Here is a 72,089-nt window from a genome sequence, read left to right on the forward strand (position 1 = left end):
ATGCGCTCCGTTGCTGCTCCTTTTGGAATCACCCAGATCTTTTAACACAAGTAGACGACTTAATCAAAATTAGCTTAGAATCGATTCTTAATATACAACTGAACGAGCAATCTTGGACCCAAGCATCCCTACCTATCCGTTATGGTGGTTTAGGGATTCGCAAAATTTCCAGTGTCGCTTTACCAGCCTTTCTATCTTCTGTCCATAGTTCAGCAAATCTCATAAGTAAAATTTTAAGGGCATCCCCTTCAAACTTTGAGATTGCTGGTTTGGAAGAAGCTAGAAACGCTTTCTTAATTGCATGCCCAGGTCAAAATTTTCCAGTTTCTCCAAATTCACAGAGGAGCTGGGACGACATAAACTGCAAATTGACTTATGAAAATCTTTTAAGCTGTAGTACAGGCTCGGCGCATGCTAGGCTTTTGGCCGTGGGTACGCATGAGGCCGGCTACTGGCTTCACGCGTACCCTTCGACAAATACAGGAACATTTCTTGAGCCTGACACGCTCCGAATCGCAACCTGTCTACGGCTTGGGGTTCCGGTCTGCGCTCCTCATAAATGTCCCTGTGGCAGTGATGTCGATAAGCTAGGACATCACGGTCTGTCATGCCTAAAAAGTGCAGGCCGCTTCTCGAGACATGCCGCACTTAACGATATCATACGCCGGTCCCTTGCCACCGTCAACGTGCCAAGTCTACTTGAGCCAACTGGTATTGCAAGAGACGATGGCAAGAGACCGGATGGTATGAGTTTGATTCCATGGAAGATGGGCCGGGTGCTGGTATGGGATGCAACCTGTTCAGACACGCTGGCCCCTTCCCATCTACATGGAACCAACAACAGAGCTGGTGCGGCTTGTGAAGCGGCGGAAAAAACAAAAGCAGACAAATACAGGGGTCTAGGCTCCGAATATGATTTTGTCCCATTCGGTGTCGAGACCCTTGGTCCGTGGGGTCCTAGTGCTATAACACTTTTTAAGGAAATATCGAAAAGGTTATTCGACGTCACAGGAGACCGAAGAGCTGGCAGCTACTTCGGACAAAGAATTAGTCTAGCTATTCAAAGGGGGAACGCTGCCAGTATCTTCGGAACCTTGCCTAAAGGGACTCCTTTTAATAATATTTTTTAATTATTATATTATGTACATATATATATACTTAAGGTTTTTTAGTTTAATGTTATTTATCTAATTATTATTATTATATTATAAGTTGCTAATACGATTCAATAATAATTTTATTTAACGAAATAATAATTCTTGTAATATATTTAAAAAAAAAAAGAAAAAAAAAATATATATATATAAATATATACATACATATATAAAGATTTATTATTTAACTCTTTATTGCACATTTGATATGACATAACGAAAATAACAATATTTTAACTTCAAATAAAGTGCCGAGGCGTATATTATATATTATTATTATTATTTTAACTATCTTGTGGCCAGAAATGATAATAAAATGAGGTGATGAAAATATTTTATGAGAGCGCTTGACACTGTCATCATTTCTGTTGGCTTTTACTCTAACCATCCAAATCTCTAATCCTAAATTGATCCAAGGTCATGACAAATACTTTTACCTGTCGTAGAAATATATGTATCTATGTCTTTTTCTGTATATGTATATTATGTATGTTTGTTTAGACAAATTTTCGATTAAAAATAGTGTAGTAAATATCCCATTTACCATTTATTTGGTAATTATAAGTTACCGATATTTCGTCACTATTTCAAGGCCCATACCATACGTACACCTGTGACCACGCCTTACATATAAATCACAGATTGGCCATTTTTTTATTTCATCGACATTTGACGAAAAATAGTGACGCAATAGAGCTTGATTTAAATCATTTCTTTAAAAATTTAATGAATAACTTTGACATAGACTTAAATAAATAAATACTAAACACTCAACGGCTCACGGACCACGACAAACATCTAAATTGCCAGTACAAATGTCTGTCGTGAGCGGGGATCGAACCCGCAACCGCCAGCGCAACAGTCAGTCCTGTGACCGCTGCGCTAACGCGTCGTCAACTTCGTTGTAACTTTGAATCAAGATGTTAACATTCTTACGACGAAAAACCTGAAGGAAATCTTGCTTATCAAATCATCTTGTATACTTGAACAAAATCACGTATATCCGTAGTGGTAATATATATCTCGTGAGGGTATAATTCAAGGGGATATATAAATCTTATCGGATGTAACATCATGTTTTCCGGTGTGAAGGCAGTTGGTCGCGTCATCTGAGGGGTTCTGCATGCCTTTTTTTGTTTGGTTAGAGTAAGTTCTCTCGCGACCATGGTTGCTGTAAAGTATCCAAAATGTCGGGCATCTAAAAAACTTAATAAACCGCTATAGAATCCGAAAAGGTTGTTACATAATAATTACCAAAATTCGCGTAAACATTAGAAAACAATAATAAAAACTTGTTTTACAAATTAAGTTAGGTTAGAATAACCGCTCTGGTGTAGCGAGTCATCATCATCATCATTACAGCCTCTACAGTCCACTGCTGGACATAGGCCTCCACAAGTTTACGCCAAAAATAACGTGAACTCATGTGTTTTGCCCATAGTCACCACGCTGGGCAGGCGGGTTGGTGACCGCAGTACTGGCTTTGTCGCACCGAAGACGCTGCTGCCCGTCGTGCGTGGTGTAGCGAGTAGATACCTAAAACACCGACGGGTTCGATTCCCGCTTGGAACGGATATTTGTATTTGTACAAATATTTCTTTCCGTTTTGAATGTCTGTTTTTGGGATCCCCACGGTGCCTCGGAGCACGTTAAGCTGTCGGTCTCAGTTCTTATCATAAATACATGACAGCGATTGTTACTCGTAGTAGAGTAAGATCCGCCCACCCACAGATAAGCAGAGTGGCAAATTTAGCTCCAATCCAAAGAGGCCTATGCCTAGCAGTGGGGTGTTACAGGCTGAATCGTAGAATGATTATATATAAAATTATTTTAACTAGCTTTTATTTAACGCTAGCTTGTACTCTGCGTGCGCTGGTACGCTTTTTTTTATATACATTTTTGGTCGTACTAACTCAGAAACCATTGTAGACTTATGCACAACATTTTGCTGAAGATCGCGACATGATCAAATACATAGTTTACGATTCTATAAAAGACATACAGACAAACATTCAATTATATATATAAAAATGAATGTTATACACTTGGAAGATACACTTTGGAATCATTTACCGAGAGTGATCCAAGACAGCACTTCAATTTATGCTTTCAGGGACAGGCTAAGGAATCATCTTCTCTCCGAAGCTATGAACCTCTCATAATTGTTGTACTCTCAATATATGTATGTATGTATGTGTGTATATATGTATATAAGTATGTATGTATATAAGTATGTATGTGTGTATGTATGTATGTATATGTGCATGTAACTGTGTATGTAGTTAAGTATATATGTATTTTATATCGCTAATTTTGAATGTATATATTGCAAAATAAGTATATGGCTTTTTTTATTCTTTTTTAACTTTTTGTTCAGTTTTTTTTTCACTTTATCACAAATGCGCTTATGAGTCCCGCGATAATATCTTCTCTCACCACCATAGATGCACTGATAGAGATCTCTTGCAGAGATAAGTTCGCCCTTGCCAACATTCTTTGTAAAAATGACTTGTAATTATGTTTTTTTTAAAGTGCAATAAAGAATATATATATAGTATTGCCCTTAATCAACAAAAACTACAAAAGTTGGTATGCGGATCGGCGGATAAGCAAAAATAGGTATGCGTGTGAAAAGGGTTAAGATAAGTCATAGGTACCTTTGTGGTTCGGGGCAGCTGATCTCTCCAACCCGGCGGAAAATGTTCTCGCTAGGAATTCTTACTCGCAACGTTCTGCTTCTTCACTTTTGTAACGGATTATTCTTCAGGCAAAGGTACTGAAGAGAAGGGGAAAGGAGAGGAGGATACGGGAAGTTTAAGTGTTTCACGCCGAGTTGCACGAAAAGAAATTAAAATTTAAGTAGTGATTAAACTAATTTAGTCGCAAGAATTGTACGAAATTCTTGTGATTAAATTAGTTTAATCTCTACTTAAATTTTAATTTTGTTTCGTGCAACTCGGCGTCAATAGCAAAAAATAAAAAGTAATAATCTATGCTTTGTGGCACCAACACAAAGCATTTCTTAATTAAAAAAAAAATCCTGGTATTAACACATTCTAACTCACAAACAAAACGATTCAAACTCAGATATAGAAAATGTGAATACATAATCAATTTCGTATAATACGAAGGGAAAATTGCGATAGATCTGACATATTGAACCGAAAAACGAAACACATTCTCGAATGTAGAAGAATATTCTAGAAAATGTTACGTTACGATATTTTTTACGACTACCCTCGTTGACTAAGGACAATGACCTTCAATTTAACCTTCCGTTTTCGGGTTTTATTTACTGTCCCCAATCACTGTGTACATATATATCTGTAAAGCAATTCGTTGCATAACAAAATTTATGTAAGATCTTTACAAAAATTGTCCTGAACTTACAAATATTCTTCTACAGCTTCAATTGCCATTATTGATGATTAATCTAAGACGGTTTATCAATTCCAATTAAATCAAAATTTACTTCATTTAAGTAGCATTTGTAGTTGTTAGTAGCAAGTGGGTGTCGTAAGAGGCGACTAAGGGATAACAAGGTTCCACAACCACCTTGGAACTTAAGAAGCCGACCGATGGTGGGATAACCATCCAACTGCTGGCTTTGAAATACACAGGCCGAAGACGGGCAGCAGCGTCTTCGGTGCGACAAAGCCAGTACTGCGGTCACCAACCCGCCTGCCCAGCGTGGTGACTATGGGCAAAACACATAAGTTCACGTTATTTTGGCGTAAGCTTGTGGAGGCCTATGTCCAGCAGTGGACTGAATAGGCTGTAATGATGATGATGAAGTAGCATTTAAAAGCCACATATAATCATCATGGCAAAAAATTTAATTGGGGGTAGCAAACAGCAGGGAAATGCTTAAAATGTCAAGCATCCAAACTGAGGATGTATCTCGACGTTACAGAATCATCATCATCTTCCTGCCCTTATCCCACTTATGTAGGGTCGGCACAACATGTTTTCCATGTTGTAATGTGATTTGGCTTGTATATTTTATACTCACTCTCTCTCTGTCTCTCGACGTTACAGAATATCACAGCTAAATAATATTGTAATAGTCAGAGCTCCTGAAGTCCAGCATTATTTATAACATTAATATAAATATTAATTTTCATTTTCAATCTTTTGAGTGATTTATCGACTGATTAGGCATATAACGTCCAACTGCTAATTATTGGCTTTTTTCTCTTTGTAGAAGAATTGTCGTAGTTTAATCAACAGATACATCCCAACATCAACATCGGATACAACCTCTACTGAGAGTAACGATCGCTATTAGGTAGCTATGATAACATCTGAGGATGCTTTACGTGCTCTCTGAGGTACTGTGAGAAGACCCACAAGGATAGAATAAACGCAATTTTTATTCATATCGTGATTTCAAATACAGGTATCATGAATCGAAACTGTGACCGCCAGTACTTTAACGCTTACAAACACCACTGCATTAAGGGGTCGTCGAACTATTATCCAAGTACTTACAAGTAGCAAATTCGTGAAGGTTCTTCTAAATCTGCCCGCGTATCTCTAAACGCTTTGAGAATAAACATAAAATCCGTAAGGCTAACATCGCTATAACAGTAACCAGTAGAACTCCAATTAGCAGTTAACAGTTAACGCGTCTACTACTTGAGAACAACAAACACTATGGACGAGACCCGACTGTTAATACTGTCGACTTTTCTGAGTATCTTGTGCTTAAGGCAATTTTAAATCAATGATTGGATTGAAACAGATTGTTTTATATTTTCTATAAGAAAGCAAAAACATATTAACAAGAGTTTTTTTTTTTTTTTATATCTACAACTTGGTCGGCAAACAACCGTACGGCTCACCTGATTTAAGCGATTACCGTAGTAGCAAGCGCGGTGCCGACCCTATCCCCAATTCCCACTAGGAGCTATAGTCATCTTTTACTCAGCAACAGGAACACAACATTGCTTGAAAATAATATTATTCAGCTGCGATCGTACTATCGTCGAGGTACTATCCCAGTCGGGCTGCTCCAGATTTCAGACCTCAGTTAAAAAGTAAAAAATAAATTATTACGAATCTTAAAAAATAGCTAAATTGTTTCCGCTTTTCTCGACTTTTCATTTACCAGAAAACTATACATAAAAAATTCGACAAGAATTCGTCAAACTTTTCTAGAATTTTACCAACGGATTTAGCAATTCATATATACAAAACATATTATATGTACGATAAGCAATTTAACTATCTTACGGTTGTTCTTAATTTTCTATAAAGGTCTCACTAAGATCGGTATCAACCCGTATTACGTGGTATCTACTTTCCACCAAATTATCTATAGCTCTTCAAAAGATGGCGAACATAACACTTGACTGCAGTTAATTAGATTTTAAAGCTATTTGTAAGGAGCTAAAAAAGCTACTTAACCAGTAAATAACATGCTATATAGCATTCAGTATTATCCAATTCGTAGCAGTTACAGTTTCTAGAAAGTTGGTATATACGAGTACGTACATTTCAGTGACTAATTTTTGTTTACATTTATTTTTTATATATTTGTTTTTTTTTTGTATATTGGTTTGGTCTCGTTTTTTAAAGTTATTTTTAAGTTAGTTATATTACAAAAGTCAAGCAGAATCGTACTGCTAATCTAATAATGCAATCAGAAAATATACTGAGATTCTTGTTACTACACTTTTTACTTGACAAAATTATTCTACTTAGTCTTCATTAAAATAAACAAATAAAAACTGAAGATTTAAAAAAATGGCGTTTGTCACGCGTTTGTTTCTAATTTAAAAAATATATATATATATATTGAAGAACACTACGCAGAAACAATCCAATAAACATTTCAAAGTTTTTTTTTTTTTTTTATTAAAAATAATAACTCTACATCTAAATCACGGATTTAAGTCAAAAAATAATTATAATTTATGCCATATTTTCTTTTTCACATATCATCGCTTTGTCCATCTCCATATATCATTCAATCACCTGGACAGTCACCTTTAATATAGAGTCACGTAGTTGCAGGCAAAGATTACTGCTAATCTCAAGTCCTGGAACGTCTGGAAGATTTACCGTGTACGATCTGTTTACCTTCCAGCTAATACTGTGCCAGCTTACCTCCCGTTGTTATGCCTTTAACGTCCGCTTTTAAAATTTATGTTAACGTTTAATAAATGTGAAAAAAGCAAGGAATTCTAATATGCTGCTAATTAATTGAAGTATTTTTTAGTTTTTTTTTTTAAGTTTTATGTAAAAATGTTTTAAATAGTTTTTACATAAAACTTTGTTTTGTAACGTAAATTTTTGCTTTAAATATAACGAAAGAGACTTACATCTAATTTAGATGTAACGATGCAAAATAAAGAAATGTATAAATCTATAATAAATAAATAAATAAATAAATAAATAAATAAATAAATAAGCCATGATGATGGCATCATCATCATACAGTTAGTTTTAAATAACAACCATTCTATACGATTTTTGATTGACTTCAAATTAGGAGGTTACCCGTTCTATGATATAAATTCTTAAAACATTTTACTTGATATATCGAATTTGTATTTTCTTCTTTTCATCTGAAAACGGATGCTTCTCGAATGATCTTGAATTATAGTCTCCTAAAAGGATTTTTCGATATTATTATTGACACAGATAAACAGTTACATCTGTATTTTTATATTCCTACTAACTGTACTCCGCGCTAAGCTTTTTTTTGGTCGTATACCAACTCAGAATCCTTTCTGGGCTCTTGCACAGCACTTTGCTGAAGATCATGACATGATCAAATGCATAGTTTACGATTCTATAAAGGACATACAGACAAACGTTCATTTTTATATATATGGATTAAAGTTAAATAAGGTGTACTATTACATGCATATATAAGTATGTATTACATCCAAACTTAGAACGAATATCAAACTTACACTGGAGCTCAAAACAGGTCACTGCAAATTGCGCCAACGGGCTAGTCAATCTAGTCAGAACAAACATATTTAATTTTATACGCCTAAATAGAACAATGACCATAATTTTATCCAAAATGCTCTTATTACCAAATTCGTCAATACAATGCAATAAAATTGAGTCACGTTCAATCATTATTAGTAGTTAAGGTGTATGACTTTCATACAAGTATGAATAGAGTAATAGAGGAATTGTGCCGAAAACTTAAAACAATTATGTGGTGTCATGGGACACCAGGTAGGAACGAAGTTCCTTCGGATAGTATGGAAGCAACACAATTTGAGAAAAACAAAATATGTTGAATTTTATATATATATTTTAGTTCTTTTTTTTAATTTTGTTGATTGGTTTTTAATTAAGTAGGTACATAAAAGTATTTAGGAAATTTAGTATTTTAGAAAACAACAAATACCGTAAAATAAAATAAATCAAACAAAATAATAATAATAATAATTCAAAATATTAAGTGAAATAAAAAACATGTCTTTATTTATTTTTGTCGACAGTATAAAATTACATAAATAATTAAAAGAAAAGTTTACTAGTAATATTTTAGTTTTACAAACGTCATATTATACAGTCGTGTGGCTGATATTACGTCTCTTCCGTTATATGTTTTTCTTACGGTTTTAGTATCACATTTTTTTCAATTCATTCGCCCAGCCAAATGTCAAGCCTGCCGTAAGGAACTTCGTTCCGATAATTATTAATATATATATATATATTCCCTTTTGTATCTTAAGTACTCAACATACTATGGTATAGTATTACTCAACGTAAAGATACCTGAGTTGGAAGGCCCCCGTCTTCCTTAGAACAAAGATACAGTTGACTATTAGAATCTAAGTAAGAATAACCGCTCTGGTGTAGTGGAGCATTTAGGCGCCTAAAACTACGGTTTACTGGTTCTATTCCCGCTCGGGGTGGATATTTTGTATTTGTACAAATATTTGTTTACGGTTTAGATATCTTGTGGATCTCCCCACCTTGGCTTGGGGAGCACATTAAGCTGTCGGTCCCAGTTTTTATCATAAACTACTGATGGCGATGACTACTCATAGTAGGGAATATATCCGCCAACCAGCAGTGGAGCAGCGTGGTGGATTAACCTCCAATCCTTCTTCTACATGGATTCGGCCTATGCCCAGCAGTGGGATCTTAAAGGCTGAATCGATAGTGAATCTTAAGAAAGAAAGAAGAAAGAAACACATTCATATGGGAGATCGCACAAATCACAAACAATTTTTACACACAAAGTAAAGTATAACAATATTTTTATTCTGTGAACATATCGATAGCATCTAAATTATCTCGTTACGGTCCTTTTCCTAAAATTAAATACCACATAGAATAACCTGGCGTCAAATTAATAAAATATTTAGCATTAACAGTCGGCTGCTACCTATATACAACACAAGGCTTAAGTTGCTTATCGTAGGAACAGACGATCGTTTACTTATGTTATAAGATACTAGCTGACCCCGCAAACGTTGTTTTGCCATATATGTTATAAAGCCCCTTAATCCCCCACTCCCTCTTATAACTTAGGGGTATGAAAAATAGATGTTGTTCGATTCTCAGACCTACCCAATATTCACACAAAATTTCATGAGAATCGGTCAAGCCGTTTCGGAGGAGTTTAACTACAAACACCTCACTAAGCTCATTTATACAAATTTCATGTGTATAATTTCATGTAATAGATAAGTTTTACATTAAAATTTAATTTTACCGAATAAAATTAATCAAAAACTTATTGAAACCGGCGAATTTATGCTTAAAGCAACGTGTATAATTTTAAAACGGCAGTTTCCTCAGACACGACACGAGAATTTTATATATAAGATTAGATTTAAAAAAAGTGCAAATTAAAAAAAAAACATGGAAGGATTCATTTCGCTGGGTTATCTGGGATTATATAAAATTAAAAAACATATTTTTCAAAACTCATAAAAACAATGTCGACTCAAGTAACATTTGTCACAACGTTAAGAAATAGTTTAGTATTTGGGATAAAAAATAAATGTCCGCAATTGACTATCAACCTTCAGACCGCTGACGCCTGTAATGGTCTACACTGGTCCACAAATCGGCGTATCTCCTGTCTGAAGGATGGCACTAATATTGTCGACAGATGGCGCTGGTGAATGGGTAAAATATGGACGAACGAGGTTATTATTTTCGGTCTTTCAGGTTTTATGTGGTTTTTGTTTTTATGGATAATTAAATATTTTATAATTTTTTCTATCCTTTGACGTATATTTTTTTGGTACATGTATGTATACATATGTAAATATGTGTGCATATTTGGTATTTGGTTTATCTCTTTTCTGTGTGTATATAAATAAAAAATAAATATCATAATTAAACTCGGTCCAGCCGGACCAAATCTAGCCGAATTTTTCCAAAGATTTGTACTACTTTGTAGATATTATGGAATGAAAACTTAATAAAATTGAGCAGAAATTCGTAAAATTTTAGAAAATGTAACTCTTATTTCAACTTCAAGCGTTTACCTGTTCGCAAGACATCCAAATATTTTATAATATTCTTAAATATAATTTATCAGGTCATATAAAACCTATTTAGTATCCTTTAAAAACCAAGTTATCTTGCAATTAAACATCTTGCAGCGTAAGTCTCGAGACACGTCCCAAGATTAGCTAATCTTCAGTTACGTGACCCTGGAACCACGAGATATTTCCACGTCATTAGCCTGATTCCAATGAAAATTATAATTCTAATTAGGTCTTGTTTGCACTTTTAACGAATATTCGATTATACAAGTCACGTCATATCAGTACATTAATACATTTAGGGTGCTGCTGGGGTTGATTTGGTTCTGTAGTGCGTTAGGGATGTTCGCATCGGCCCGATACAACAGTTTTTTAAACAGTTTTTTACGCTACTTTGCACATAAGGTGTGGTTCCCTAGTGCAAAGACGACGGGGCAGCACCAACAGCATCTTAAACATGATTTATAGCAGCTTAAACTGGTTATATGTGAATCATTGCTGCGTCATTTCGAATGGAATGGACAGATAATGAACCTATTTAAATATAGTTAATGTTAAACACTAATATAGTATAAGGTTAAATTGTTACTAATAAAATTGAATCATGTGTTACTTGGTATGAAGAAAAAACATGAAAAAATATTGAAATATTAATCTAGAATTATTTAGTCAGTTCAATAGTCTTAGATTATCTGGATTAATACATGAATTAGTCTTAAAAGTAGTTACATACATACATACATACATATAATCACGCCTCTTTCCCGTAGGGGTAGGCAGAGACCACTTCTTTCCACTTACTACGATAATTACATACTTCTTTCGCTTCGTCCACTTTCATTATTCCCTTCATACACGCTCTGCGGTTCGGTTCGGCTTAAAGTAGTTGACTGACTTAATTCAATAAATAAATAAATATCTATAACATACACACACGGTCGTCTGTTACTACGGTAAGCAAATTAATTCTTATTTCAGACAACAGTCGGCTGATATAGCAACATTTTTTTTTCTCGATAAACATACAAAATACATATTTAAATAAATACGTACATTACACCTAGACTCGGAGTGGGAATCGAAGCCACAACCTATGGTGCAAAAGGGTCACTACAAACTGCGCCAACAGGCTAGTAAATTTGAATTTATTGGCGGTCACAATACTAGTAATTGCGCTGGAAATCATGTGTGCCTTCCCTGTTTATGATTAGTGAATCATCTCAGCCTATTGCAGTCCACTGCTGGATGATAAACATTTGTTATTTGTATAGCTAATCGTATTTAACGAAAACCAATTTATAATTTGTAATTATAATAGTTTCTGGGTCAAAATTATTCTAAACTACCCCCAGGACAAGCCTTGTGGCTTTTCCCAATGTGCCCCAAGTCGTGGATACGTACAACATAGGTACGTAGTACAACGTAGATAGACGAAAAAATATTCCAGTAAATACGCGTTATTATATATAACTCGAAAAGTAGGTACTTGTCAAATCTTAATTACATAATGAGACTACATGACACTCGCCAACTTACGATTTAAAAAAATCATTGAAATCGGTCAAAAGTTCTGAGGTAACAGACATAAAAAATTGCAATCGAATTGAGGATGTCTTTTTTGGAAACCGATTAAAAATAAAAACAAGAATACCTAATTTTCAGATTTAGTCATATAAAGAGAAAAAAAATCTAAGTTAAGTTAAAACGGTAGTCCTTCAGTCGTCTGGCAACCCTACCATTACAGTTTATGGCAGTCAGCGGGTCGGCGGGACATTTAGAAAAATATCCGCATAGTGGTCGCCTCGAATTTATTTCGTTGGGTCTTGTTAAAAAATATAAAGTGAAAACTTTTTACGCATTACGTAAGTCGGGCGAGAAATGTTTCGGATTACTAAATATCAATTCTGCCAGTAAATTCTGCCAGAGATACTTTTGTGCACTACTAAGGCTACTTCAGAAGTGTTTTCAACCCTAACTACTTAATTTATGCATTATTAATATATTTTATATAAAAAAAGAAAAATTCGCGTATTATGAAAAGGAAAGCGCCAAAAAATATAGTGTAAAAGTTCCTGTACATTTTTTTTTACGTAAAATAGTCGTTTTGTAATTTTTATTTTAAACATTTTTGCACGTTTCATGTTGGTACAGGTTGATATCGATCGTTTCTCATAGTAGATATATAATATCCGCCAACCTACATTAGAGCATCGTGGTGGATTAAGCTTTGATCCTTCTCCTACATGGGCAAAGGCTTATGCCCGGCCAATGACAATATTAATATTGAACAAAACGCAAAAGCGCTCTCATTCCTGATAGCGTTTTCTTACAGACAGCATGCATATAATATTATGTACACATAATCACTAATGACACATAAATATTTAATAATTTCATAATTATATAAAAATAAAACAAAGTAAATCAAAGCCTCGTAACAACGACGATATTCTTTAGAAAATTGCTTTTTGTGCGGTATTGTGTTTATAAAATTTTCTTATATATTATTATAATTGTTAGAAAAGTCGAAAGAACTTTTCTTTTACCTGCACAAGTGGGCCAGGAAGCAATTTAAAGAATAAACGTTACAATCAACTTGGGCCATCAATCACAGCGCCATCTGTCGGCCGGCGAAAGTACTATAAACGGTACTTATAGTCGTAGACGAGATTTTGTTTAGAAATTAAAAAATATTAGTAATTAAAAATAAAAACTAAAAGAGTTTATCGCTGTTTTAATCTTAATGCCACCTTTTGTAAGTCTCTTCTTTTTGTCAAGCGACTTCCAAAAAAGGGAAGTGTCTCATTCCGACTTTTTTATGTATGTTACTTCAGAACTTTTTACTGGGTTAACCCATTTCGATGACTCTTTTCTTATTCGAAAGGTGGTAAGTGTCATGTGGTATCATTTAAATATAATTGAGATCTAATAAGTACTTTTCGAGCTATATCTATTAACGCGTATTGACTTGACTATTGTTTAGTCGAGCTACGTGGTATTACGTAGGTATTACGTGGTATACCTCGTAACTTTTTACTTTGGTACTGATTTTACGGATTTTTTCAATCGAATGCTTCTATTTGTCTGGTCCTAATTAAAATTAATCGAGATCTGATGACTAATTTTTGAGTAATCTTTGATTGACGCCTATTTACTTGCTTTTTTTGTCTGCCTACGTTGTACTACTTCTAGATGTAACTGGAATCGGTTTTTTTGTGAACAACATTATGTAATTGCCTACATAATTATACATATTAAATAATACTGTTTTCAAGCAGTATTGTGTTCCTGTTGGTGAGTAAGGTGACCAGAGCTTCTGGGGGGGATTGGGGATTGGGTCGGCAACGCGCTTTCGATGCTTCTGGTATTGTAAACGTCTATAAGCTTCCGTAATCTCTTACCATCAGGTGAACCGTACGCTTGTTTGCCGACCTAGTGATATAAAAAAATATAAAAAAAACCTGTAACGCATGCTGTAAACGAGTGTGTGTGTGCGTGTGTGTGTGTGTTTATGGGTTATTTTAGCGTACAATAAAGAATATGTAAATAAATAAACAAAATACAATTTTAGTTATATAATCATGGATACGTATAATGTGTCCTAATCTGTGAATAAAAGTAACCCTACCTACACATAGATCCCACGAATTCGCTCCACGTTACCGGAGCAACTTTTGTTGCTAAATATATTCACCTAATTGATTATTCCACTGTTTTATAGAGCGTTTTCGCTTCAATTTCGTTGTTTTGTAGTTGCTTTGTTCTGTACTCGCTGCGTTGTTACGATTTATTGTTGAGTAACAACTCACAAGCCGATCGAATGATGAATAACTTTACATTTATTTTTAATCCACTTTTTATCATAAATAAGTTTTCCGCTCGAAGCCTACGTCAAATGTTGATGATAAAAATTAAAAAAAAATCGTTAGATTTTTTTTTAATTTAAACAAAATGGAAGTTATAGAGACAGCCGATAGAAGTGAAAACTTGAAACTGATAGTATTAAAATTTGAAAATTCAACAAAATTCAATCCTAATACTAAACTACAAAGCTTAACACAAAAATATAAATTTAAAAAAAAAAGATGAATTTGTGATTTCACCAATCGGACTCAGTAATCGTTGAGACATCGTTGCCCCAACACTGATTTTCAGTGAGCACCGTGTATGCAGACAATACAAATAACATTAAAAAAAACTCTATTTCAACAATGCACAGTATATACAGATTAAACTTTTTAATAATTCCATTCTATTTCACTTATAAGGTATACACAGCACTAATATTGCACTATACGACAGCTGTATAGCTACAGATATACTCAATACTGCTATAAGAATGTCGGTGACGCGAACGAGATGTCACCCATCCAAAAAGCGTCTAATGGACACAGCAGACGGCCTCAGCACATGCGTCAGTCATGAGCATTTTGGTGACAAGAATCCATAAGTTTTTTTTTTTTACCAACAAGAAGTGCCCAACGCTAAAGAATTTTTCACTTCAAAATTTTTGTGATTTTTGTTGAATTGAGGAATGATTTAACAGAATTGTAGCTTTATTTTTTACACTCGATAAACTCTGAAAGTTTACTGATTTAAATAATTATTTCAGTATAAAAGGGCTACCATTATTCAGAAACAATATACATTATAATAAAACAGATTCTTAAAAAGCGAATTGAAAAATAGGCCTGGATAATGTTGAACTTTGTAACATAATATTACTTTTCGAGTTTACTCTCAATGAAAAGATATAAAGCCTGAGGTGTGTAAAAACAAGTGTGCTTTAGACACGACTACACGACCGAAGTAAAACTTCTTTAGCAATGGGCCTGCACTGTGTCTTAGATATACGAAAGGCAACTGGCTATGAGAGAAAGAGAGAAAGAAAATGTGTGCTCGCGTCTTTTTTTTTTATATCACTAGTTCGGCAAACAAGCGTACATATGATGGTAAGCGATTACCGTAGCTTATAGACGCCTGCAACACCAGAAACATCGCAAGCGCGTTGCCGACCCTATACCCAATGCCCAGGTGCTCTGGTCACCTTACTCACCAACAGGAACACAATACTGCTTGAAAACAGTATTATTTAGCTGTGGTCTTCTGTAAGGTCGAGGTACTACCCCAGTCGGGCTGCTCCATATTTTGAGCAGGAAATTTCTGCTATGCCCTACCTCAGTCTTCATCTCAGTCTGCATCTTTTTCTCTTGCTCCGTTCACCTTGCCAGATCACACTTTTCGTAACATTGTTGTCACACATTCAATAGCTTACTCCCCAATAATGTTGGGCAGTGAAATCGTTTGAATTAACTGGCTCAAGATTATGACCACAGACCATAGTAGCATATACTTATATTACTCCGTGATTATGACATGGAGTAACGCTTTAAATCACTTTTATCTGTTTATGTGAGATATAAATATAAAATAGTAAATTATGTGTTTTACATCTACTGCAACCAACAAAATTTTAAAATATTATACGTCAGCACTTGTGCTGTCGTTGCCAATTAGCAAGATATTTATAAACAACAGATGCACCGATCACGCCACCTATCACAACGTTCGATAGTCACCTACCCTCACTCGCTCTATTACTCGAGTCATTCTGACGTGTATAAAACGATCGGTGCAACTCGAGCAGTAAAGGTGAGCGTTGATGAGTTAGAGAGAGGTAGAGAGGGGTCTATATATTTTTGGACAGAAGGTTTCGTAGGGTGTGGTGGGGGTGTGACATGCATGGTTAATTTTTTAAATGTACAAAATAAAAATTAATTCCTTAAAAGTAAATATTATGAAAAAACTTCATATCAATCAACAGTTATCAATTGTTTGTATTGTATTTAAGTACGTAATTAAAATTACTGTGGCAATATAATTTGTTTTTAAACAAATTTGTTAGAAAAATTAAAAAAAAGTCACTTTAAAATTTTCAAATTTCCTCGAACGAAACCATAGGACCATTTGGAAACGTACAATTGCCCCAAGATTTTACGATATTCTGTAATCTCTTGATATCTGCGGTTATGAGATGGCCTTCTTGAATAGCATGGAAAAATTTATATGATACCATCATCTTCTAAACGTTTTATTAAATATACCGTATGTACTAAAAAATACCGTTAAATTTTAACGCTTCTAAAACAATTTTTTAACCATGATCAAATGGGATATCCTTAAACCTACAACCTACACCTAGGTCGCAAGTCCTAGAAACTGCTCTGAGATTCTCCCTCTGCCACATCGATTGCTAAGAAGTTCGTCCTCCCCTCCGCCCGTTAACTAATAACTACCTTGTGTTAATTATTATCTTACATTGTAATTAATGAGTGTGACCTCCTCGTTCTTACATATACATATTTACGGACTAAATATTTACAGATAGCTATGGTACAAATCATATACGCGTGGAATAGTGCCAAGAATACTGGCAGCATTTGCCCGTTGAATTGCTATGCTGATTCTGTGATCGCTGAAGGCGGTCACACGCAGAGATGGTTATAAGAGGTGTAAGTGGCTGATAAGGGTGAAGGGTAAATGGACTTACTTTATATGCAAATGTGCGGATGGTGGAGGTGCAGCGGCCACTTGCACTCGATGGAGCTCGGCTGATGGTATGCTTCTGAGCTCATATGTCTCTCGCTTGTACACACACACACACGCGTATAACGAAGGGCTTCGAATCACCCAATCTTCACTTCCACTTAATGTAAATATCACCCGAATTAAGCACCGGCAATATCGTAACGGTGATGAGCGAGAACGAATTTAAGGTTGCAGGTGAGAAACGAAAATGCGTCAACGTCTTTTCGTGAACAGCGGGTGCGAGATGGCGCTCGCGTCGAATGACTTAGCGAGCAAGTGAGCACTTACCGAATCGATCGTCACGCCTAAAAGTGGCGTGTACAGATTCGTACAGATTCTCTGGGCAAAAAATGCACTAGCTCTTTTGTCATCAGTGGAGTCAATAAGATGAGGAAAGAAACAGAATAGTTAAAAACATTTACAAATAACAGTGGCTGTTGATTATGTAGACTGGACGAAATCAGTCCAAAGTTCCCGCAACAAAAACAAGCTTTTTACTCGAACTTTTGCGGAAAACAACGTGGCTTTACCAACTTCGGCTTTAATTTGATTAATAAATAAAAGGAGACGAAGTTTTTTTAAACTTAATTTTATTTAAATCCACTTTGAAAAACAGGAAAAATTAACGATCAGATACTGGTCCACTAACACACAACCGGTAACATTAGGCTCACAAAAAGTATTAGATAAATCAGCACGTATATCTGCTATGTGGTTATGACAGTAAAGAATATATCTTCCCGTGAGTGTCGTAAGAAGCGACTAAGAGATAAGACAGTTCCACCACCACCTTGGAATTTAAAACCCCAGCCTTATAAGCCTCCACAAGTTCGCGCCAAAAATGGCCTATGTCCAGCAGTGGACTGCGATAGGCTGAAGTGAGTTAGTGTGATTAGATAAATAGAAGATGATAGGATTAAAGGATCTTTCGCCACCAGTTCTCTCAATCATCTTTAAATATACAGCTACAATTACTTGGACATAAAATCTTTAAGCTATTTACCGCGAAATAAGTATATGATACATAATATCACTCACACTCACTCACTTCAGCCTATCGCAGTCCACTGCTGGACATAGGCCTCCCCAAGTTCGCGCCACATATCCCGGTCTTCCGCAATCCTCATCCAGCCTACACCGGCAATCTTACGTAGATCGTCGGTCCAACGGGCCGGAGGACGTCCCACACTGCGTTTGCCAAGACGCGGTCTCCACTCTAGGACCCGTCTACTCCAACGGCCATCGGTCCTGCGACACAGATGACCAGCCCACTGCCACTTCAACTTGCTAATTCTGTGGGCTATGTCGGTTACTTTCGTTCTCTCGCGGATAGTCTCATTTCTAATCCTGTCTTTGAGAGAGACCTCAAGCATAGCCCGTTCCATTGCACGTTGAGCGACTTTAAACTTGTGGACCAGTCCCTTGGTCAGTGTCCACGTCTCGGCTCCGTATGTTAACACAGGCAGGACGCATTGCTCGAAAACTTTTGTCTTCAAGCATTGTGGAATCTTCGAAGTGAAGACTCGACGGAGTCTGCCAAACGCCGCCCAGCCCAACCGAATCCTCCTATCGGCCTCCTTCTCGAAGTTGTTGCGGCCTAGTTGGATAGTATGGCCTAGGTAAATATAATCCTGAACAACCTCGAGAAGGGTACCATCGACCGATACCGGTATCGGTATGACTTGGTTGTTAAAGATAACTTTCGTCTTATCCAAGTTCATACAGAGACCGACACGTCGAGAGGACTTGTTTAGGCCGGCCAGCATTTGGCCTAACTCATCCAGCGTCTCCGCAAAGATGACAATATCGTCGGCGAAACGAAGGTGAGAGATGAATTCACCGTTGACGTTGATGCCCCGTTCCCCCCAATCTAAGGTCTTAAAAACATCCTCTAGCGCAGTGGTAAACAGTTTCGGTGATATTACATCCCCCTGTCTTACCCCGCGCCGGAGGGAAATAGGTCTTATTCTTTGGTCATTGACATGAACGGTCATCGTCGCCGCGTCGTACATAGATTTTAGTAGCTCGATATATCGCCAGTCGATATGACATCTCTGCAGAGAGTCCAGGACAGCCCAGGTCTCGACGGAGTCAAAGGCTTTCTCGTAGTCCACAAATGCCATACACAGCGGTTGATTATATTCTTCCGTCTTTTGGATAATCTGCCGAACAGTATGGATGTGGTCCACGGTGCTGTAGCCATTTCGAAACCCAGCCTGCTCTGGTGGTTGGAATTCGTCGAGTCTTCTGGCGAGACGATTCGTAACAATCCTCGAAAACAGCTTATAGACGTGGCTCAGAAGTGAGATCGGTCTGTAATTCTTTTACAGAAACTTATCGCCTCTTTTAAAGAACAGCACCACCACACTCCTGGACCACGCCTCCGGCGTGGTACCTCGGTGGATGACGGCGTTAAATAGTCTTGCCAAGGCTTTCAGGACAGGTCGCCCTGCGGCTTTAAGGAGTTCAGTGGTAACTCCGTCATCCCCCGGGGCCCTCCCGTTTTTAAGCTGCCCGAGCGCTGCACCAATCTCATCCTCTTCGAAGTCCGGGATACACTCCGAATAATGGCGCAACAATGGTGCCCGTGGATCTTCGGTGTCCCAAGTCGCAGGCTTGCGTGCGCTCGACGAGTACAGCTGTCCATAAAAATTCTCAACCTCTTCTCGGACCTGAGGGCGAGAGCAGACGGTTCTGCCATCTGCTGTTTTAAGCTTCGCAAGAAGGCTTCTCCCCAATGGTCTTTGGAAAACTTTAGACCCCCTATTCTGCTCAATCAGAGTAGCAACCTCTCTCGTATTTGAGCAGCGGAGGTCTCGGCGAATAATTTTCCGTACCCTCTTGGAAAGAGCCCTCTGTTCTGGCGAAGCAGCCGGCAACTCGCGCCTCTGCCGCATCAGATCCAAGGCTTCGGGAGAAAGTTTGGACTGCTTCGTTGGCTTTGTTGGTGGAAAGTGCCTGCGACCCAGTGTACACACCGTCTTCACCACGTTGTCGGTTATCTCGTCCACGTCGCTAGTAGTTTCCAGCGAATCGAATCGGTTTTGGAGTTCCAACTGAAACTGCTCGGAGCCACATAGTATTTGGGGCAGCGTAGGTCGGAGAGTAGATTTCATCAAGCGGGTCCGCTCCTTTCGGAGACATATATTCAGAGTGCCCCGTACTAGCCGGTGGTCGCTGCCGGTGTTAAACCTGTTAACCACTGAGACATCTCTGAATATATGCCTTTTATCCGCTATGATGAAATCTATCTCGTTCCTCGTCACAGTATCGGGGCTTTGCCATGTCCAACTCCTTTGGGGCTTCTTCTCAAAAAATGAGTTCATCAAGAAGAGCCCCTCCGATTCGAGGAAGTTGACAAGCGTCTGCCCCCTGTGATTCCTGTGCCCCAATCCGTGTGGTCCGATGCTCGATCCGTCGCGGCCTTGTACTCCCACTTTAGCGTTGAAGTCTCCCATAACAACGCTGTAGAAGGTCGAAGTAGTGCCATGTATGGCCCTTGTAATATCTTCATACAAGGCTTCGACTTCATCATCAGAGTGTGCCGAGGTCGGCGCATATACCTGTATCACTTTCAGGGAGTACCTGTCGGTGAGCTTAAGTACAAGGTACGCTACCCGGGTCGACACACTACTGACTTCCACAACGTTGTTAGTGAGAGTCTTGTGAACCAGAAAACCGACGCCACCTTGGGAAAGCCCATCACCTTCACGGAAGTAGAACAAGTGCCCGGAGTGCAGGATCATCGTGTCCTCTCCCTCTCTTCGGACTTCAGACAACCCCAGTATGCTCCACTTAATGTGACTAAGTTCTACCTCAAGTTCGGTGAGGTGATGGTCCAACCGTAGCGTGCGTCCATTATACGTAGCCAGGAATATTTTTCTATGGCAGCCTCCCGTACCCCGGTGATACTTGGCACCCTCTACCCCACCGTTACCACGGCCGCTGCCGTAGGCGTGAATAGTGGGGCTGCCGGGAACTGAGGGCCTTATTTTTAAGTTCGAACTCATGGGGGTTTTCGCCCATAGTCACCACGCTGGGCAGGCGGGTTGGTGACCGCAGGGCTGACTTTGTCGCACCGAAGACGCTGCTGCCCGTCCTCGGTCTGTGCATTTAAAAAGCCAGCAGTTGGATGGCTATCCCGCCATCGGTCGGCCTTTTAAGTTCCAAGATGGTAGTGGAACTGTGCTATCCCTTAGTCGCCTCTTACGACACCCACGGGAAGAGATGGGGTGGCTAAATTCTTTAGTGCCGTAACCACACAGCACATCGATACATAATATAATATACGTATATTTGACTTTTCATCGGCTTCAAAAACGAAGGAGGTTCTCAATTTGATTTTTTTATGTATGTTACCTCAGAACTTTTGATAAGGTTGAGCGAATTCGATGTTTTTTATTAATCAAAAGGTTAATTAATTAATTTTAATTTAATCGAGATCTGATCAGTGCTTTTAGAGTAATTTCTAATTATGCGCATTTACTTTACCATTTTTTCGTCGATATATTACACATCCTTTTTTTTTAGGTGGGCAGATTCCGATGAACATTTTGTAATCAATAGCTGGTGCTTGTCGCATAGTCTCGTTTAAATTTCATCGAGATCTGATGAGTACTTTTTGAGCGATATTTGATAATGCGTATTTATTTTAGTATTTTTTCGTCTACCTACGTTTATTACTTGTCGATGTAATTGAAGCCGGTTTTTTTATACACAATTGTGTAATTATATAGTTGTATAAAAAAGGTCCGCTGGCTAGCTAAATTCTTTCTTAGTTAAAATATTGATTTTAAATTCCTATAACAATTCCACCGCTGTTTTTTTCGTCAACCTAGTATAAAGTATTGTAATATTCAATAGTTACACCCTTGTAAGTGCAATACGACTTAAAGCGACGATTGTAACTAACTCATTGGTACAGCCAACTTCGAGTCAGCTTTTTGCTTCAGAGTTGTGAGCTCAACACTCCCCTAATAAAAATATTGTGTCGTATTCTTCGTCGCCTAGTCGTGCTCCCCTAGATTTTAAATAAGATATTTCTACTCTGTCCCAAGACATAAACACGTACCTAATTAAAGCAAAAATGTTTAGAATTACCCGGAACAGAATTCACAAAAAGGTTGTTTTGATTCGATAAAAGAAAAAACGTCGTAACGTCGCCGTCTTCCCGAACAATAGTCTCGAGAGCTCCGTGATGTCAAATAATATTTCTTTTGTTTGAGGGAAGTAAATAAAGAAATTTTGCAAACGGCGAAATGACCGAGGGAATAATTTCTCTTTGAAGATATTCGTTTGAATCTTAGAGCACTTATCAGGGCGATCATTTTTTATTAAATATATTAAGTAAGTTAAATATATACAACGTTGATGGTTGAAGCTGATGGTTGATGGTTGATGGGGTAGGCATTAAATCGGCTAGCATTAAATTCAAACAAACCTCAAAATCCCTTTGAATCTTTATTTTACAAATTAAAATTGTATTTACTTTAATTATGACATTACACTGAGATCAAAATCAAAATCAAAATCAAAATCAGCTTTATTCAAATAGGCTCCAAGAGCATTTTCGATCGTCATTTTACAAATTAAAACTTTAAAAATCAATTATTATATTTGTAGAAGTAAAGCTACCACCGATTCGGAATGTAGATTCTGCAGAGAAGAATCAGCAAGAAAATCCCCAAAGATATATAATGTCAATAAGTGTTGCGTTCATGTAGTGAGTAAAGTGATCAGAGCTTCTGGGGGAGATTGGGGGTAGGGTCGGCAACGCGCTTGCGATGATTCTGGTGCTGCTAGCGTGTATAAATATTATAATACAGTAATCGCTTACCATCAGATGAACCTTAATCTTGTCTCGCGGACTTAATTGTATTAAAAAAAATACTTAATTTTAGATAAAATTAAGGCTACCACCGATTCAGAATGTAGATTATGCAGTAAAGAATCATGAAGGAACTCCGGAGTTACTCTTCAAATAGTGTATTTTATTATAAAAGTGAAATATTGCAAGAGACACAGCGCCACTAAATCCACCACATATACTGTACGATGATGTCAATTAGTATATACTAACAACGCCGCGTTGGCGGAGCGGTCACAGCCATAGATTGTACCTGTTGCGCTGGCGGTTGCGGGTTCGATCCCCGCACATAACAAACATTTATATTGGCCATACAGGTGTTTGCCGTGGTCTGGGTGTTTGTGCAGTCCTTGTGGGTCTCCCCACCGTGCCTCGGAGAGCACGTTAAGTCGTCGGTCCCGGTTTTTATCATGTACACCTAATAGCGATCGTTACTCATAGTAGGGAATATATCCGCCAACCCGCATTGGAGCAGCATGGTGGATTAAGCTCTGATCTGATACATGGGGAAAGAGGCCTATGCCCAGTAGTGGGATATTACAGGCTGAAGCGAAATTGAAATCTATCCCGTCGTTTATTGCAGTAGATTAATTTACATTTGGTTATTTAATTAAGAAACTTCGTCTTGATTTTGCTTTTTTTTCTAATTTATGTAATTTAGAATTTCAGTGTAACCTCGAGAGAGTAGGGTTTTTAATAAAACCACTGCAGTGCCGCCACCTGGCCAACTGGCGGGTGTAAGTTCCATTATTAAAGGATTGAGGAAAAAGTATTTTTGCTCCTACTTAGTTATGATAAGGGCTGTTTGAAAGTTAAGTGAATTTGTAAAAGTTACAAATTCAACCAAGAATGGGTGTTATTGTTACGACAAATTATCTTTGATGTATTGTTTTTATTATCTAAAATTTGAAAAATTCGTAAAAAGGGGTACGGATTTTAAAAAAAAATTTTACTCATTTTTACGAAAATTACGGGGACGAAGAAGTTTGAAATTTCGTACACTTATAGTCTAATTAGAAAAGGAATACAGAATGCTAATTTTTTTATTTTATTATGCATAAAAATAGATTAGATCAATAAAAAAAGAACAATGCCCACTTTACCATGTATAATAATACTCTTTGTTGTACACCATTAAAAGAAACAACAGAGAAAAAAACATAAAATGAAAGATATACAAAGGCGGTCTTATCGCTGAAAGAGCGATCTCTTCCAGACAACCTTTGGGTATAGGACACGAAACAGAAACTGCAGTTAGAAAGTAAACAAACGATTGGTGTGCGAATTAGAATACTCGAACAAAGTACTAATAGACAATATATAATATATATATACACACATAGTTAATATATATTATATCATACAAAGACGATATAGGCGATCATGACGTGCTTAGTGACAAATAATGTAGTTTAAGGTATTTTTTAAAGGAGAAGAGAGATTGAGCTATGATGATATTATGATGTATTTGACACACATTTGTATTAATAAACACATGACATCGGTTTGGTGTAGGACGCGTGTGGACGCACATACAATGACGATGACGGGTTCGAATCTCGCTCGGGATGGATATTTGCCATTGTACTAATACTTCGTTCAGGTCTGGTTATTTGTCCTTGTGGGTCTCCCCACCATGCCTCGAAGAGCACGTTAAGCAGTCGGTCCCGGTTGTTATTGTGGATACCTGATAGCGATCGTTACTTATAATAGAGACTCCGCCAAGCCGCAGTAGAGCAACGTGGTGGTTAAGCTTGGACCCTTCTCCTTCATGGAGAAGGAGGCCTATGCGTAACAATTGGATGTTACAAGCTGAATCGATCAAACAATATCATCATCATCATCATCATTCCAGCATATTGCAGTCCACTTCTGGGTATAGGCCTCCACAAGTTCGCGCCAAAAATGCGTGAACTCATGTGTGTTGCGCATAGTCACCACGCTAGGCAGGCGGGTTGGTGACCGCAGGGCTGGCTTTGTCGCACCGAAGACGCTGCTGGCCGTCTTCGCCTGTGCATTTCAAACCCAGGAGTTAGATGGTTATCCCGCCATCGGTCGGCTTTTTAAGTTCCAAGGCGGTAGTGGAACTGTGTTGTCCCTTAGTCGCCTCTTACGATACCCACGGAAGAGAGAGGGTGGCTATATTCTTAATATCGTAACCACACAGCATACAATATAAATATAAATAAATCTAAGCGATGTTTTTCAAAGCGCTAAACAATAGAACAGCTGGATCAATCCTAGCTGATTTGTTTATGTTTTCTAATATAAATTAAAGAGTTCTTACGAAATGATAATTTAAGAAAATTTTGCCGAAAATTGGACTTGTACAAGATGTTACGATTTTTTTATTTTTTTATTTAAGCGTTTGACAGTTTGCAAGACATGACAATGCCTTCAGTCGTTAGATAGTATATTCAAATCCTGTTATTTTTATTTCTCAAAATAGGTATTGTACTCATTGATAACAGTAAATAAACGCGATATGCGTCTAAGAAGGTATTTCCTTAAATAAACATTTGATTAACGTAAAAATAGCATCAAAGGAAACAAGCTAACAAGGCAAAATATAATTAACTATTATATAATACATTAGTAACATAGATCTTCAATTTATTATATGGAAATTAATCATTGGGAACTATTTTTTGCAATGATTGAAAAATATATAAACGTAAATATAAATATTATACTCTTTAATTCTTTGTTTTTTTTTTATACTTTTACTGTAGCTAATTGTAATGTATAACACTATCTTGACTTCTTACCATGTGTATGTTACTTATGTATTTTATTAGTTACTGTTATTGTATGATGTACTTGAAATATGGCGACTGTATACTTTGTTGGTATTCTATAAATAAATAAATAAATGATTTAATTCCGAGCAGTCTGTACATGCACAGGCGTTTTGTGTCTGACGAGTGCGACACTCTAAAAATAAAGTTGGTTAAGTTTTTAGTAGTGTATAGTATGTAATGTTTATGTTTTATTTAATAATGTATAAATAAATCAATAATAAGTTACTAAAATACGTAAACTCCATTCAACCTATTTTCTTTTTTTTATATTTAACTCAATGAAAAGAATATTTAACACAACAATATTTTCCAATATGGTATCGATTAATACAAATAAAAATAATAATTGCAATTGATAAACACAGTACAATAAAATAAATGAAATATATCAACCTGAAGTAAAATTACTTTAGTCCTTTGCCCAAAGTTGCCTGGAAGAGATCACAGTATAAGCAATAAGGCCACCGGTTCAAGAAATGTAATTTAACTGCGACTATTTCAAATTATATCTTATGTCACTATTTTGCGTAGAATTTATAAAATAAACAAAAAAGTGTGTGTACTTATATACACACGTGAGAAGTTATACTTCATTGGCTAGCTAACTTCACGTTGCTAACTTCTTCTTCGTTGACTAGCTCACTTCAGGGTGTCAGTTTCTTACTACAGTCAGTTACTCTCAGCATTTTTCACCAACGTGCCAAAAGAAGTATAACTTCAAAAAATCATTTGGAATCCGATCATCTTCCTCTGTGACAAAAATATGACAGTCGAATTCTAATAAGAGCACATCAGGAAATATCCTGCTCAAAATTTGTTTTTTTTTTTTTTTTTTAACAAGTCTTATACATCCACGGGCTTATGAACCCATGTCCTTTTTTACTCTAATACATGCAAATTTTTATTTTTATTTTTTTCTCTATTTCAAGGTAGGCGTTAGTCAACAACATCGCTGTTCAAGGCAAAATTTGTTTCGACTAATGAAGTACCTTACATTTACAGAATTTAACTGAGGTAGGGCACAGCAGGAATTTCCTGCTCAAAATATGGAGCAGCCCGACTGGGGTACCTCGACCTTACAGAAGATCACAGCTAAATAATACTGTTTTCAAGCAGTATTGTGTTCCCGTTGGTGAGTAAGGTGACCAGAGCTCCTGGGGGGATTAGGGACTGGGTCGGCAACGTGCGATGCTTCTGGTGTTGCAGGCGTCTATAAGCTACGGTAATCGCTTACCATCAGGTGTGCCGTACGCTTGTTTGCCGACCTAGTGACATAAAAAAAAAATAACACCGCTTTCAGTGTTACATATATTCCTATAGTGAGTTAGATAGCTAAAACTACTAGAAAGGGTTAGGTGTAGGATCGGCAAAACACTTACGCTACTCCTGGTGTTGCGTGCATACATAAGATACGGTAGCCGCTTACCATCAGGTGGGCTGTACGCTTGTTTGTCACCCTAGTTGTATAATAATAAAAAAAAAAACGGAGTTCAGAAAAAGTTCTAAACCTCTCACATTTCACTAAGTCGTACAGTTCGGTACTGAGGGTTAAAAATTCGCGTCCCGTTTTTATACGCTTCATAAACCCCTAATGTTTATTTATGGACGCAATAAACTGAGGAAATAAAAACGGAAACGGTTTCATTTATTATGTTCACAGTTAATGGCAGGTATGTAATGGATTAGTTCGCCACTTACCTGTTCGCTGTTTAACTGACGACGTCTTAATAATTTGGACTTTTCGAAAAGATGTTCGCATATCTTTACGTTTTTCGCATTTTAACGCTTTGTTTTTATTGAGAATAAAATACGAAAATTAAGAATAGGATAATAAATAGCACTAGGTATTGTATTAAATAACAAAAAAGGTTATCGTTTTTTTTTTCTTGTGAATGAAGTCGCGGGCAACTGGTTAAATTTTTAGTAAAACTAACAATTCTGAAAATTAAACAATTTTTTGTTTCAATTTAGAAGGCAGGCTATAGTCGATACTGAAGTCAAGTGAGAAGGTATTTCCTGCTATATCTCAACCCAGAAACGCTAGTATTATACGGTGGTAATGTACTTTCCTCGTGATTACAAATAGGTACTGTAGCAACACCAGAAAATTGACAAGTAAAAAAGAAGCACATTGCCAATCCTTCCTTTGATATGAACACTGCCCAAGTCTAAGAGTTCTAGCTATGCTACTCACAACAAGGACATCACGCTACTTAAAATCAGCATTATTTGGTTGTGATCTTCTTTAAAGTTGAGGCGCTTACCCAGTCGGACTGTTCTACGTTTTGGCCAAGATATTTCCTATTGCTTTAGAGCGAACAAAGTTTTAAATAAAAAAAAAACCTCAAGAGAACCGGAATCGTCGGTTTAAAGTATCAACGAATAAAAAATTGAATCAAACAATTTCATTACAATTGAATTTCCCCTAAAATAATATTTCGAATAAAAGAATTTCCGAATTTGAGATCTCTATTATACGGGAACTTTGTTCGTTTGCTGATCAATTATCCTTACTCCCTAAAATTTAAAGATCAATTTAGTTTGTTTTCGATAAACCACTTCGTAATTGACTTAAGTAATTAATTAAGTTGAGTTAAGTAAAGACAGATGCGTAAAATTGTCCAATTAAAAGTTAATAACGAACGCGTTTAATCCTTTTCTTTTATGGTTTTAAGATTGTAAGGACTTAGAAAAAAGTTAGTTAGATAGATAGATATATAAAAACTTTATTCACAATTCCACATTCCACAACCAAAGTTAAAGGAGTTAAAATAATAGTAACAAATAAAATGTCTTAATAGCATCAATAATATTACACTCGATTAATAATATTACAGTGTATATGTGCTTCAGAATCACAAAAGGGCATGAAACTCAGTACTAAAAGATCAAAGATCGACTGATTTTCATTTACTACCTGTTATGGTGAGAGAGCACAATGCTAATTATAAATTTACAAAATATCTTTATTGCATAGTAAGTGTAGCAAACGCTGCTTCTTTTTTATCATACAATTGGGCAAACAAGCGTACGGCTCACCTGAAGGTAAGCGATTACCATAGCCTATAAACGCCTGCAACACCAGAAGCAACGCAAGCGCGTTGCCGACTCTATCCCCAATTTTCCCAGGAGCTCTGATCACCTTACTCACCAACAGGAACACAACACTGCTTGAAAGCAGTATTATTTAGCTGTGATCTTCTGTAAGGTCGAGGTACTACCCCAGTCGGGCTGCTCCATATTTTGAGCAGGAAATTTCCTGCTGTGCCCTACGTCAGTCAAAACTTCGTATTTTGATAGTCTTATCTCTTGTGTTAAGAATGAGTTATTTTCATGTATTTATTTTAGACTACTGCTGCGCCAACTCGTCGTCAATATATTATTTATAAATAATTATTAAAAAACTTTCATTTGAGTAGATCTTCAGCTACCATTTTCATTCTTAATTATTTCTTCGAATCAGACACACGTTGCAAATTTTCTTTTCGATTACGTGCTTAAGAATGTGGCCATGCTTTACTTACCTACTGTTGCACCTTTTAATAAAAAAAATCACTAACTAAGCAATGAATCTTCAAGCTACAAGAAATTTCAACGTTTTCTGATTACTTTTATTATTCTTAAATTATCGTTTTAATCTCACTTATTTAGTTATTAAATTAATATAAATTCTATGAATATTATATAATAATAAATTAATGTTATTTGAATTATATTTCTCTTTAAGTGTTTTGTTACAGGCCGTGTCCCATGCAAGAATGACATCAAACGAGTCGCTGGCAGCCGCTGAATGCAAAAGGCGCTAGATCGCGAAAGATAGAAGAACTTGTAAAAGACGTATGTCGTATTTTGTATAAGCTTCTTGCCCGTGTCCAATAGTGGGCGTCCATCGGTTGTCAACGATTATGATGTCGCCCATTCGCGCAGTTTTAAATGACCCTTCCTATATATAAAGTAACTCAAATTGATATTTATTGTCTTTGTATCACTTTTTTTGTAGATGGGCTTCGGAACGTAAAAATAGTTTTACTTAATAAATTTTTAGCTGCCTATACCGTTATTTTTTTTAATAGTTGACTTCAACATTTTTATTTATGATTTGGATTTAATGGTCTATAAAAAATTATAATAAAAGTAATAAAATAATTTCATAACAATTCAGTGGAACACTTAAATGAATTATTAGCTACTAGCGACCCACCCCAGCTTCGCACTGTTGCAAAAACTATCAGTGTTCCTTTACTATATTATGTATGTATTATACATATAAATCTTCCTCTGGAATCCCTCTATTAACTCAAGAAAACCGCATCAAAATCTGTTGCGTAGTTTTAAAGATCTAAGCATACAGACAGCGGGAAGGGACTTTGTTTTATACTATCTTATGATGTCGATAAGTATACATGACTCTAGTCTATTCGGGTTAAGAAAATAGTAACTCAACGCTGTCATTTACCTTATCCGTGGCCTTTGATCAATTTAATCGAAGTAAATTAGAACGCCGTGTTAAAATTAACTGGATGAAGTAAGCCCTTCAGATCGTTCATTAGTTAAAATAAGTAACAGGAATTAATGACCATTTTCTTAACGTGAATATACTTAACTGAGCGTGAAAACTGTACTTAAAATTGAAAGCAGTTAAAAACTTAACTAGAATTTATTATCTATATTAATTCATTTTACAAGGCCCACGAAAACGTCATAACAATTACGTTAAACTAAAACGTCAAAATGGCGGTAAATTAAAACTTGAAACGAAAATTTCGACAAATCCGATAATATTGGACCTTTTAAGATGTTTTCGTCGATTACTAACTTGTCCTTTATATTTAAGTGACGTTTAACTTTTGAATTTGACAGTTTAGCGTTAATAGAGTTACTACTGAGTCATTTTGGATATTTAAGCGCCAAAATTATTAGAAAAATATTTTTGTTTGTTAGTTTCACTTAAAAAGTAATAATAAAATTATATCTTCTATTATTCAAATAGAATTTTTTTTTACATTTAGTGACGCTTAAACTTTTGTCCGTTCAAGATTTAAGCGGCCATTTTGGAATAGGACGTGTCGACGCTAAAGTTTATAAAAAAATATTTTTGTTTGTCTGATTCACTGGATATCGTATAAAATTAACTTCCTAATTCATTACAAAAAATTGATATTTACATAAAGTTTACAAGCAATCATTTGATTTATGACACAATAACAAATCAATTAGCATAATTTAAATATTTATTAAAACAGATAAAAAATAATAATGGACTACCCACGTTTTCAAATATCAGCGGACGGACATCGGAGCCTTGCTCATAATGTTGATACCATTTTGCTATGGAATTCAAAACAGTATGTACTCATTTAATTTACTCTTAGACCATCAAATTCTTAATTCTAAGTCGACAGCGCTTTAAGCTTTTAACAGCGCTGTTTTTCGCTGTTTTATTCGCCACCGTTGCCATGGTAGCTAGAATAAATACAAATCGAATACGTACAGTATATTTTTACAAAAATACTGTTAAATACCTTTTGTGAAATAATATGTAAAATGTCGAAAGCTAAAAAAGGTGTTGTATGGGAAGACCGCGAGGTGCTGTTCGATCTGCCTTTCGAGTGAGTTATTGTTTGTTTTCAACGATATTTTTCCTGTTCATATAGTTCTGATTTCGTGAACTTTACTATTATCTTATATATAAAAATGAATCGCAAAATGTGTTGCTAAGCGCAAAACTCGAGAACCGTTGGACCGATTTCGCTAATTCTTTTTTTAAAATGTTCCTTGAAGTACGAGGATGGTTCTTACGGAGAGAAAAATTCTAAAAAAAAAAAATTTTAATTTCCTGAAAAAGTCTAAAAACAACACTTTTCTATACTCCCATATAAAAGATTTGTGATAATACGATAAAGTTTGTGTTAGGCGATACGAAGTTCGCCGGGTCAGCTAGTTCTTAATATATTTTTTATTTTGTTTTTTTTTATTTGCTTTATATTTGTCTATTGCTAGTTATTACATATATTAAAATTATCTGAATTAAGCTTGTCCGTATGTAAATTATTTTTTCATTTGAACATTTAACTATAAAATTAATGCAATATGTACAATTATGTGTAATATTTAGCCACACTAGCGCATCGAAAAAAAAACTTGTCCCACATTCAATTAAATGGACATAAAACGAGTATAAATCATTTCATACTAGACTCCGAAACAAATATTGGAAAAAGTTATTTCTTGAAAAATTCTGAGTTAACATTTTTTGATAACGCATTGGTACAGTGGTCACATTAACTTACTGATGCGTCACTTACCGTAGCGATCGCTAGTTCGATCACCGCAATTGATAAAATATTTATAGGCCATACATATATATACTTGTCTTTTTCTGGGCGTTTGTGCTTGTGTTCTGCTTGTATTGCGGAATGCCAGACACACGACTTATGGCCTGCGGGAAGAGTTTGAGTGTCACTCACTTCAGCCTATCGCAGTCCACTGCTGGACATAGGCCTCCACAAGTTCGCGACAAAAATGGCGTGAACTCATGTGTGTTTCCCATAGTCACCACGCTGGGCCCGTCTTTGGCCTGTGTATTTCAAAGCCAGCAGTTGGATGGCTATCCCGCCATCGGCCGGCTTTATAAATTCCAAAGTGGTAGTGTTATCCCTTAATTTGAGTGTGAAGTATTTTTACTATATAGTTATATATTGACACATAAAATGCTCTATTTAGCTATCTGAAGCTCCGGTCTGGTGAGAAGGTATTCGACCGTATAGAGCCGATAGAAGACACGAAGGGCAACAGCGGCATGAAGGGAAGGTTGGTGGTCACCAACTTGAGAGTCATATGGCATTCACTGGGATCACCGCGGATTAATTTATGTATGTAGCTTATGTACTTGCAATGCGTTGGCACAACGATCACAACACTAGCTGTTACGCTTGCGGTCGCGATTTCGATTACCGTTCATGACAAACGTTTGTATAAGCCATACAGACGTTTGTCGTGGTCATTGTACGTGTATCATTTGTACGTGTGTATGTTCCAGACCCCTGACACAAAAGAAAATCCTAGTGGGGGCCGTTGAGTGTGACGCGCTTAATTATTTATTTATATCCATTACCTAGTGGAAATATATATTGAAATAATGATAAAGATCTTCATTGCACACGACAACACACAATAATTATATAAAAGCAAAGCTTAAAATTACATACAGATAACCATGTCTAGACCAAATCCACCAGAAAGAATCTTTGTAACAAGTTTGATACTTGAAGAATAATATATTAAAAAATATAATTTGCAACTGGTGACAAGAGGGCTGGTGCATTTTTTGCCCAGAGAATCGGCATAGCGATTCAACGGGGAAATGCTGCCAGCATTCTTGGCACAATTCCACGCTGACATGATTTATACCAAAACTATCTGTAAATATTTAGTTCTTAAGTTGTGAATTGTAAATATGTATAATATTTTGTATAAATAAAATTATGATATAAAAAATAAAAAAATAATAATAAAAAATTGCAACTGAAAATATTGAATTTAGAACTATATATTGCTTGGTATTCTTAAGTGGAATGTGACTGTTTTTTTCTTTCTGGGGCCAATTTGATAAGGACTTCAAGTTATTTAAACGCGTACAATATCCATTTTATTTTATATTAATTACGCAAGTTTACTTCAAACTCCAATGTGTACTTAAACACATTCGGTCATTTAAGTGACGTTATTTTAATGTTGCCATTTTAGTCTTTTAGTCTTTGTGGGTCTTGATCTGTCTGTCCTATAGGATCACCTATCGTGCCTCGAAGCAAGTTAAGCTGTCGGTCCCAGTTGTTATTATGACACCTGATAGCAATCATTACATAGGAGGTATACAACTAAAATTACAAAAAGAAATTAATTTAAAGCCGATTCAATAGAATATGACATTAGTAGTCGTCAAATTAGGAACCTGCTTAACTGACTCTTAATAAAACTATCAAACAGATAATAGTGGTTGATAATTTTTATACCATCTAACTCCAATTTACATGTCCGATATTTCGATTACCTGTGAATAAAAAAATTGTAGTTTATTAGTGAAATAAAAGTAGCCCTAAGGATTTGTTTCCGTCTTCTATTAAATCCTATCAGCAACTTATTTGCTAGATAACCTATATAGGCAACTGGTAAAACAGATAATAACTATAGTATACCACTGTATATTGACGAAGGCTCAAGTGCTTCTCAAACCTACTATATTAAATAAATTTTGATTTTGTTGTTTGATATTAATATTGTAAACAATTGGGTAACAACTTGTGTCAGGCGACTAGGATAATAACAACCTAATAATGTCCCGATAGCTAATATTTTAGTTATTCGACGTAATTCGCAAACACAATCAGTTTACAAATTTGAAACATTTTCAAATATTGGCGAAGTGATCACAACTGGTATTGATCACTTGACTCTCTATGTGTCATCATTACATAGTACAAAAACACAGTCGCTTCCCGCTGTCTGTATGCTTAGATCTTTAGAACTACACAACGGATTTTAATGCGGTTTTCTTTAGTAAATAGAGTGATTCCAGAAAAAGGTTTATATTTATAATATATAAATAATATAGTAGAGGAACACTGATAGTTTTTCTAACTATACGAAGCCGCGGCGGGTCGCTAGTTATTAAAAAATTCGATAAATTCTTTATTAAACTTCTTGTAGTTAATAATGTATGCTATTTTGACCGCCTTAAAAAAAGTAGGAGGTTCCCGATTTGCTTATGTTTGTTTGTCACTTCAAAACTTTGTCATTTATGTTGCGATAGGAATTATATTGGAATTAAAATTGGAAGAAATATACAACCTTTCAATGTGAAATAAATTTCAAATTTCTTTGAAGTTTATATTAGGGCAAATTCATCTAAAATTTGTCTTGTACTATCCCAAGTGCATAAGTATTTTGAGTGCACATGACACAAAGATATAATTATAGGTACTATTTTCACCGTTTAGCAAATTCGGGTTTTACCGCTACATTTTCCACTCTTACGAATAATCTCTATGTAAATGGAAGACAAAAACCAGAGGAGTCAATCCATGTACATGACAATATTTTTACATCATAGACATATTAATACACTACACGCACTAGGTGAGGTACACTGACTAACACAGCAGACTGTTCTGTTGACCTCTTAAATGCTGGCAATTTATCTCCTCAATTTTTTCATTCTATAAGAATCCTTTTAAGTAATAGAACTTACTACTACTAGAACGTAAAACAAATAATTGAAGACGTGTTGGCGCAGCAGTCACAACACTGGCTGTTGCGCTGCCGGTGGCGGGCTCGATCCTCGCGCACTACTAACAATTGTATAGGCCATTAGAGGCCAGTCGTGGTCTGGGCGTCTGTGCGTATTGTGTGTGTTTCCGGACCCCCGGCACAGGAGAAAATCGTACTGGGAGCCGTTGAATGTAAAACGTTTATTTATTTACTTAAACTTTTTAATTTATCCCCAGCTATCGGCCTCAATTGTTTCATATCAACGAACACGAAGATTGTCAAGTCTGGTCTGAGAGGCACGACGCAGGCGTTGTACGTGCTGGCGGGCTACAGGACGAACAAATACGAATTCGTTTTCACTAACTTGTCACCAAACTGCATACGACACTACACGTCTGTTGTTGGCGTTCACAAGTGAGTTTAAATTTTGTTATCTGATGACCAGTCAAGCCAACTTATTGTCTGTGTTTTAGGTAATAGCAGACTGATATAACATATTTTGTTACATTTATATGAGTAATACATACATAGCAGATATAAAAATATAACGTCTAGACTAAAGTTGGATATAGAACTACTACAAATTTTGAGCAAAATGTTTCCTACTGTTACCTGCTTTACTACTTGCATAATATGAATATAATGTACATATATTTAAATTATATATAGGTACAAGAAAATGGTGTGTTTGTGCGCCTTAATCTCTAACATATCAACGGTTCGAATCGAAAAATTATTTTTGTGTTGGATTGACCATTTACAGAGAAAGGCTATAGGCAATTTTTCCTTCAAACTAAAGCTGGTCAAACCGCTAGTAAATAATAATAATTGCTTCAGATCGTACGCAGCATCGAGAATGTACCGTGATTTAAAACTAAGAGGAGCGTTCATACATAACAAGCAGTTGAGAGTACTGCCACTTGAAAAGGTAATTACGACGAAATTGTCAAGAATTCTTGGAATTTTTACTAAGTTCAATATTTGTTAGCTTTGAATAAATGTATCAATTTCAGTTTATTGTTTAGAACTAGGACTAGGTAACGATACCGTTAACGTTACCTCTGGCGTCACTAAATAAATATATTGCCGCTCCGTGCAAAAAAATTTCAACTCGACGTGCGCGACTCCCCGCATCGAGTCAAGCTGCGCGGGAATTGATAAGAGCGTCAGAGGTAACGCTCGGTATTGTTACCAAGCCCTGTTTAGAACAGTCACAATACTAAACAAACAAACAAAGGCCTATCAAAAGCTTGTCATTATTTAAACAAGAAATCACAGCTTAATACCAGTAGAAAAATGATTTTCATTGAAGTGAGCGTATGAGGGTAAAAGTTTTACGAATGAAACGCAATAATATTGACGTCATGAAGATGTGCAACGTTTTTGTCGAACAACAGAGCCACCTAGCGTGTACTATAGAAACTACATGACTAGATAGTGCTGGAACAGAAATATACAGCTTTAGATTTGTATAAACGAGACTTAAAAATTAGTTTGCCAAAGAAGCATCACTTCTGACATGTGTCCTTTGTACGCACGCACTTTTTTTTATTTATTTTTTATAGATTTATTATTTTATTCATCTGTTATTATTATATTTACATTGATTACTTTAGTAATCGATTGGCTATAGACATGTTTTAAGTGGTCTAACAGTTTTCAATTGTTAACTATGTAAAACACAAGCGATCCTGTTCCTAAGATATGCTTATGTTATTAGTAACAGACTATACAGACAGATATAGCTACATATTTTTCCCCATATACATAATATATATAATAGTTATATAAATAAATACATATATCACAACTAGACTTGAGGCCGGAAGCAAACCTATGACCCCCGGAGCAGAAAACAGATTCGCTGCAAACTGCGCCAATGGGCAAATAGTAAATGTTTCTGGAACACAACAAAGGAGAAATTCCTACTGGAGACATTAAATGGTTTTCAATGATGGTCATTATTATATTTTATTTTTTAACGAGTTTTCATGGAAATTTTTATGTATTTTGTTACTTTACAGATTTGTCTTAATGAGCAAGGTATATGGAATCTGTCAAGCGAATCAGGTAGCTTGGGGACGTTGGTCGTAAGCAACGTGCGTATTGTGTGGTACGCTGACATAAACGACGGCTTTAATATATCGATGCCATATATTACTATTGAGAGTGTAAGTCTCTTATTAATATATTAGTTATTATTAAAGAAACAAAAAATTGTAATTAATAATAAATAATATTAGGAGTAAATAGTATCATCATTACTAGCTTTTATTTTTGAAGTAAAACGCACGCTAGATTTGTGGTGTAAGCTGGTTAATGCGTGACGAGAGCGTAACGAAAAGTGTGATCGGACGAAGCGAATAAAGCAAGAGGAAGAGGTTTCAGCGCACATTTTCTTTCTCTCTTTCTCTCATAGCCAGCTACGTTTCGTATATCTAAGACACAGTGCAGGCCTATTGCTAAAGAAGTTTTACTTCAGTCGTGTGGTCTAAAGCACACTCGTTTTTAATTATTATTTTTTTGTAACAATTGACATAGATACCAACAAATATTTATTATAAACGAAAAGATAAACGCCTCTCTTATCTTCTGAGTATCATGCCATTTACCGCAGAATCCAGTTTTTAATATATTTCGAACGAAAAGGTAAATTATATACCGAATATTTGTTCTAACAATAACAATATATAACTACCAAATTATGATCCTCACTATTACTGTTCTAAAATTCTTAGGTCCTGTAATAAATAGAAGTCATGAAAATTATTTTCATTTCCAATTTTAACGCTTGTAGTCTTGAAATATACAGGACATTAATAAGTATTTCGCATAAATGAATCAATCTTCAAAACATATTATATTACAGATTACGATAAGAGACTCCAAATTTGGGGAAGCGTTGGTAATTATCATCAGAGCTACGGCCGGTGGTTACGTGCTGGGTTTCCGAGCTGATCCTAAAGAGAGGTTGCATCCTCTACTGACTGAACTGCAAACCTTGCATCAGGCGTACACTGAAAAACCATTTTTTGGTGTTGAAATGAACTGGGGAACTGAGGTATGGATTTTGAAGAAAAATCTAATATAACAAATTTAAATTAAATTTATATGTCTATATACTTAACTATAATGACTGATACGTTCGTATCATGACTATTTTAATTTGTACGATTTTATTTTTGTGTTACCCACACATTAGGAATTCTAAACATTTTTGAATTCCGTCTATAGTGAGCTCTTTACAGAAACCCGTAACTGTTCAAAGTTTCATATTACAATGAAAATTTTTGACAAGAGACGACACCATGCTACGGCGCCACGGTTCGCTTAAACCGAATATAAAAATCATCATATCTAAAATTTCGATCTAGGGGGTACATCGTTCCATAACTTAATTGGCTAGAGCGCCGACACGGTCAGTCGGAGACGCGGATTCGATCTCCGCTGAAGCGGTCAATTTTTGATATGATATACGCGTACAAAAATGACTATTTTGTATTTCAAGGTCTCAAAACCAACACATGATGTCATAGAAGAGTTCGAAGAAATCGGCGAACCTCGTGGCGAGATGGGACCAAGCTTGTACTTAGCTTCACAGCAAGCTCTCAATAAAGATGATACTGAGATACAGCCAGTTTACAACCCTTATTTGGGCTTGGCTATTGAGCCTTTGAAAGACGGTTTCACATTAAAAAGCTTGTTTGAAGTCCAAACCGCATCGTAGATGAGAAGACATAAGAAAACGAAGTTTCTGCGCATTTTTCTTAATTCTTCGTTTACAAAAAAGGTTTATAAAACTTTAAAAAAAATAGCTGCACCGGTTAATTTTCAAATTCAATTATCTATCGATGTAATTATTTTTTTCAAATGCCGTTTCAAGTTATAATTATTTTATACAATGTAAATAAGTGAAAATATCGTTATACATGAAGTTTGCCTAAACGGTAATCATAAACTGAACTTAATGATTAGAAAAAATAAATTGAATACATGATAGAAATGAAGGTTTTATTTTCTTCCTCTTCTTCTTCGGGTTAAAGTGGAGGTTTAATTTTTCTTAGTAGTCAGAAAGAAAGAAAGAAAGAAAGACATTTATTTGAGACACATACACTGCTTACAGACATACAACAAACACAATGAGAGCACAAATACATTAAAAAAGTAAAAAGAAAAAAAAAAAAAGTCAAAATTAAGTAAAAATGTAACTAAAAATTTAAATATTTGATTTAAAATAAGAAAAGTAAAATTTTATCAAATAAAAAAAAATAAAGCGAAAAGAGTAATAATAATAAAAAAAAGCAACGAAATTCATCTACCAAAGTTATTTACACCTGTACAGCAGTGCACCGTCACAAAAAGGATGGCCACTCAGCACTTGTGGAAATACGAGGACCATAGTAAGGTCCCTAAATTTCACACGCTGATTTTCAGTAGCCACCTCGGGTACCATGCGAACGACAGCGGCAGCAACCAATAAATAGCATCCAATAATTCAGCAAGACCATACGCAGTAACCAAACAATACCAAATATTATAAAGTACACATATAATAAATATACATCCATACACAGATACACATATAGATACATCATGTACACCCACATACACATTACACATCACACACTAAACATCCCTTCCAGTCGTTCTTTTATTTTATTAAATATAAGTAGGTACCGGTGGTACAGTCGTTTATCATTAATCGGCTCTTACAAGTTCTGTACCTGTTCCTTAATTAGGTATTTTTTGTATATTGTTTTAAAATTGGCAATCGATGCCAGCTCCCTTAGGGGCGGTGGGATATCATTCCAGATTTTGGCCGCAGAGTATTTAAAGCATCCCCGGTAAGCGGCGGAGTGATGTCGGGGTATCAGCATCAAATAGGAGGTCGCTCTAGTATTATACCTCTTATTACAATCTTTTGCCCAGTTTAGTTTCGAAAAAAGATATTTAGGACCTTTACTTTTAACTATACCAAACAGCAATGTAGCGAAATGCAGTTGCCTTCGACCTTCCATTCTCAATAGACCCTTTTCATTGAGATATGGTGTTACATGTGTGCGCGGGGGAATGTCAAAACAAAACCGAGCACATGCATTCTGGACACGTTGTACCATGTTTTTCGTGCGTTTTAATAATCTAGGGCCTGTCACAATGTCAGCATAATTCAACTTTGACAAAACTAGCGCCTCGCATAGCCTTACTCGGATTTCAGCCGATACAAAAGGTCTGATCTGATATAACACCTTCAATCTGTAAAAGCAGTTTCGTACAGTTTTAAGGATTTGCTCTTCGAATCTAAGATGTTGATCCATTATAACGCCCAAATTCCTAGCCTCACTAACCCGTTCTATGTCTACTTTGTTTATTTTAATTATAGGTGCTTTACATGTTACCTCTTTAATCTGTTTGGAGGTTCCCAAAATTAAATACTTCGTTTTGTTTGGGTTAAGTACCAAACCGTTACTTTCTGACCATGCATATATATTTTCTAGATCATAATTAAGCTTGTCTACTGCACTTAAAGTGTCGTCTGCTTTAAAAGAAATGTAAACTTGTATATCATCGGCATAGGTATGGATACTTGCTGCACTCACATGCTTTTCCAGGTCGGCACAATAAAGTATAAATAATAAAGGACCCAAAATTGATCCTTGCGGAACACCCCTGTTTATAAATCTAGGTCTCGAGTGAACTACAGTTCCATCTTCATCCATTGTCTCCACTACTTGTGTTCAATTCTTTAAGTAATTAGAAAACCACTCGACAGCATCTGAAGAGAGACCATAGTAGTGCAATTTAGAAAGCAGAAGCGGTATATTTATGGTGTCAAATGCACGTGAGTAGTCTAGTAGCACTAGAATGGTTCCCTCCCCTTTATCTTGCGCATTCAATATGTCATCTACTACATCTATAAGCGTTGTTACGGTGCTATGATTTTTACGGAAACCTGATTGTTTTTCTAGGAGAATATTGTTGGCTTCAAGAAATTGTGAAAGCTGTCCATGTACAATTTTTTCCAGAATTTTCGACATACATGGTAGGATGCTTATAGGTCGCAGATCTTTTAACTTTGAGGGGTTATCAGTTTTAGGGATGGGACGAATAATCGCTTTTTTCCATATGGATGGAAATGAATTCGTTTCGATTGATTTATTTATTATATTCGTTATCACGTTTAAAGTACAGGGGAGGGACATGATCAACATGTCTAAAGAAATTCCATCGCATCCGATAGCATTTGACTTCAGACTCTTTATCGTTCTCAAAACAGTGTCACTATCAACGACAGAAATGCTAAATGTATTTGTAAAATTACAATGTGACTGAAAATACGTAATATCTAAAATAGAAGCCACTTGCCTGCCTGGTACATCCAAAAAGTAGCTGTTGAGTTTTTCGGCGTCTCTAAGACTTGATGGCAAAATATGGCTTTTTTTAGTCTTAAATGCTACATAGCGCTTTAGATTTTTCCATAAATATGCGGAATTTTTCAAGTTATTGTTTATAAAAGTTTTGTAGTATACACATTTCTCTCTGTAACCTTCTTGTGAGCCTCGTCTCGTTTCTTCATCATTAACTTTATGTTGTATGTAATCCAAGGATAACCAACGTCTTTAAAATGGCGTAGTTTTAATGGTGATAATATATCAAATACCTTTAGCATCCTGTCATTAAGATCTGATGTCATGTAATCAACACCTTCTGTCGGTTGCGCCTCAGGCCACCCTATGATATTCATTAATTCAGAAAATTCATTATCGTTTATACCTTTTAGTTGCCTAAAGTAAATGCGATTGCTATGTTTCGTATCTTTACGGACACCAACTTCACAGGATAGTATAGCATGATCACTAAGTGAGCACACATAATCCACTCGTACTCCTATTGGCTGTGTATTAGAACATATGAGGTCAATCAGGGTCTCACTATGACTGGTAAAATGTGTAGGGGAATCTACATATTGTTGCATGTTAGTAACTTTCAAAAATTCATATAGCATTCGAGTCAGCGAACTGCTTTTACACAAAATATTTATGTTAAAATCACCAAGCAGGAATATGTGGTCGTAACTTGTCAGCGAAGCAAAAGTATCTGTGAGTGCGTCCAAGAAGATACGTGCATTCAACCAAGGTGGCCGATAGGCGGTGCCGACGATGATACGTTTACCTTTAACTCTGATACTTACCCACATCTGTTCGACGATCGGGTTTTCTGGATGCGAAATTACCTCTACAGACATGCCTTTTCTAATATAGTATCCGACCCCACCCCCACGACTTCGGGATGTTGCGACGGGCCGAGGCTTGTGACGTAGACGGTAACCAGGAACTATAGGCGCTCGTCCCTCCTCGCCCTCTTTAAGCCAAGTTTCATTTAATGCCAGTATATCGAGTCGATGACGATCTATTGCCACCACGAGCTCATCATGGCCCGTCCCAAGCGACCCAACATTTAAAAAACCAATCCTAAAATTTTGTGATTGCATCATCACTATTCAAATGAACAAAACTTCCTGTGTTGTAAAAAGCAAGCTTTAAATATATTTAAACATGTGTAGCTAGGCAATATGCAAATAATACTATACCCATAGCACGTATTTAGTATAATTTTAAATATCTCATTTAATTTATATAATAATTCAAAAAATATTTTGTATAAAAGATACATACTACATAGCATTGTTTCAGTATATGGAATATATAATATGGCTATAACGTAAACAAAATTTACCATAATACGTTTTTAGATTAAATGTAGAAAAACAAAAAATATAAATAATAATAAATATTTTATTCAACAGATACATATTCAATAGTATTGTTCTATTTTTAATATATGAGTTATGTAAGGTGGGTATAATGTAAACAATATTGTACTCACAGCATTTATTTAGGTTAAACGTTAGCATAACTTCAAGTATAAAAAATATTCTATACAATAGATGCATATTTATTGGTATTGTTTTAATTTTAATATACTGGTTATATAATGTGGGTATAATGTTAATAAATTTGTTCTCATATGTAATTAGATTAATTAGCATAACTTTAAGTATAAAAAATATTTTACACAATAGATGCATATTTATTGGTATTGTTTTAATTTTAATATACTGGTTATATAATGTGGGTATAATGTTAATAAATTTGTTCTCATATGTTATTAGATTAATTAGCATAACTTTAAGTATAAAAAATATTTTACACAATAGATGCATATTTATTGGTATTGTTTTAATTTTAATATACTGGTTATATAATGTGGGTATAATGTTAATAAATTTGTTCTCATATGTTATTAGATTAATTAGCATAACTTTAAGTATAAAAAATATTTTACACAATAGATGCATATTTATTGGTATTGTTTTAATTTTAATATACTGGTTATATAATGTGGGTATAATGTTAATAAATTTGTTCTCATATGTTATTAGATTAATTAGCATAACTTTAAGTATAAAAAATATTTTACACAATAGATGCATATTTATTGGTATTGTTTTAATTTTAATATACTGGTTATATAATGTGGGTATAATGTTAATAAATTTGTTCTCATATGTAATTAGATTAAAAGTGAGCATAACTTTAATATTAAATGGTTCAATATGTGGTTTATATAACGTAGAAAGATTGCTTAAACATGCTACTCTGTAATGATGAGATAGTACACTGCTGCACAGGTGCGACATGAACAAAGTATAAATACAAACACAATAACAAAACATAAACACTATTAGTTTTAATACAATATTAATTATAAGAAAATCTTGTCTGGAATTTTTATAAATAAGAAAAATGTTGCAGTAATCAATAAAGTTTACAATAACAAAAAATTTTTTAGCATATTTTAAGAGTAATGAAAAAAAGTATGAATATTTAACCGCACTAAAAAAAGAAAAAAGACAAAGTATCAAATATTGCATGCCCCAAAAATTTTATTGAGGTCACTTATTGCTCTTACACGTCGTATCTCAGTCTGTTATATTAAGCTCCTAAATAAATCATTTTCAATTATAAATTATAATTATTTGTTAAAATTTGTCAAAATAATTATAATTCATAATTGAAAATAATTTTTGACAAAGATTTATAATAATTATATTATAAGCATTATTTTGTATTTTTCTATTTATTAATTCAGTGTTATTGTTAAAGTACAATTGAGTGTAATTACATTTGTATAATATTTACTAAACAATAACAATTAATATTTCTTAAATGATATTCTAAATAATTAATTCTATAGAAATTACACTTTTTCATACCTTAACTTACAAAGAAAGGCTAAACAAACAAGTAAATAAATATTCAGCTTTATAATAATTTTACAACAAATATTTACTGCACTTAAAGTATAATTCACATGTTCAATACGAATATCCGATTTTTAATTAATTTTAAAGTCATCAATTTTATTCGTCAATCTCTGAGCGAAGAAATACAAAATTAATTATAATTACTCATAGTACCTACCTACTACCTACTATATTATATTTTATATTTATAATTGTAAGTTACTCATAGTACCTACCTACTACTTACTAAGTTACTACATTCTATTTTATAATAATCATTTTTTTTAATAGCAATAAAATTTATAATGACATGTGCCACAGAGTATATATACGGGATGCATGATCTGTCACGTTAACGTCACTTGTATTTACAAATTGCAAAACAAACTTGTTGCAACTTGTAAGGTTAAAACATATTATGGAACAACGATGTTTATTTTGTAAACAAATTTACTTAACTTTTGTAAATGTATATTTTTAAAAAATTGGCAAAATAATGTATGTGTAATTGAAATAACTAAAAGCCGTACGACGAAGAATTAATTGAATTTATTGAAGTAGTTTTTTGTGACTTTTATTTATAGATCATTCGTTGTTCTGAAACATTATCTTTGATTATTTTTACTAGATGTATTAAAAATTTTGTTTTTATTATAAGTGTATTATTGACGAAATGAATAAAGAAAATAATAGAAGCGCTGCAGGACTTGTAAGTAAAAAGTTCTATTTTTAAAGCTTTGTTTTAAGAATCGATTCATTTGTTTATAATTGTGGTGATATATCTATGTCTTGCGAGTATTGAAAAAGTTAAAACGCATTTACTCTCTTAATCACTAACTTCCAAGAAGAGACTTCAAAAATAATAATACTATGGTGCTTTTGAGTGTTTTATATTCATTTTTCATCATTGGCATACTAAAATGTGGCCATAATTTATAGTGACGCAGTCAATTAAATACTGGATCTTGCTTGAACTTAAAATGACACCCTATGAGAAGCACAATCTTACAATATATAAAGAAAGGTCAAAATCAGTAGACCCTGTAAAAAGTTACAACACAGATAACAATATGCAGAGGAATTGAAAACCTACTTTGTATAAGTCAATTAAAAAGAACCTTAATGTTTTATACATTAAATTTTAATTGTAAATTATCAAATGTTTCAGAGACGCTCAGCTATCGCTGAAAGATTACGCCTCCGAGAAGAATGGTCGGCATTGAAAGGGACAAGTGATGATACGAACCATAAACAAAATACCAAAAATGTTCTCACAAAAAAATCTCAAAACTTAGTTATATCTTTTCCTAAAAATGTGGGAACTACAAGTAAATATAACACTAGAAAGAATGAACCATCTAATGTAAGTATCATTTGTTTTCATTATTTTTTTTTTTTACTTAATTTTTATACAGACATGAGATATTCTAATTTTTCTTAAAAACCAGCATTGAACGAAAAATTTATAGATTTTTAATATATGTATACTAAATTACTAATTATAATCATTCAATTTATAATACTAAGTATGTAAGTTAAATTAACACCTCACACTCAATTGCCCCCCACCAGTAGGATTACCTCCTATGTCAGGTGTCTGGAAACAGACACAATACACAAACACTAAACTAAACAGCTGGCAAAAACCACTACCGCATGGTTACAGCTTGGCTTGTGGCCACACTAATATAATAGTAGATATCTTTAGCGCTGTCTAAGACAGTAAACTTTAATACTTATTAAATTATTTACTATATTCTATTTAATATGTTATGATTAAAAATTTACACAGACTTTCTAATAAAACTTAATTTATTTCTAGTATTAATTATGTGGCAGTAATATTTTACCTTTTTTGTTGTTAGAAAAACCTACTAACAACATGAATTTAGAAATACAATTAGGTATAGAGACCAATCAAAACGTCCCACAAAATGTATAAAATTCCAATACAAAATTGTCATAATTATGTTCATAGCCACTAACTACTCTAATTTTTTTTTTTTTTTATATCAACTTATTACATATTTCAAAAGTAAAGACTACAATAATTACTACAAAACTGGTTTTATTCTATATATTCTTTGTTTTTTTATTTTATTTATGGTCATTAATTTTTTTATTTTCTCTAATACATTTTTATGTACCTGAAAAATAAAAATAAAAACTATTTCATGTAACTAAAATTAAATAGCAATATTAAATCACAAAGAATATTTGTAAAATAATTTTTAAAATAAAACATTTCCAGTATCCCGTGTCTGAGGTGTTATGCGGAATAGTAGTATTAGTGGATGTAGGGTCGGAAACCCGAGCCTTACCACTGAGAGCTGCTTTATCCGCCCTTGGAGCTAACGTTGTACCGACCTGGAGCCCGCTCGTTACACATCTTGTCTGGTCTCAGGGTAATCTTAGTTGTACTAAATTTTTAAATTCAGAATGTTTACGATAGATAGTGTTTTCTCTTATCACTTATATGTATATTATGATGAAACGGTTTTTAATAGTCTTTATACTGTGTATAACTTGTAAAGACTAATATGATAAGGATTTCAGTCTTTATTTTAATACATCAAGAAATACAATAAGCAGTACATATACAGTAATACTACAAGAATAATGTATATATTAATATGTGAAGAAAAAACTTTGTACCACTTTTTACGAAAATTACGTGGACTGAGGAGTATGAAATTTCGCACACTTATCTATACTAATATTATAAAGCTGAAGAGTTTGTTTGTTTGTTTGAACGCGCTAATCTCAGAAACTACTGGTCCGATTTGTAAAATTATTTTAGTGTTAGACAGTCCATTTATCGAGGAAGGTTATAGGCTATATATCATCACGCTAAGACTAAAAGTAGCGGAGCACCAACGAAGAATGTTTCAAAATCGGGGGTTCTTTTTTCCTTTTGAGAGCTTCCGCTGCGTGCGCTGTGAAAACAGTTAAAGTTTCGCAAAAATCTATATTATTTACGCATACTCCATCAACATGACAACCGACATGCTGTCTGCTGAGCGCGACGATCAGGTCATCCATGTAGAGGTTAAAAAGTGTTGGAGATGTTAACCCCCCCTGCCTGACTCCACATTCGAGCCGATACGGATCGGACATTGTCCCCGCCCATCGAACGCTAGTGGTCTGGTTCGCGTACCAATATCGAAATATATTTATAATTCCCTGCGGTAACCCAATTCGCTCGAGTTTCTTCCAAAGTAAATCATATACCACCAGGTCAAAAGCTTTAGATAAATCGAGGAAGCACGCGTACACAGGTGTTTTGCGATTTGTTATAAATAAAGTTTTTATTATAATATCTTGAAAGCTATGTGTATAATATTTTTTTTAAATTATACTTGGGGTGTGATATACAATCGATACTGAAGCCAAAAATATAGTTTTTAGAATTTTTGTCTGTTTGTCTGTATGTATGTCTGGGATAAACTCAAAAAGTACTTGCATGGATTTACTTCATATTTGGCACGAATATTATTAAGAAGTCGGGTCAACATATAGGTTACATATTATCACGCTATCACCTATTGGAAACGAGCAGTGAACCTTTATTTCCTCAACGCATTCTGTAACAACGTGTAATCTAACGACGCATATTTGAATGTTGTTGTTATTATGTTAATAACCATGCTATAAGCTAGCTTCACACTATGAATAAAGACATTCTGTAGTATATTTAGTATCAGCATTGCACCCGTGCGAAGCCGGGGCGGGTCGCTCGTTGATATATAAATATGTCCCGATTGGGATATTAACGATATGAATAAGACCACGTATCTTGCTGATAAATATCTTAATTTGGCAGGTGGCTGTAGGAGCCTCCGAGCCAAAGCGAGAGCCCTGGCCTGCCGGCTCGTGTCCCCGCTGTGGGTGGAGGCGTGCGCCGCGGCCGGCCGGAGGCTGCCCGAGAGGCTGTTCCCCGCGCCCACCAGACCGTCAGATCTACCGTCACCGACTACTTTGAGAATATTACTGGTGAGTGAGAGCTAATCCTTAATGAAATCTCTGCCCAAGTATAACTTATTTGGGCATTTCTACTAATACTAAACTGAGGTAGGGCACAGCAGGAATTTCCTGCTCAAAATATGGAGCAGCCCGGCTGGGGTAGTACCTCGACCTTACAGAAGATCACAGCAAATTAATACTGTTTTCAAGCAGTGTTGTGTTCCTGTTGGTGAGTAAGGTGACCAGAGCTCCTGGGATTAGGTCGGCAACGCGCTTGCGATGCTTCTGGTGTTGCAGGCGTCTATAAGCTACGGTAATCTCTTACCATCAGGTGAGCCGTACGCTTGTTTGCCGACCTAATGACATAAAAAAAATACTTAATGGGTAAATGTAAAATGTTGTACAAAATACATTAATTAATTATAAATTTAATTTGCATGAATGTATTATATATATATAATATGAAATATGTGTACTGAGGCCATAATTATTTTTTTATTTGCAGAAAAAGGCAGAACAAGAGAATGTTTCTTTACAAAATCTGTTATCAGATAGTACTGAGAGTGAAAAAGGTAAGTAACTTTTAAAATTATTTTTATCATATGTCTGTTACATATGTTAACTTAATACGCTACGCTTCAGCCTGAAATATCCCACTACCAGGCATAGGCCTCTTTCCCCATGTCGGAAAAGGATCAGAGCTTAATCCACCACACTGCTTCAATGCAGATTTACGAATAGTAATAACAACCGATGGATTAACGTGCTCTTCGAGGCATGGTGTGTGCCCAAACACCCAGACCACGGCTAACATCTATTTATATCCAATACAAATGTTTGTCGTGCGCGGGGATCGAACCCACAACCGCCAGCGCAACAGCCACAAACCAGTTGCGTGACCGTTGCGCCAACGCATCGTCATAGTAATGAAGCAACAAATATAATAACACTAATTCAAAATACAATAGAACCTAATATTATAATCCGACCTTAGAAGGTGGTCGGTATATGAAATCAACAAATACAAATATATAAAGCCAAAAATGATACATAATAAATGGACATATTATGCATTGATTACATATTATTGTCCAATGTTGAAGTTGAAAATCAACAAAGTTGATATGTAAAGAAAAAAAAAATACAGTCGAATTGAGAACCTCCTCCTTTTTTGGAAGTCGGTTAAAAAAAATTATGGAATTGGCCTCTAATTTTTAGTCGGTCGGTTAGTCGGTCGAAGTCGGTTAAAAATTAGATTTAAGTAAAAGGAATTTGTTAATTTGTACGATTTTATTTTGTGTTACCCACACATTAGGCAATTCTAAGCATTTTTTTAATATCATATCAAAAATCGACCGTTCCTCGTCGCTTGGACCGAATATAAAATCATCATATCGAAAATTTCGATCTAGCGAGTTCATCGTTCCATAGCTTAATTGGCTAGAGCACCGACACGGTCAGTCGGAGATGCAGGTTCGATCCCCGCTGGAACGGTCGATTTTTGATATGATATTCAAAAATGTGCTGTGCCCTACCTCAGTTATGATTTTGCATTACTGACCACTGAACGAACAGTTCTGTTCTATAGGCAATAGGCGTTATTAACATCTTTGATTATCCTTAAATTAGAAATTAAAATTAATATAACACAAACTACAACGACACATGATTACTTCAGGTAAAGCAACTCGTTTGCGGATATCAAGTGAAACAGAACACGATACGACAAACACTACGGACTCGTCGCACGACACGTCGTACGACAAGTCGAAAGATAAATCGCTCGACGAGTCGAAGGATAAGTCGCACGACAAAACCGACAAAACTATATCTCCAGGTAATAAAATCTTAAGATTATATTTAAAAAAAATTATTGGAGAATGTCTGGACCGGTTTAACTATTTTTTTTTTTTTTTTTTTTTGTAGTTAATACTTTCTGCAATGCAATTTCTGCGAAAGGGTCGGTGGTATGACAATACAAATAAGGTGAAGTAATTATTTTCTTTGTAACTCCAGACCCTGAAACCAGAGTGAACACAGCACTGAGACGAGCATTACCTGCTTCGATAACGCCACAGCGACCCACCAAGTCTAAGAGGAAGCTGTTCACACAGAAGGAGGCTGATATAAATACTGATGATGACTCCGGTGAGAACTAGCTTCCCGCACACAGTGGGTTTTGATTGTCCCGTTTTCGTTTTAAATCTTGGTTAACGATTTTCATAATCGATCCAGTATTTTATGAGTTTATTAAGGGCGTCCATAAACCACGTGGTCATATTTTAGCCTTTCTTAGACCCCCTACCTCCCCTCATGTAGCCTAACGTAGCTTTTCCTGATATCACCCCCCCCTCCTCCCCCCTCGACCAGGCTATATGGTTTATGGACGCTCCATAATTACACAAAAAGATAAATGAAAAATCTAATGTTTCTTTTTAATAACACTATATATAGAGGTACCATTTTACCATTTTTAGATAGAGTTACCATTTATCTGTGTTGATGAACTTGGCAACTTATGAAGTATTTAATTTAATTATATATTTATTTTGAAAAAAAAAAGTTTGCTTTAGAGCACACGACTGAAGTATAACTTCCTTAGTTGCCCGTACAGTAATACGAAACGTAACTCTTTCTCTTTCTTTCTTCACTAACATATATTTCCCTTTCAACTTCCGTTCCCCGCCCGATCATACTTTTCTTAACATTCTCGTCACGCATACAACAGCTTACTAAGTCAAGCTTGTGTGAAGAAGTCTTACTTCAATATGTAATAAGAAATTACGCTTAGAGCATTTTCTGTAACTTAAAATATATATATCCCACTACTGGTAAGATTGGTTTTGTTCAGTCAACTTATTGTTGAAAAGAATCGTTGAACCTAATCTGTCTTATTGGTCTTACAGGACATCTCTCTTTCACCTCTTGACGACTTATTGTTTCAAGATCTTAAAGATTATATCCTTATATTATCCTAGTATTTTCTTCTAAAATAGTGGACAATTTTGCCCAGCAGTGGTTAAATTATTACTAAAATATAGTTCTAAAATATATCTTCAGTTCAATTCAAAAAATTTAATACCTTTTTACAGATAAAGAAACATCAAAAGTACAGACAAAAGTAAAACCAAAATTAACGGAACGTGGGAAAAGGGAGCTGGCGCACGCTGAACGTATCGCGAGAAAGCTAATGGGGACACCAAAACACAAACTGACGGACAAATCTGTGAGACAGTATGATGACAAAGTGCCGAGAATTGTAAGTATCAGTACGGGGACAAACACGCTTAGCAAGTTTGGGGTCACCCATTAATCAAGTGTTCGGAATAACATCCCGAAATAACACAAGGAAGGCTTGTAATGAGATACCACGTGTGTTTCTTTTTCGTGGAATGAGCTATTTCTAAACCGTTATGGTTTGAAAAGGATGATGATGACCCTTGATGGGTCTCTGGAAATTCGTACCATGTTGCTAAATTTTCTACAATTTAATCAGATTAAACCTGTCACTTCATTATCACTTCAGCCTGTCGCAATCCACTGCTGGACATAGGCCTCTATAAGTTAGCACCAAAAAAGGCATGAACTCGTGTGTGTTACCCATAGTCACCATACTGGGCAGGCGGGTTGGTGCCCGCAGGGCTGGCTTTGTCGCACCGAAGACGCTGCTGCCCGTCTTCGGCCTGTGTATTTCAAAGCTAGCAGTTGGATGGTTATCCCGCCATCGATCGGCTTGATAAGTTCCAAGGTGGTAGCGGAACTGTGTTATCCCTTAGTCGCCTCTTACGACATCCACGGGAAGAGGGGGTGGCTATATTCTTTGATGCCGTAACCACACAGCATTATACTCATTTGTATAATATTATATTTCAGGTATTAACAGGTATGTCAAAACAAGAACGTCAAGAAATATGGCAAGCAATAAAACAATTAAACGGAAAAATTCAAAACAACGTCAACAAGAGAACGACACACATTCTAATGGGATCTTGTAAAAACACACAAACAAACAGACAAAACACAAACACAAAACAAATAGTCATGTGCAACAAATGCAATACTCCTGAAGATATTCTGTCTCAAATGTTCACAAGTACTGTTACAGTGCAAGTTCAAATTCATAACAACGGCAACACATTGTGTACCTGTAACAATATTTCTGGTGTTAATAACATTGCCATGTCAAAAAATAATATAATTAACACTGAGAATGACCCCTCAATAAATAAATCTTTAGAAATAGTTAATGATAAACCAAGGACGGTGAATGCATTGTTGGGTGCAGTTCGGGGCTGTAGAATTTTGTACGCTCAGTATGCAAGGGATTGCTTAAAAGCGAAGCGATGGTTGCATCATATTGGGTATGAAGTGCCTCATTTGAAGAAGATATCGCAGGTTTGTTTAATTTTTTCATTTAAAAATTACTTCTGTAAGTATTTAAAATAAATTATTTATTTATACTACTTACTTTAATATATTTTAATTTAACGTTTATCATATTAGTAATGTACCTGTTAAAGGCGGAATTAATAATTTTTGTTATTTTTTAACGCTTCAGCCTGTAATATCCAACTACTAGACATAGGCCTCTTTACATAGGAGAAGGATCAGAGCTTAATCCACCACGCTGCTCCAATGTGGGTTGGCGGATATATTCCCTACTATGAGTAACGATCGCTATCAGGTGTACATGATAACAACCGGGACCGACGGCTTAACGTGCTCTCCGAGGCACGGTGGGGAGACCCACAAGGACTGCACAAACACCCAGACCACGGCAAACACCTGTATGGCCAATACAAATGTTTGTCGTGCGTCGTATCGATCCCGTAACCGCCAGCGCAACAGGTACAATCCTGCTTTGACCGTTGCGCCAACGCGTCGTCATAGTATTTGTTAATGTATTACCTAATTTTATTCAAAATAATTTAAAATTAATATAAAAATTCTTACAGTTTTACTTTATGTATATTATAGTTTTACTGTATTTTCTGTAATCTCTAATCATAATACAATATTTTTCTAACAGAAGGCGCGCTTCGAACGCCTAGCACTCGGAAAGATGCGTTCCGAATATGCATACGATATTTTTTACGGAATGCGCGTTAAAGTATCAGAAAACGCCGACCAAAAAGACGCGGTAAAACAATTACTAACACTCTGTGGCGCCATCACTCAAGATACAAACATGGCGGGGCAAAATGGCGCGAAAAAACAAAATGGCGGACACGTCACTGACTTTGACATTACAATTGGGCGGGAAAATGGTGAAGTCTGTTCTAAATGGGTGTTTGATAGTGTCGCAGCGGCCAGGATGAGGACTGCAAGACGATATATAAATAAAGATATTTAATTATGGTGTTGTGATTATATTTAGATTTTTTTTTAGCTTTAATTTTATTTATTTTAATGTATTGCTTGTACATTTTTTTAATAAAGATTTTTTTTTGTATTTAATAATGAGTTTAGGATATATAATATATGTATTGAAAGCATACTTAGTTTTGACCTGAGTTACTTATGAGATTTTTAAATAGCAACAATAAAATTTATATGCTGTCCTACCAACTATCATAGCATTTACATCTGAAAACATTGAATACACTCTGAAACACGGTGTGGGTGACTCACAAAGACAAGTGAGAACATTCAGGCTTGTAACACATTTGGCACTAACATACTTAGGGCCTACTGTTTCATCAGTAATGGATAAGGTTTATCCGGCAAATAAGTTACGATTAGACAAACAATAGGAGACAGAATAAGTCATTAGGGCCTCAATATAAACTACAGCTTTAGACTCATTTTTGAGAATGGAAATATATCATTAATACAGTGGGATTCGATGGCAGAAAAGAATAATACATCAAAAACTTTTATCTGCTGAATACCATCATCCGTCAAACGGCGTTATCCACAACTGATCCGAAACAGGGCCTTAGTACAGTACTAGTTATTTACAACTTACAGAAACATTACAACAGTATTACATTATAACTAAGTATATGTCCCCTTCGACCTCTCCTCGACCCTCAGTTGATGATCAGTGACAATTAAAACACTATAATAAAACAACTTTTTCGAGTTTTATCGCGGTTTATTAAGTTTTTTAGATGCCCGACGTTTCGGATACTTTACAGCAACCATGGACTGTTGCGATAGATGTTCAGGATTATTTTAGTTTCTGGTGACATAAGATAACGAATATCGCATATCCTGAAAACAGGGCTATATACAGACAAACTCGTATTATCCAATAAATTACCAATTATTGTCTACAGTTAGATTTCGGATATCCGCTCTCGCGCCATCTTTTGCGTCAGTGGATAAACGTCTATACAGCGCCATCTCTGTTTTGTCGTCTCAAGCTGTTTGAGGTGGTAGTTATCGAAGTCACCTGTAATTGTACTTTAAATAACCGGCATTGGTACATGTACTATTAGGCAGTACAACTTTTATTATATACTAGCGACCCGCCCCGGCTTCGCACGGGTGCAATGCTGATACTAAATATACTACAAAATGTCTTTATTTGTAGTGTGAAGCTAGCTTATCGCATGGTTATTAACATAATAACAACAACATTCAACAAATATGCATCGTTAGATTACACGTTGTTACAGAATGCGTTAAAGAAATAAAGGTTCACTGCTCGTTCCCCGTAGGTGATAGCGTGATACTATGTAGCCTATATGTTGACCCGACTTCTTAATAATATTCGTGCCAAATTTTGAAGTAAATCCATGCAGTACTTTTTGAGTTTATCCCGGACATACATACAGACAAACAGACAAAAATTCTAAAAACTATATTTTTGGCTTCGGTATCGATTGTAGATCACACCCCAAGTATTCTTTTAAAAAATAATCAATGTACAGTTTTGACTTTCCTACCATTTTATTATATTTATAGATTATCCACTCCCTATTTTCTGCGACATTTTGAATCGCATTTCATCTCAAAACAGTTTTGAAAACGGAGTCAATAAAGGGGGTGATAGACGTTCGAACTTAAAGTACGCACTTTTTAAGATCGCAAACTTACTCGGCTCGACGTCGGTGATACACGTGAAACTTACTCATTCTGTTTTGCGATGTCGTCGACAGAAGAAGCTTTGTATTATTTAGAAGATGTATGGTATTACACTTTAAAAACAAAAAAAGACGAAGTTCGGAGATCATTTTGAGTAATTTCTCAGTCAAAAGTAACAAAAATTACAAATACCAACACTACAAGCGTTGCGCGTCCACGGACTGTCGAAACATAATTTTGTCGACAATGTATCGTAGGTAGACAAAAAAAACAGTGAAGTAAATACACATTTTAAGATATAACCCAAAAACTACTTGTTAGATCGCAATCAAATATCAATGGGACTACACGACATAGACCTTTTGATTAAAACAGAAATCATAGAAATCGATCCACCCAGTCAAAAGTTCTGAGGTAAGATACATGTACAATCGAATCGAGAACCTCCTCGTTTTTTGGAAGGCGGTTAAAAATGGCGGCTCGTGGCTCGCAGTGCTGCCACACGTACGAGCGGAGGTGGGTTACGAGCAAAATTTCAAACTTGTCGGATCGCCAACGAACTTATTTGGCGGTTTTAAAGTACACGTACTTAGGGTGGCACACTAGCGAAAAAGGTCGTCGAGCCACAAGTTCACGAACTTACTCGCACGTCTATCACCCCCTTATGTGTGCCGTGTAGTAGATCGTAAGGCGGACCCATAACATGTCAAGTAAATAAAAAAATCTAGACCACAGACCAGTGATTTTTAACTTTTTAGTAACGTCACAGATAATTTATCAAATAGTCCCTCCGTTTGACAAGTTATCTGTTTTTCCACTTATTGTTTTCTAATGTTTACGCGAATTTCACTGAATGAAATGACTTAATGAAACAACTTTTTCGAATTTTATCGCGATTTATTAAGTTTTTTAGATGTCCGACGTTTCGGATACTTTACAGCAACCATGGTCACGGGAGGACTGTTATCTGTAGGTAGTTAAAGTAGGTTCCATACATCAGTTAGACTTGAAGGATAACAGCGCTCTATAAATATAATCCGAAAAAGTTGTTTCATTATAATGAGTGAAATGCGCGTAACCATTAGAAAACAATACGAGTCTTTTTTAACTGGCGCCCTGTGCGTTTACCACGCCTTACCCTAACGCCGCTACTGTCTATGGATATAGGTTCAAGTATGGGGCGTAATCCTTACCGTTGCTAGTGATCCTGTACTCTCTTACATCATACGACCGGAAGACTGAAAAAAATATGCGTGTCTACTTAGGCGACATCCATTAATTAAATGAGTTATTTTTCGATCAATTTAGACCTTAGATGAGATTTTGGGAGATTTGCATAGATTACGTGAGATTGACGCTGAATATAATGGAGATTGATGGGAAATAATAAACTGTTCAGGTATACTATAGTCAATTTATTAAAATTTAATTAAATTAAAAGCAAAAACTAAATGATTTTAACAGCCATGACATTTATTTTAGTGAGCAAAATGAACTCTCAAAATATTTTTTTTATTATTATTATTATCTGTAATATGTTATATTTTTTGAAGTTGATGTAAGATTTTTTTTATCCTACCCTCGGTTTTAATGAGATTTCATTGGACCCCCCCCCCCTATTCTGAGCTCACGTAATTAATGAATGTCCCCTTATGTACGCACGTAAGAAGTTATACTTCATTGGCCAGCTAACTTCACGTTGCTAACTACCTTCCTTTACATTGACTAGCTAACTTCAGGGAGTCGGTATTTTCTCCTAACACGCTAAAAGAAGTATAACTTCAAAAATGATACAATCATTGTTTTATTGATTCCAATAAAAAGTAAGTAGGTTACTTAGGTACTTTTGGTCTCGGACCGTTTTGAAAACAATTTATACTAATTAAATAATAACTTAATTTAAATTTAAAAAAAAATGAAAGATATGTAACCGATTTGGAGGCTTTAATGTCTCTAACTTAACTTTTACAGTCTCCGCCCAGTCGATGTCGCGGGGGGGCCGACCAGACGCTGAGTTTGCGTCTCTTGCTTATTCTATGAATCTTATTTTATGTATCTTATTCTATGAATCTTAATCTAGGGCGGATGGACGAGTCGTAATTATAACTCCTCCATCCCTAAGAGGGAAATGATCGGAAGGATCGATTTGAGATTCATTCCGATAATTTTGCTTAAATGATAAACATTTTGGCGATTTTAACCACATTATGTAAAATATAAAAAAACTAGACTTCAAATTACTAAAACTAATGTTACATATCCTCAAATTTCACTGAAGTTGTTGTCTTTCTTATCATTCAAAAAAATTTTAATCAATGCACTATGTTTCAACGAAAAACAATGAACGGCACCGTTTTACAAGTGATAGTGGTTTATTCCTTTCGCCAAAAGGTTCTGGTTCATGAAAAATTGGTAATGAATATCACCATCATCATCATCATCATTTCAGCCTATCACAGTCTACTGCTGGACATAGACCTCCACAAGTTCACGCCAAAAATAGCGTGAACTCATGTGTTTTGCCCATAGTCACCACGCTGGGTAGGCGGGTTGGTAACCGCAGGGCTGGCTTTGTCGCACCGAAGACGCTGCTGCCCGTCTTCGGCCTGTGTATTTCAAAACCAGTAATGGATGGTTATCCCGCCATCGGTCGGCTTTTTAAGTTCTAAGGTGGTAGTGAAACTGTGTTATTCTTTAGTCGCCTCTTACGACACCTACGGGAAGAGAGAGGGTGGCTATATTCTTTAATGCCAACATGGTAATGAATATATCTTAAAATAATTACAAATATTGGATTAACAGGGTTTTTAAAGTGGACCATGTAACAACGTCCTCTCGTTCGGATGAAAGCGCAGCTGCATCATCTCAGTCTACTCCGTTGAGATTTTGTTCCTCGTTACCATTAAGTTGTGGTTGTCATGACAATAGAGTAATGGAATGATCAGAGAATGCAACTGGCTTAAGTAATATAAAACACTTTCACACGAGAGAGAAAAAAACACATATAATAAAATACCCAGTAAAAAAAAAAACAATAATAAAAATCGAATTTTAAAATTAAACAAAAAATAGTAATAATATAATTTGTAAATTTATAAAATAATATTTTGTAAAATCATCTAATTATTTATTCGAAGTTAAGCTTATAATATAACTTTAAACTTATCATATGCTTAATTTTACTTAAAAGGATGTCCCAACAAAGGTATCATGTTATGTAAACGTTTTTCTATTTTTTTTTTAAATTTTATAACACTTATTAAATCTTTTTAGTAACTAATAACTGAGTGAGTTCGCATATAATTTTATGTTTATTTCGAAAATGTAATCTCACAAAATATGTAGATGCTAATGATGGTCATATTTTATCTCCTGCCGTTAAAGTCTATTTGAAACTTATATACCGGCTACACTTTACCGATAATCTGTGAAACCAGCCCTTAATTTGTTATTTTAATTTTTTATTAATGATGTTATCATTTATATCCTATACTACGCAAAAACGAAAATCTGTGTGACGCATAGCGGGAAAGTGGTTCAACACAAAAATACCGATCGATACCGCCTTTTTTTAAGAGAAAGATTGTAGATATTTAAACACTTTATCTCTATATCTATTGGTCTGATTTTATTTTCGCTTTGGAAAGCTCGTTTTATCTGTTATTAATATTAAGATAAGAAAAAACATACGCGCCTACACAACAAATGATATATCGTCGGTTAAATGGAAACGTGACATTTCTCAAAATTTTCTAAAAGTAAGGTTATTACTGGACAGTGTTAACAACTTTCTTTTTATATGGATAAAAGACCCTTTATAAAATTACACGTCAAGCTCACTAGATGACACCAGTGCCATTTCGGTACTCTGCGGTCATCGCAAAAAAATTAACAAACGCACTATAGTCATCACTACAATTTTCGTGGGTTTCCCTCGATTTCTCAGGGATTCCATCATCAGATCCTAGTGTCCGTGTCATGGTACCACACTTGAGGTATCTCCTTTCCAACAAAAAAAGAATTATCAAAATCGGTTCATAAACGGCGAAGTTATCCCACCACACTGCTGAAGATCATGACATGATCAAATGCATAGTTTACTATTCTATAAAGGACATACAGAAAAACATTCATAAAAGTTTTCTTTGTGGATCTAAGTAGGAATTGAATGTTTTTGTACATAAGGTACCTACGTCTTTTATAAAAGGTCCAGTATTAAATTATAAGATATATTTAAATTACTCTATTTAACTGTGTGAACAAAGTTACATCGCCTATTCTTTCTTTTTTTAAAATTTATCTGTCAAAAGAGGCTTAATTTTTTTTTTTTTTAATTTATTTGTCACTGCAAATTTTTTTCGATAACGCACAAAAATTATATAAATATGAATGAGACGAAATTAACATACATTATACGCATAACATTATAAGTAAATTAATATATACACATATATCCGGATGACTTTCTTTCTAATAATTAATATAAATTAAGTTTTTTATTAATTAACTCGGAAAACGAAGTTATTTATTTAACAGTTCATTAAGAAAGTTAAAATGTTGAGATGATTCCAGTTTTATTACAGTTATTTTGCTAACGGTTTTAAAAGTTAATCTGTTATACAGCTATTATTATCACCGAGTTGACGTAGTAGTCACATATTTACATTGACGAAGTGGGAGTTATACTGCATTAGCTGTCACTGGTTCGATCCCTGTGAATGATGCACAGATGATTGTAATAATGGCTTTCGTGTTATGTTTTGGATCCCTGACAGGATTTTCGTTCTACGTTCTACGTTCGTGGCGTTGGGTTGGCGAAATTTCCTTACTAAATATAACAGTAGCTATCAAATATCAACTGAGGACAAAATCTGGAGCCCGATTGGGGTATTACCTCGATCTTAGTCCTTACACTTTTCACGTTCTTTTCTTTTACGTACTGACTGGCGAAGTACCTTGAACTTACAGAATATCACAGCTAAATGCTGCTTTAAGCAATGTTGTGTTCAAGTGACCAAAGCTTCTGGGTGGATTGGTCGCGATGCTATTGGTGTTGCAGGCGTCCATAGGCTACGGTAATCGCTTACAATCAGGTGATCTGTACGCTTGTTTGCCGACCTAGTTATATGTATAAAGAAAAAAAAAATATATTAACATCTAGGGCCGACACAGAAAAACTAAACAGGAAAGACAACATTCGAATTCGCGATCTTTGCTACGTGGACGTTAATGATATTTTCATCCAGGGGTGACTTTGCCTATTAGTGCAAGGGGTGCGGTGCACTCGGGCGCCGGGTGTTAGGGACGTCGAAAGCCGCATACAATAAATAAATATAACATTCCCACAGCCATCTGTTCCTAAGTTAGTAGAAAGTATCTTATTTAAGTATGAAAACTTTATTAAGTAGAAACAAATATATATATTTCGATAAATGTACATTTAAATAATACTTATATAAGTAAATATAAATATTATACCTAGACTCAGGGTAGGAATCGAACCCATAACCCCCTAAACAAAAACCAGGATTACTACCTATGCAGTGTGCAAACGGGCTAGTCAAAAAAGCCATGCAAGGGCGCAAAGTATCAATGTATAAAAAATAATTGATAGATGTTTCTCCTACATGAAGAAAGAGGCCTGTAACCAGCAGTGGGATATTACAGGTTGAATCGAAGTCAAATCAACCATATTATTAGTGTAGAATACCCTATTTATCGAGGCTATAATATAATAATAATTTGTTTTTAATATAAACATAACATACGGCTTAATAATATGAAAGTTTGTATGCGAATGTACAACTAAATTATAAAAAAGTGTGTGTACTTATGTACGCAAGTAGAAGTTATATTTCATTGGCTAGCTAACTTCACGTTGCTAACTTCTTCCTCGTTGACTAGCTAACTTCATGGTGTCGGTTTTTTGTGACGGTGTGCGAGCACATCGTAAATATTTACTCTCATCATTTTTCCCTAACGGGTCAAAAAGAAGTATACCTTCAAAAATTAGAGGCCATTTCCATACATTTTTTTAGCATTTTAGTTTCTACATAATATTCTGTTAATATTATGCAATGGAATGTTCATTTATTATTACTATTATTTTTTTACTTACAAATATGTACAAACGTTTTATAGAAAACGAAATGTTATTTTTTTCGATCGGAACTTAGAACACTAAAAATGTCACCATATTTGTATTATTACTAAACCAGACAAAATAAACTATTATTAACTCTTCAATAAATTATTATTGTATATTCTATCTTTGTCATTTGTACGTCATTGCAATATTTTCATAATAAATTATTCAATTCGTATAATAATATAACTTATTCATTTGATTATAATAAACAATCATTAGTGTCAACAAATATTAAATTTAGAAGCATGTGTCATGTGGTTAAGGTGATATATCTTGAACGAAAATTCTGATCCATTTTTAGACAAAAGTATTTATGTATAATAAGACATATTTGAGGCCTGTGGCCGTATGAAAAACATGAGGAATGAACATGGAATGAAATTATTGAAACAATGCAGTGACACCTGTCGTGTGTCAGAGCTGACACGGTCTTTTTGAAAGTTTAAACTTACTACCTCTAATGTAATTATTTTACGAAAAAAAATTATCGTATCTATATTTAAAAATAGAATCATTTTAAAGAGACAGACTTGAAAATAAAAAAAAATTAAATTGTTTGAAATTGTTTATTTATTGATTTTTCCTTTTTACATAACAATAACAAATTTGTTTACTTCTTGACCGCTAGGTATGGAAAACTTCTGCACTCTTACATGGTCAATTTTCCTCGGACTTGTACGAAGCGTCCTACTTCCTCTTTTACAATGTACACTGCTACAATATGAACACTCTTCAATCTTCCGTTTTCCCCATCAGTTACTGAACACTTAAATTATTTTGATTGTAATTAGTAAGGAGACATTCCATTAACTTGTGCCTTGAACGGTGTCAGAAAACAGAGAGGGCGCTGTACAGATGTTTGTCCACAGACCCCAAGAGATGGCGTTTAAGATCAGATATGATAATTTTGACAAATGTAGCCAATTATTTACAACAGATATTTAAAAGTCATAGTATCGTTTAAAATAAGAGAAAAAGAGATATAAAAATAAAGAGATAAATTTGTACAACTTTTCATTTTTAATCATAATTCACGACGCTATTTTACGAAGTGCTACGTTTTACTTCAACGCACTGATACAGTGGTGCCTTGACGCCGATGATCAAGCTTCGATTTCCACCAAAGGAAGGTACTTGTTACGGATACAAATATTAGTATAGGTACAACATGACAAATGTCAAAGCGGCTTTTCGAACAACTCCAGAACGGTTGCTAACTTTACTGTACGATCCAAATGTATTGCAGAACATAGCAACATACGAGTATTGTCTGATCTACAGAACTTACTTATGGCTAATTGGCTTAGCGAAGTTCCTTATTATATAAGTTATAGGTATATAAGTAAATATTAAGTTCTATCCGAGGTATAAATAAATTATTATTCGGGTATACATTTTTTATTATGATTTTTTTATCGATAAAAATCAAATACTACTTAAAAAAAATATTTTAACACCTTTATTTCATTTACAGTGATTTATAAAAATATATGATTATTATCGAATGACATAATAATAATATCTGGATTCCAGATAGATCTATCTGATAAAAACAGATAAAAATTGTATGAAAATTTTGAAATTCCTGATTCAAACACAATAGTTTACAATAACTTCCCATACAAATCATCGTTTTTTATTTAGAAAATTCAGCAAGAACTTTTAGTTAGGTTACAAAAAGCTAACTTTTCCTAAAAGTAGCTAATGCGTTATTCTGAATTATGGCGATCTAAGTGCCATGTTTCAAACATCCGTCCATCCTCACAAACATTTGCATTTAAATATTAGTAGGATTCAAATTTATAGTTCAGAAGTAAGGCATCAATTAGAACAACTGCTACATATGTATGTAGATATTTGAAGCAAGTGAAACCACATCGAAAGTCTAGTATTATAAAAATCGTTAACAATTCATGTCGATTACGAAGATCGATAAGGAAACAGGACTTTCGTTTTATTTTTAATGGGAGAAAACGAAAAAACTGCTTTTTCCGTTTAACACGACGCAAGCAAGATGGCCGCCGCTCCCTCTTCTATCTCGCTCGCACGTATGCACGATTGTTGCTGTCTCGCTCAGTTTAGTGCAACGACTCTTAAATTGCAGCCGTTACAACAGGGTTGCCAAACTTTGTATCTGTAATCTTTAAAAAGATACATACTTACATAATAAATAAATTTGAACATTAAATGTTATATTAGTAATACCTATAAAATATGGGTATATAGTCATTGTCATAATTATATTATAAATTTATAAAAGATATAATTATATAGATAACATAAACGACACATGTAAGGCAGGAAATACTCTGTTCAAAATATTAAGCAGCCCGACTGGCGAAGTACCTTGAACTTACAGAATATCACAGCTAAATGCTGCTTTAAGCAATGTTGTGGTCAAGTGACCAGAGCTTCTGGGTGGATTGGTCGCGATGCTATTGGCGTCCATAGGCTACGGTAATCGCTTACCATGAGGTGAGTCGTACGCTTGATTGGCGACCTAGTTTATAAAAAAAAATAAAAATAAAATAACAAAAAATTATAAGAGAAACAAATGTAATAAAATATTTCATCTTTAAAGCACAGTATTTGTAATCTTTATTACTAATGCATTAAAAATTTAAAAACTACCTTTTTATTTTACACATTACAAATTATTAAACTAACAATTCATTATACTAACAATTTATAATTAAAAAGATTTTTAAAGATGGTTTTAGATCATAAATTGAAAGAATTATGTTACAACACTACATAATATACAATAATACCCAAGCTGTGATATCCACTGACGCTTTTCCGAATCATTATATAAAATGAAATTGTAACTGGTTCATGTCTGTACTGTCATGTACATGAGAGATATAATAGGAGTATTTTTGAAAGTAACTCCAAAATAAAATAATTATATGTCCATCTGTATGTTTGTTCTGGCAACACACAAAATTTTCTACACAAAACTAGTGCCGGTTTTCACAGTATGGGAAGCTGAATTTCCAACATTAACGCCGAGTTGCACGAAAAGAAATTAAAATTTAAGTAGTGATTAAACTAATTTAATCGCAAGAATTGTATGAAATTGTTGTGATTAAATTAGTTTAATCTCTACTTAAATTTTAATTTTGTTTCGTGCAACTCGACGTAAATCAGCTACAGGTTTTATTAATACAATCTCTAGAAGTAGAATTATTGCTCTATGAACAAACTTTTTAAAACCTAGTAACTGCTACTACGTACGAAGTGTCAGTTAAAAAAAAATAGTGATTCATATTGATTGGTAACAACTTAATCGGTTCATGTGTTATCTTGTTATTGTTATTTTTTTTTTGTATTATTTTTTATTGTTAGTTTAATTTTTTTTTAAATAATTTTGATTGAAGTAAACGAAAAAAAAACTACTTCAATCACATCGACCAATAATACAACGTAGGTAGACGAAAAAAATTATCAACTAAATACGCATAATTAGAGATAAGTCAAAAAGTACTCATCAGATCTCAATAAAATTTATAAGGGACCATATTTATGACAAGCGGAAGTACGATAAATATGATACGCGAAAGATGTCGACTATAACTTTTAGCAAAAAAATTATTGTAGAAAAGTTATTGCTATTAAATTTGTAATTATTGTAGTCAGTTCAATGGGCTTTTCGATTGAGTCTTTACGATTTGTTTTGCTATTAGAATTATACTGACTGTTTATTTTTGACGTAATAATATCTTATAAATCGAACACCGTCTACACGCACGAAAAAGTGTCACGTTCCGTCGGAGTCTGAGCGTGCAAGCGAGAGCGCGGCACGAGATAGAGGCACGCTCGGCCAAGCGTTGGTTTGTGACACATGTATCTTTCTTCTCTCGTGACGTCAGAGCTAGAAGTTTAAATAAATAAATGTTATTTTAACGAAAAAATTGTAAATTTCAATTAACTCCTTCTTTGTATTATACAAAATAATGATAATTCAGTGATATACTGTTCTAATTACTAATTCAATTAAATTCATAAAAGTGTGCAATTTTTCATCAACGTTTCTTTATAACGTTTTCAAGTAAAACTATCGTCCGTAAACAAACTTTACAGACAACCAATTTTTTTTTTAATATAAATTAATCTATTTATATTTTTTAACAGACTTAAAAAAACGGGGGAGTTTTATTAATTCAAATATCCATTAAATATTTTTCATATTTTTTTTACTTTAAGATTTCATGGCATTTTCAATTAATTTAAATGATCTGTTATATAAACTAATCTTTGAAAAATGTTTAAAAATGTAATCTAAAGCCAATTGTCTTACCTAATATAAATAACTACATAATGCGAAAATTATTGAAATTAAAATTTAATCTACATAACAAAGGTTTTATAAAATAATAAAAAAGTAATATGTAAGAATAACTATATTTGAGAAATTACCAATTTAAAATTGTAACTTATTATAATTTTATACAGAAGAAAAAAACCAGTTTGCTTTAGACTATAGACTGAAGTAAAACTTGTTTAGCGATAGGCCTACACTGTGTCTTAGATATACGAAACCTAACTGGCTATGAGAGAAAGAGAGAAAGAAATGTGTGCTCGCACCTCTCTCTTGCTGCGTTCACCTCGCCCGATCACACTTTTCGTTACGCTGTCGTCACGCATTCATCTACTCCCCAAGTCAAGCGTGCGTAGAGAAGTTTTACTTCAACATAAGAAAGAATAGTTCAGTATGAAGATAGTAAACAACACTTTTATTTCAAAGTGTATCTACAAATAATAGCACGAAAATTGATAATAGTTATAAATGTAGTAGCCATTAAAAATGGTAAAACAACACTTTAAAATTTCCTATGGAGATACATAGTCCTTATGGACTAAAACTCCTTAAATAAAGAGGAAAAAAAAACATAAATTTTAAAGACGTAATTCTAAATTATACCACAGAATAAAATAACATAAAATCGTCTACTTGTAAAAATAAATGAAATTAGAATGTCTGTTTGTAATATTAAAATGACCGCTTTTTACTAAATGCATATGGATGTATACACGGTACATAAACCAAAATAACCTTTTTTTTTTTACAAATTTTGTCCGTCTGTCTGTCTGTCTGTTTGTTCCGGCTAATCTCTGAAACGGCTGGAATGATTTTGACGGGACTTTCACTGGAAGATAACTCATGTAATAAGGAGTAACTTAGGCTACTTTAATTTTAGAAATTTATTTATTTTATAACTGTGAACTGAATAATAACTTTTTTGCTAAATCATAAGCGATCAAAGTCGCGGGCACAGGTAGTATAAAAAAATAAACAAGTGTGCTTTAGACCACACGATTGAAATAAAACTTTCGAAACGCACTCTACATCTAACTTCCATTCACCTCGCCCGATCACGCTTTTCGTAACGCTCTCACCAGCTTACTTCCCAAGTCAGGCATGCGTAAAGAAGTTTTACTGAAGAAAAAAATCGAAAAGAATAGCCATAAACAAATATTAAACTATTTAAAACAGGCAACCCTGCTAGTCATCTAATTAATTCACTTATGCTCACGGTGGAGTAATAACAAAATAAAATAAAAACAGTTATATGGGTTAGTGTAGGGGAAGCATAGACCTTGACACGAAATCACTAGACCGTCCATGTTTCACTTTTAAAGCTGTGTTATGATCGTAGGTTACTTAATCTTATATAAAACCTTTTTGGCGTGGAATAATAAAATATTATACGTCATATGAAATCTTTTTGGTGTACATTAATTTTTTTAATTTGATATACTTTTTTTATTACGTATAGGAATTAATTTTTAAATAGCTAAATTAATTTTTTACATAGATAAAATATGGTATTTGAATGAAACTCGTAACAGTTACTTAGGGGTTTGAAAAAATACCCTAAAAGACTATTTTATTAACTTCTTTTTCCCTGAAAGTTTATTAAAACTATAATAATTTAATAATTTTTAATATTATTATGTAAAGATAATGAGCGTGGTTTTTGAAGTGTGGGAATAAAATTTATAAAAAGTTACAAACGGTAACATCATTGCAAATATATCTAACACTAAAACTTGTACCTACTGTTGAAACTATTGTATTTTGTACTAGCCGTACTTCGCGGTTACACCCGTCTAATTACCGGTCCCGTGCGAAAGTCGGGATAAAAAGCAGCCTATGTGTTATTCTGGTACTCCATATATCTACGTACCTAGTTTCATTATAATCAATTCGGTATTTCGCGTTAAAAATTAACAAATATTTATCCCCACAAACGTTCACGTTTATACCTAATATCAAAGTAGGACTGTTAATATTTTTGACTAAAACTCTTACACAATGACTCAGTGTAGTGTCAAAAAGCTCACATTACAAAGCCAGGTGTTTTATACGCAAAATTCGATGCTGTATATATATTACATATTTAATCTATTGATTTGCAAAGTTATTTTAGCTTTTAAGCTCTTAAACTATCGAAAAAATTGTCACTTATAATATCTATTATATTAAATATTAAAAGATTTACTTTATATAAGTTTTAAAGCTTTTAACATTTACTACTACGGGCATGTAATAGCAATTTACTCATTTCCGATATTTTGACGACTGCAGGACGCCATGATCACGGGTAATATTACCGAGGAGTGTCAAAATGACATTCGCTATAAAGTAACGCATAGGTAGAACTACCTTTTATTTAAGATATTACTGAAGTATTTATATGTCTTCAACGATTAACAGTCGGCTTTAATCTTTAATTGTTTGCCTTCAATAATGAGAATTGTATCAGAAATCTATCAGTAAAAAAGCAAAATGTGGCAGATAATTGAATTGAACTTTTTATTTTTAAATTTTAAATTAAATTACTGTACTTATATTTTAATATCACTATATTATTACAATTAAATTGAAATGTTGTCGTTTTTATTTATTTTCTCAAGTTGTACTAGAATAAAATCATATTAATAAAGGAAATAGAATACAGATAATAATTATACTTTTCAGCAGCATGAACTTACAGATACCGGGACTACGTAGTTGTGACGTCATAAACCTACAAATATCAAGGCCACATAGGTCTACTGTTAGAATAAACAAACTACATCCTTCTGATACGAAGATGATTTAATAAATTACTACGATATTGTAAAATAAAATGCGTGACATTTTTTTTTTCTTTCATTTAATTATTATATATATACGCACATACTTACTTTGCTACTAAGTATGATTACATTCTTTTCATCCTGTTTTACGTAATTTGTACATTGTCAGTAAAAAAGATAATTGAAAAACATAGACATAGGAGTTCTATGCATTAGAAAAAAGGTTTTTCTAAGCATAAATATTTTTATACACATATAAAAGGAGACAATGACCCTTTCTGGATACCATGCGCTTTCTAGACTATGGAGCACTAAATTTATTATAGCTATTACATATTCTAGTATTCGTAAAAATTGTGAATTCTTAATAGTATATTTCAAGTTACAAGTCTGTAGAACTACAGAAACGTCATTCATCTTATCAATCTATATGTAATAAAAAACATAATTATACTGAGTTAACCTATATTTTATATTATAACCAACTCGTTTAAAAGGTTGGATTGATTTGAAATTGGTCATATAACGTAGAATATCCGATATCTGTCATCCAGTTTCGTATCCTCCGTTCTAGGTCAGCGTCCATTTATGTATTTAAATACATAATTAGGTATACATATTAATAAGCTGAAGAATTTATATGATTATACTCTTTAAAACTTCAAATTAGCGGGAAACGTAGCAATAAACCCTAAACTATACAAGAACCATAATTAAATAAATTTATTATTTTTTAATCAATAACAAAAAGTTTCAAATAAAAAAGTTTTTATGCAAAGTCAGCCAACTTTTTTGATGACTTTGGTGGCCAATAGTCAATAACTCAATACCAATGGAATTCCTCAATGAAAAAGAACAAAGTGTTACGTTTGGTCAGCGTTTTCTTTTCAACACCGTAGGTTAAAACTTTCTACTTAAATAAACCGACGTATGATATATTGAGTAACTACTTAACTGATTAAACTCAGCAAGTCATCAATTACTGAACTAATCTCTAGTAAAAGTACATTGCAGGCAATGGAGCATTCGTAATATTCCATTAGGCTTTTGCTATTTTTATTCTTTATTTTATACGTTTGCGGTCTCGATTTGGACATTATTGTAAATGTTACTTAACTACTGTTACTGTACTTTGAAACTTGTTACTGTACTGTGTTACTGTACTTTGAAATACACAGGCCGAAGACGGGCAGCAGCGTCTTCGGTGCGACAAAGCCAGTTCTGCGGTCACCAACCCGTCTGCCCAGCGTGGTGACTATGGGCAAAACACATGAGTTCACGTTATTTTTGGCGTAAACTTGTGGAGGCCTATGTCCAGCAGTGGACTGTATAGGATGTAATGATGATACTTAACTAATCAATAATAAGAAAGTGAAGAGACTAACGCCGAGTTGCACGAAACAAAATTAAAATTTAAGTAGAGATTAAACTAATTTAATCACAAGAATTTCATACAATTCTTGCGATTAAATTAGTTTAATCACTACTTAAATTTTAATTTCGTTTCGTGCAACTCGGCGTAAGAAAGTCAATGCAAAATGCCACAACAAATACCTGACCTGTTGGCGCAGTACACAGTGACACAATGCTTCCGCACCAGCTCTCACTTTGGTTCCTGTACTGATTCTTGTTGTGATATATTTTGTGTATTTATAAATATGTATATCAGTCGACTGCTGCTAAAACACAGGGTTTGAATTATCGGTTCGGAATTTGTAGGGCGAGTTGTTTACCGTAGAACTCAACGACTGCGTGTGTGCGTTAAAGATATTTATTTTTGACAAAGTAGCCCGATGAATTTTGTACAGCGATATTTATTTCGTGAATACATATATAGATTTTTTTTTTTAATTTTCTACACTACTTAGAAGGCTTATACCTACACCTTACACCTTTCAAAAAAAAACAATTTGCTGCAGCCGTTCAGAAGTTTTGCTCGTACATACATTGCGGTGATTAAATTTTATTTATATAGATTTGCGAGTAATAAATTCAACGGAAAAGCTGCTTAAGATTTTAGGATTAAGATTCCTCATGGAAATGATCTTATTTGACAATTTACCCCTTTTCGCACAACGCACATTGTAACCTTGTAAGTTGTAACACAAATAATAAATCAAGATAAAGTTGGTATTGTTAATAATAAATAAATAATATAACTATAAACACGTAAATAATATATAACAACGTTATATAACGATATTAGGCTGTTATAATTATATTATTTTTTGCCTACCCACTTTTTGTGTATTAACCACTTTCTTTGGTGGTGACACAGAAAAAAAAAACCGAAACTATCTATTGGATACCGTTATAAACTGAATAGTTATCTGTAACTTCATCAGTAACTAGTGAAACAGGTCTCGTTTTTGTTATTTATCAGTAAATACTAAGTAATAGTAGATACAAATCTCAAAGTTTACAAGTTTAGGAAGCAATAAAATATATTTTTTAGGTAAAAACAGATCAAGGTGAGCAAGTGAGAGAAACATATGACATAATCTCAATAACTATTTTTAGTTATTAATAAAATAAACTGGTTTACCTGATGATACTTGATGTCTTAAATAAGTGAACTCTTCACACTCATCGACCTAAATATATTGTGGCGGGTATCCGAAAACAGAAGATAAACGCCCGAACTACGACTAACTTATGTATGGGCTATACAAATACCTGTATGGAATATACAAATATCTCTATGACATACAAATACTTGTCATTAGACTGCTGCTGCTGCACCAGACAGTTCTGTGATTACTGCAGAAAAATAAAATCTATAGAGATAAGACAAGATATTTAGAAAAATCACAGACAGACTAGGGATACCATTTACATTATTCAACTTTGTCGAATTGTTCTCTTTGTCAGATAATTTAGCTTTTAACGTCAAACAAGACATGACTAAAATTATAAGAACTGTATCTTTTTTAAGGGACCTGCGTAGTGTTTTATTTGCAAAATCTATGTTTCGATTCGGTGGTACCCTTACTTTAAAATAATAATTTTTTTTAAAAACAATAATTTAATTATTATTGTAAAGTAAAGATTCGAGTGGTTTTAAAGCCTAGTTGAATTAGATGATTTTTTGATTACGATTTATATTTGTTTAGTTGTTAATTTAAGATAATTCATAATATTAACTTCTGTTGTTACCACCCGATACTGCCAAGAATGGTAAATAAATGACAAAAAAAAACACAACCACAAACCAAAACAAAAGTTGCTTCAATTTTAATTCATACATATTTCTAGTCTAGTAAAGAGTCCATATAGATTAAATGACAAATCGCCCAGACCTCTACACAACGGCATCATTTTTTTTCTAAGTCTCTTACCGCCCTTTAGTACTGCAGTGCCCACAAGGGGGCGTTATCGCCCACTTTGGGAAACACTGGTCT

At 34.5% G+C, this 72,089-nt stretch overlaps 2 protein-coding genes across 2 annotated transcripts; both read left to right on the forward strand.

Moving 5' to 3' along the window:
* Positions 1-31,432: 31,432 nt before the first annotated feature.
* Positions 31,433-38,948, forward strand: LOC123664129 (Bardet-Biedl syndrome 5 protein homolog). Its single transcript, XM_045598733.1, has 7 exons — positions 31,433-31,497; positions 32,612-32,760; positions 35,392-35,569; positions 35,993-36,083; positions 37,180-37,326; positions 38,025-38,216; positions 38,664-38,948. The coding sequence occupies exons 1-7, from the start codon at positions 31,433-31,435 to the stop codon at positions 38,880-38,882; spliced, it is 1,041 nt and encodes a 346-aa protein (XP_045454689.1). The 3' UTR covers positions 38,883-38,948.
* Positions 38,949-44,795: 5,847 nt separating this feature from the next.
* LOC123663982 lies at positions 44,796-53,792 on the forward strand. The gene is made up of 10 exons (XM_045598617.1): positions 44,796-45,168; positions 45,628-45,822; positions 46,711-46,864; positions 48,283-48,452; positions 48,928-48,994; positions 50,101-50,259; positions 50,439-50,570; positions 51,515-51,681; positions 52,296-52,817; positions 53,452-53,792. The coding sequence occupies exons 1-10, from the start codon at positions 45,133-45,135 to the stop codon at positions 53,773-53,775; spliced, it is 1,926 nt and encodes a 641-aa protein (XP_045454573.1). The 5' UTR covers positions 44,796-45,132; the 3' UTR covers positions 53,776-53,792.
* Positions 53,793-72,089: the final 18,297 nt, after the last annotated feature.

This window comes from Melitaea cinxia, chromosome 21, assembly GCF_905220565.1.
Source record: "Melitaea cinxia chromosome 21, ilMelCinx1.1, whole genome shotgun sequence".
Classification (NCBI taxonomy): domain Eukaryota; kingdom Metazoa; phylum Arthropoda; class Insecta; order Lepidoptera; family Nymphalidae; genus Melitaea; species Melitaea cinxia.

Excerpts from the sequence above, each read along its gene's own strand:
- LOC123663982 (XM_045598617.1), top strand. The coding sequence starts at position 45,133 with ATGAATAAAGAAAATAATAGAAGCGCTGCAGGACTT. Across the intron at positions 45,823-46,710 it reads GAAAGAATGAACCATCTAAT|TATCCCGTGTCTGAGGTGTT; the intron begins GTAAGTATCATT and ends AAACATTTCCAG. Across the intron at positions 48,453-48,927 it reads CTACTTTGAGAATATTACTG|AAAAAGGCAGAACAAGAGAA; the intron begins GTGAGTGAGAGC and ends TTTTATTTGCAG.
- LOC123664129 (XM_045598733.1), top strand. The coding sequence starts at position 31,433 with ATGTCGAAAGCTAAAAAAGGTGTTGTATGGGAAGACCGCGAGGTGCTG. Across the intron at positions 32,761-35,391 it reads ATCACCGCGGATTAATTTAT|CTATCGGCCTCAATTGTTTC; the intron begins GTATGTAGCTTA and ends ATTTATCCCCAG. Across the intron at positions 36,084-37,179 it reads GAGTACTGCCACTTGAAAAG|ATTTGTCTTAATGAGCAAGG; the intron begins GTAATTACGACG and ends GTTACTTTACAG.